This window comes from Globicephala melas, chromosome 17 (assembly GCF_963455315.2).
Source record: "Globicephala melas chromosome 17, mGloMel1.2, whole genome shotgun sequence".
NCBI classification, from domain to species: Eukaryota; Metazoa; Chordata; class Mammalia; order Artiodactyla; family Delphinidae; genus Globicephala; species Globicephala melas.
Window position 1 is genome coordinate 73,737,689 of NC_083330.1, and position 72,089 is coordinate 73,809,777.

Here is a 72,089-nt window from a genome sequence, read left to right on the forward strand (position 1 = left end):
GCACTGGGTAATCTCTAGATTGCCTTTCAGCCTTCAGCCCTGCAGCAGCCACTCTTTAGTAAGCATGATGAGTTTCTTCCTGTAAATGTCCATCCTGACTTTCTGCTAAGAGCTGCAGTGACTCTCATGCAAACTTCTGGGGCCACCTCTGTGCACAATTTCCTCCTCTCTGGTTGCCTTCCCCACAAATTGCAGCAACTACAAACACCGTTATAAACCCACCTCAGTTCAGCTGAACTCAGGCATTCTGCTTGGGTGCAGCTCCGTGGTTAGGAACATGCACTCAGGAGGTGGCTCAGGAGATGGGGGGCTGTCATAGTCTCACATCAGATGTTTCTCTTCTTATTAAGACCACAGTCTTCCTCTGGCTCTTCTCCAGTTCCTAAAAACATGCCTCAGACTTCCCTGGTGGCGCAGTGGTTAAGAATCCGCCTGCCAGTGCAGGGGACACGGATTTGAGCCCTGGTCCGGGAAGATCCCACCTGCCATGGAGCAGCTAAGCCCGTGCGCCACAACTACTGAGCCTGCACTCTAGAGCCCGCGAGCCACAACTACTGAGCCCGCATGCCAGAACTACTGAAGCCCGTGCACCTAGAGCCTGTGCTCTGCAACAAGAGAAGCCACCGCCATGAGAAGCCCGCTCACTGCAAGGAAGAGTAGCCCCCTTTCGCTGCAACTAGAGAAAGCCTGCATGCAGCAATGAAGACCCAATGCAGCCAAAAATAAAAAAATTAATTAAAAAAAATAAAAACATGCCTCGTTGTTGTTGATGATGATGATACATTTTATTGTTGCTTAGGGTAGTAAGGTAAGTCTGGTAATAATATCTCTCATGTGGCCATGATGAAGTCACTACCCATTGTATTTTTTTTTTTTTTTTTGCGGTACGCGGGCCTCTCACTGTTGTGGCCTCTCCCGTTGCGGAGCACAGGCTCCGGATGCGCAGGCCCAGCAGCCATGGCCCACGGGCCTAGCTGCTCCGCGGCACGCAGGATCCTCTGGACCGGGGCACAAACCCATGCCACCCCGTGTCGGCAGGCGGACTCCCAACCACTGCGCCACCAGGGAAGCCCTGTTTTGCTCATCTTTGTGGTGATGTCTTTATTTCTTTAAACATTTTATACATGGTGATTTAATATTCTGTATCTCCCAATTCCAGTAACTGCAATGCATAGAGACATAAATGTGTTCTTTCTACTTTCTGCTGACTCTCATCCGTGGTGGTTTGGTATCCAGGGTACTCTCTGATCTTTGATTTTGAGATCATTCCTTGATCTTAATTTATCAGAATCGGTGAGAACATCATTGGGGAAACTTTCCTCTGAAGCACAGATGTTTCTTCTGGCTTTCAGGGATTTCTTACCAGCCAGAGACCACTTTAATGTTCCTCAAAAGTCTTGGCTCAGTTCTGGAGCCCAAGGCTTTCATCTCCCATCTCAGCTTTGTCCCACAGCTCCCAGTTACCAGCATCAGCCTTTAGGGAACCGCCTAAAGGAGGTTCCCAACTTCCTGCCAAAATACTGACTTCATGTGCACCATTCTTTAGCTCTGATTCTTTTTTCCCCTTTGCTACTTGGGATGGGAAAATAATTGAAGATGTACATTATCTTCTGTGAGAAGGATAATGCTTTAAGAGGTATGTCCTCTTCAGGATGGTTTATGTTAGGGGCAGGGGTTGAGGGTCTGTTAAAGCATTTAGCTTATGAAAGTGACAAAAAATGGACATTGATTTATTTCCTACAGTCATCTGCTTTTTGGTAGGATGAGGATTCACATGGTATAGTGTTGCGATTTGTATCAGATTTTGCGATTATATGAAGAGTGGCATCCAGGATTCTATTCTTTGGTATTTAACCACATTGGAAGTTCATATAACAAGAGAGAGAAAAAGGAATGCATTTTGCTGAATCTTAGAAGGAATGCGAGCTCCAGCTAGAAGAATGAGGATGGAAGAGGCACATGTTAGGTCTGTCTTACTGAGAGCAAGAAAGATACCTGGAGACTGAACTACTGCTTCACCAATTTGGACTTCACATTAGTGCATCAGTAAACGCCTGTGTAAAGTGCATACAGGAGTAAGTCTGCGTGTACTAAATGTACCTCTAGAGGTCCAGTTGAGAGAGATTAATCTAGTTAAATTAGGCTGGGTCTTGAGAAAATAAAGACATTGACAGACAAGTGCCTACTTAAGAAAAGGCATGCAATAAATAAATGCATTTTTTGAATGAACAACTGAATGGCTACAGCCAGATTCTGATAATTACCAAAACTAAGCCTCTAGAGTTTCAGTGCCTCACAGTTCCACGTTCCAAGTGATTTTGTCACAAACAGTTGATTCCCTTTGTCATGCAGAGCGAAGGAGCAGGTGAGTCTGACTTGGTACACCTGACACACCTCGGAGTGCCTATCTCCACATTGTTCTGATACCCTAGGAAGGCTGTGACTACCAAGAGGAGGTGGGGTTTCCAGTGATCAAACTGTAGAGGAAGCAGAAAGAGCGCAGGACTTGGGATCAGACACCTGAGTGTTTCCGGGAACTTAGGAAGTTTCCTCAATCACACAGCACTTCAGTTTCCTTACCTGTAGAATGTGACTAGAAACAGCTCCTTGACCACAGAACTGTGGTGACAAATGACAAAATACACATGAAGGTGCTATGGAACCATTTTCAAACTATACAAAGAAAACGAGAATAGAAGAGGCTGCTCAGTATGTTCTGAGAGCAGATAGGGCAGCATTAAGACATACCGGGTCAGTCTTCTTGGGATTCCTAGTCATCAGGAAAATAGGGGAGAACAATTTTGAGTTTAACTTCCAAAGTAACTTTGCAGTGAGTCTAAACCAGAAAAATCTTTCAAATGGTTAAGGGAATTCATTCTCTATAAATTAGGTTAAACACTCAAAGAAAACAAGTAATTTTCCGTTCTGCTACTTTCTGGAGGATATTTAACTACCGGGAGTTACCATCCGAGAACCCTCAGGCTCATGAAAAATGGGGCCATTTGCATATTGGACCTCAGAGACTTCTCTCTCCGTAGCTGCTGCTTTGCTCAATCCCTCAGGGTTGGAAAAGCTGAGTTGTTCTCAGCCAAGAGAGCTGTGTTTGGTAAAAACAAGAAAAATAAATAAAAATAAGACAAGGCAAGAAAGTAACATTGGGTTGAAAGTCAGGTGTTGTAGATGCTTGACTCAGCTCTGCCTGCCAAAGCAGTGTGGCCTTGTGCCTGGGCTCGGGGGCAGCCGTCCGGGCTGGTGGGCCCATTTGTGGCTTCCTCTCCTCTCATGCCAGGGCCTGCAAAGCCTGACAAAAAAGGGTTGGGCTGCTTCCTGCTGACCAAGCAGTTTTTCCAAGCATCATCTTCCACCTTCCACTTTGCGTGTTCCCTTTTCCCTGTGGCCCAGATTCTATCCCACCGACCCGCAAAAGGGCTCCTCTGCCCGGACCACAACTTACCTAGATGATCTGCCTCACTTTTGGGGTCCTTTTCTCCCCAAGTGCTGTCCCCTGATTGCCCTTCCTCACTTTATACCCTGCAGCCTCCCAACTCCTGTTCTGCCCTGATGCCCACGCTGAACTGTTGGTGGTGGCTCCCAGTTCCATGCCGCCCAGGCCCAGCATTGATCAGGGAGCTGGACGGGCATCTTCATGTTCAGATTCTACAGCACTTCGGGGAACTTTCCCAATAGCCTACAGCCGTTAACTGTCTCGCTGTTCTCTGAAATCTAATCACACTTTCTCACTGATGTAGTGTGTGGGACTTACCAAGCTATCAGGCATGTCTTATATCCCTACTAGATTAGGAGCAAGGTAGGATGCGTATCCATGGGTGACTCATTTTTAATATTATTCTTTTAACTTTTTATTTTATATTGAAGTCTAGTTGATTACCAGTGTGCTGGTTTCAGGTGTACAGCAAAGTGATTCAGTTATACATACACATGTACCTATTCTTTTTCAGATGCTTTTCCCATTTAGATCATTACATAATTTTGAGCAGAGTTCCCTGTGCTATGCAGGAGGTCCTGGTTGGTTATGCATTTTAAATATAGCCGCGTGCGCGTGTCTCTTCCCTGCCGGTTTGTAGATGGCAGCCCTCATCAGATGCCTTTGCTAGCACAGCCTCCTCTGATGAATGAGGACTAGTACCTCATCTCATTTTCGTACACAGGGCTCTTGCGCATCATGCTGTTTTGTCTCTCTGGAATGTTCTTCTCTTCCTGTATTTGGTCAACTTCCACTCATCCTTCAGATTCTAGACCCATCATCGCTTTTACTCAAAGACGTCATCTCCAACACCTGCAGATTCTGCCCCCATCACTCTCATGGGTCTGACTCTCTGCACTTGTCTTTGCGGCGTTTTACACATTATTGCAAGGCACTTAGCTCCAGATGGCGGGAAGAGTAATTGACTTTGCTCACCGTATTATCTCCGGCATTTACGGCAGAGTTTGGCCCACACTTTACTTTAAAAAGAATAAAATAAATGGTCCACAAGTGAACGGCAAACTTTTATTCGATAAATGAATGAATAAATAGTCACGTGGGTTCGATGTTTGCATCGGTGACTGTGGCAGAGTCTTTCCATCTTGGTCACCCAGAGAGCTTTGGTTCACGTTGGAGAATACAACTAAGACTCACAGTTTCCGGCTCCCACAAGCCTCCTGATGTCAGGAAATTGCCCTCCCTGAAGTGAAAACAGCAGGCATCAGGTCCACAAGCCTGTACATAAAAAGATCCCTTATGCTGGGAGCCAAATGTCACTGATGGAATGGCTCCCAAAAGCTGCTGAAAAGAACAATATTAATAACCGTAATGATAATAGTGATCATAATAACACACATTAAACTTTAATTTATATGGGACCCAAGCTCCACAGCTCTGGGAGGGAATCACTCTCACAGCAGAGGGGATGGAATAAAGCAAAACTCCAACTGAAAGGAAATATGATACAATTTGGGCCCAGAGCCAGGCTTTAAGCTTCTGTGTGGACATAGAAAAAGAAAAAAAACCTCACCGGACTTCAGACTAAGTCAGACGATGTGAGTTTTGAATTTCAGGGATACAACAGAGAAAGGTGAAAACATATGTTTTCAGGGTAAGTACCCTTCATCATTTCAACTCAAAGCATAGAACGTATTACCCAGAGATGCCCTAAAGGATGCAGGAAGGCAGTCCAGAGGTTGTCTGAGTCTGTCTAAACTGGGTGCTCACTGCAACATGACTGGATGGGTTGAAAGATCAGCAGGCCGTGCACTGTGTACAGGTAATGGTCAAACGTTTAAGGAGTAAAAAAAATAAAGTAGTTGTTTCAGTGGTTGGTAGGACATTTAAAACATTTTTCACAGGTATGAGAGAATTCAGTGACTCTAAAAATGGAGTCAAGAGCTAAAAATGGAGGTAAGAGCTAAAAACAGGAATAACTTTTATTTATTGGGGCAGCATTATGTAATGTTGAGCTCTGGGCCTTGGAGATCAGTCAGATTGGGTTTGGGTCTTGCCTCTGCTCCCCGTGTGATCTTCAATGTGTCACCCGAAACTTCCATTTCAGATGATCAAATTGAGAGCAATAATGGTATTTAACCTCACAGGTTAGAAAATACACAGTAAGTGTCAATATCTCTCATTCAATAGAAGTTTATTGATAAACCAGCATCTTCCAGAATTGCCTGGTGTCCTTTTTTTTTTTTTTTTTGCGATACGCAGGCCTCTCACTGTCGTGGCCTCTCCCGTTGCGGAGCACAGGCTCCGGACGCGCAGGCCCAGCGGCCATGGCTCACGGGCCCAGCCGCTCCCCGGCATGTGGGATCTTCCCGGACCGGGGCACGAACCTGCGTCCCCTGCATCGGCAGGCGGACTCTCAACCCCTGCGCCACCAGGGAAGCCGTGCCTGGTGTCCTTTATTTGTGTGTGGTAACAATACTTAATGTGAGATATACCCTCTTAATAAACTTTGAAGTACAAAGCACCATATTTTAAACTATAGGTACTATGTCTATTACCTTGATTGTGGTGATGGTATCATGGGTATTTGCCTGTGTCCAAACTCGTCAAATGTACACTTTATTTATTTTTGTAACATCTTTATTGGAGTATAATTGCTTTACAATGGTGTGTTAGTTTCTGCTTTATAACAGAGTGAATCAGCTATACATATACATATATCCCCATCTCTCTTCCCTATTGCGTCTCCCTCCCACCCTCCCTATCCCACTCCTCGAGCTGGTCACAAAGCACCGAGCTGAACTCCCTGTGCTGTGTGGCTGCTTCCGACTAGCTATCTGTTTTACCAGTGGTAGTATATATAAGTCCATGCCACACTCACTTCGTCCCAGTTTACCCTTCCCCCTCCCCGTGTCCTCAAGTCCATTCTTTACATCTGCATCTTTATTCCCGTCTTACCCCTAGGTTCTTCAGAACCATTTTTTTTTTTTTAGATTACATATATATGTGTTAGCATACAGTATTTGTTTTTCTCTTTCTGACTTACTTCACTCTGTATGACAGACTCTAGGTCCATCCACCTCACTACAAATAACTCAATTTCGTTTCTTTTTATGGCTGAGTAATATTCCATTGTATATATGTGCCACATCTTCTTTATCCATTCCTCTGTCGATGGACCCTTAGGTTGCTTCCGTGTCCTGGCTATTGTAAATAAGGCTGCAATGAACATTGTGGTACATGACACTTTTTGAATTATGGTTTTCTCGGGGTATATGCACAGTAGTGGGATTGCTGGGTCGTATGGTAGTTCTATTTTTAATTTTTTAAGGAACCTCCATACTGTTCTCCATAGTGGCTGTATCAATTTACATTCCCACCAACAGTGCAAGAGGGTTCCCTTTTCTCCACACCCTCTCCAGCATTTATTGTTTGTAGATTTTTTGATGATGGCCATTCTGACTGGTGTGAGATGATATCTCATTGTAGTTTTGATTTTCATTTCTCTAATGATTAGTGATGTTGAGCATCCTTTCATGTGTTTGTTGGCAATCTGTATATCTTCTTTGGAGAAATGTCTATTTAGGTCTTCTGCCCATTTTGGGATTGGGTTGTTTGTTTTTTGATATTGAGCTGCATGAGCTGCTTGTAAATTTTGGAGATTAATCGTTTGTCAGTTGCTTCATTTGCAAATATTTTCTCCCATTCTGAGGGTTGTCTTTTGGTCTTGTTTATGGTTTCCTTTGCTGTGCAAAAGCTTTTAAGTTTCATTAGGTCCCAAATGTACACTTTTAATATGTGCAATTCACTGTATATCAATTAAGCCTCCATAAAGCTTTAAAAATTTGCAACATAAAACATAGATAAAAGTTTATTGAGTATGATGAAGCAGTTCATATTTGAAGCAAAATAAGGGAATAATCCAATAAAACTTCCTGTGTACACAGGACTAAGATTTAATGAATACTTGCAAAGCAGAAGTTCAGTGTAACCATTTTTAACTTGAGTGGATCTGTGGGCAGATTTATTTTGAGACTGAGAACTTGGAGGACAGGATTCCTGCCTGCCTGACATCGGGATATAGTGTGGGATTTGAGGACAGAGATGGGAACAGATGATGAATTACTTTAAGATTAGTCATTGTGTGACCTTTTTCCCCGAGACCACAGCCTCCCCCCAACCTAAATTGTAATTCATCGTGTCATCCTTTTCTACTGAGACCATTCTAGCTAAAACTGAAATCTATATTCTGATCTTAATTTATAGCAGATAAAGAACATTATAGTTTCTTAAATAAAAGCATATGTGCATATGCTAAAATGATTAAGTCTTCCTTCCTCACCAAACCTCTAATATCCTTTCTCACTAGCAGGTTCTTGCTTATCTTTCCATAATTTTTCTTCTTTGTTGTTATTTTGAAACTTGATTTAATGGGCATGACTACATATAGCTTGCAAACTGTCAAGTTTTACCCATTATGTTATATGTAATATTAATATTGACGATTATTGAATGCATGCTATGTGCTCGTCATTTTTCTAAACACCTTATATGCAGTAGCACATATAATTTTAACAGCAGCACCTGGTTTACACACTGTGTGGCTTCAGTCAGGTTTCCTAACTTCTCTGAAGACCAGTATCCTTCTTGCTGAAATGGGCATAGCACGGCCATCCTAGCAGGGTTGGTTCACGTACAATGTATTGAGTGGTGTCTGGTACCTAGGACTGACTAGGCCATAGTGACTACAGCCTCTTACACATATCTTTTTCTCTGCCCTGATAATACGTAAGACGAGGCGTGATCCTGGTTCACTTAGATTGTGCTGTATGGAAAGGAAGATCTATGCTATTTGAATCTTTTGGGTAGGTTTACTCTAGATAAACAAGACTGGTATGTATTAGGCAAGTATAATTATTTTGTGTTTCCTGAACACACAGCGGGTTCATTATTATCCCAAGCACTAGGTATAAGAACTTACTTTTTTACTTTTATTCTTTTGCTCTCTCTTTTATAAAATCACTTTAGTGTTTTCAGACACTACTAGGGAAAGGTAATCCCGGTCTTTGATTTGTTCATTGACTCACCAAATTTAGTTTGAGAAAACGGTGGTTGGATAATCAGTCCTTTCATCCAGGCTAGTACATTAAATTATGTGGCCATAGACAAAATTCAAATAGCAAAATCGGAGTCCTTGAGGTTTGGATTTGAAAAAAACAATGCAGAACTCCCTGCCTGTTCCTCTAGAGCTTAAATAATTGCCCTGTGCCTCCCAGAAAGATATCAAACCTACCATTCACCAGGTTGTGCAAACCCCACATTGAGACATGAGATTTGCCAACTAATTATTTTATGATTTGTGGATCTTTTTATAATAAAAGTCACAAAAATATAAACTTATGAGACATTTAATTATACTTTTTAAAAACCACGTTGATTGAATATTTTGCAATAAGAAAGACACAAGTCAGTAGAAAAGATACACTGAGAAGTACAGTATTTGTATTGTCATTTTTGTTCTTTTATCTGTAGGTAGGTGATCTTCAGATAAGAGAGGGAGAAGCCTTTTAGGTAGAGTGAGAACTGTCTACAAAGGCATGGAAACATGACGCAGCAAACTCTCTTTAAAAAACTCAGAGTAATTCTCTGTGGCTCCTGTGATCCTGTTGGGGGACCACGTGCATCATTCCAAGGGGCTTGGGTTCATTTGGTAGCAATGGGGAATGGCTGATACATTTGTAATAAGTGAAGTGATGTGATTAAATTTACATTCCACTAAGAGAAGTCTTTCCAGAACTACTGAAAAGGTAAACTAGAGAAATATTATTGAATTAAATTATGAAAAATATTAAATGAATTAATATTATTATGGAAAACTTGATAATTATTTGGAAAAGTCAATTCTATTTGTGGGAGAATGGGAGGGCACTGGCTGAAGGTACAAGGGACTTTCTGAAAGGATATTGAAAGAGTTGGTATGGAGAATACTGAGTGATCGAAGAGGCCAGCAGCAGTGAGGGCAATGTAGAAGGGAATAGATCAGTAAATATCTTTGATGTGAGGCCTTTGACCTCCAATAATTAAAATGATCTTGAACGAAGAGATAGTTTAAAGAAATGGAATGGTCAGGCAGGACTGAGAGGTAAATCAGAAGTAAATGGTGAGGGCTTGGCAAAGCTTTGTGGTCTCTAGTGTGGTGATCCAGGGGAAGGTGGACATCATCAGTATATAGAGAGTAGCAGGAATGAGGAGGAGGTCACACAACATTGTAAATCAACTATGCTTCAATTAAAAAAACCCAAATTTGCCCAAGGTAGCGTGTAATGAAAATAAAGGGGATCATGGTACCCTGGGAGCATGGGCATTTATCATAGTAAAGAGTAACACCTAATAGGTAATTGTCATGAGTCCCAGTGTGGTGTAAATGTATTACATGTATTAATTCATTTAACTCTCACAACAAACTTTTGAAGCGGATACTATTATTTTTTATTGAAGTATTTACAGTGTTGTGTTAATTTCTGCTGTACAGCGAAATGATTCAGTTATACATATATACACCTTATTTTTTATATTCTTTTCCACTATGGTTTATCTCAGGCTATTGAATATACTTCCCTGTGCTATACAGTAGGACTTTGTTGTTTATCCATTCTATATGTAATAGTTTATATCTACTAACCCCCAACTCCCAGTCCATCCCTCCCTGAAACTGATACTATTATTAAACCCATTTTACAGGTGAGGAAACTAAGAGGAAATTAATTACTCATTTGATGTCTGTGAGAAAATAGAAAATATATATTTTCGTCTTTGTGCCCAGTGCCTGACACAGGGCTCCTAAAACCCTTGTAAATTCCCGAGATAAGAGCAGTAGGACCATCTTTTGTTTTAATGAGGCGACTCTGGTTGGGTTCCTGGATGGCTTCTGGATGGAGGTGCTGGTCACCAGAAAGACCAAGCCATGATCAGAAGGTTGGAGTTTTCAGCTCTAGCTGCCCCCCGCATCCTCCAGGGAGGGGGAAAGGCTAGAAATGGTGTTAATCATTAATCATACCTACACGAGGAAGCTTTCATGATATTTGATCCCAAGGGCCGCTGTAACAAAGCACCACAACTGAGTGGCTTAAAACAACAGCAAATGTATTCGCTCACAGCTCTGGAGGCTGGGAATCTGAAATGGAGCTGTCAGAAGGACCATGCTCCCTCTGAAGGCTCTAAGGAAGAATCCTTCCTTGTCCCTTCCCGCATCTGGTGGTTGCTGGCAATCCTTGGGGTTCCTTGGCCTGTTGACACATCCTTCCAGTTTCCGCCTGCATCTTCACACACCTTCTCCCTGTGTGTGTCTCTGGAGATGCTCTTCTCTTCTTATAAGGATACCAGTCATTACATTTAGGCCTCATTCTAATTCAATATGATTCATGTTAACTTACCTCATTATATGTGCAGAAACCCTATTTCCAAATAAGGTCGCATTCTGAGGTTCTGAGTAGACATGAATTTTGGGATACACTCTTCAACCCACTACAGACTTATTTATATTTGATATTCAGTATTTGTCTGTTTTGTTTGTTTGTTTGCTATGAGTTCATCCTTCTAAAATATTAATTCCGCAAAGATAAAGCGTTATCTGTTCTGTTCATTGATATATCCACAGCGCCTCGTGGATGGATCATCAATATCTGTTGAAACTAGAATTTCTTTTTAGTTGTGAATAAGTGTAAACAACATATTTTTAAAGTAAAATCTGAGACTCTAGTATTTATTGTGATTAGGCAGATATTTGGACTTATTTCTACATCTTATTTTTGCATTTTATATTTAACTTTTTCTAGTTTTGTTTCCCTCTCTCTTTTACCTTCTGATAAAAGATTGAGTTTTATCTAAATCTATTTCACATCTCTTGTTTGGAAGTTAAACATAATTATTGCAATTATTTCGTGGCTCTCTGCAGTTGTATTAGGCGTTCTCACAAAGTCTAAAGTTAATCAGCACTTAATACAGCCAAATACAAAAGTTCCACCTTGTTTTTAAATCAATCCAGATTATCATCCTCATAGTTTTTATTCTTACAATTAATTCTTATTTAAATTTACTTTAGAAGGTGTCGCTCTAGGACCTGGCTTCAAATGTAAGTGCTTCATCTTCAAGAAGATCCATGGGAAGAACCTTTTGACAATAACACGTCCCTGATAAATGTCAGATTACACTGCTGAACAGGATAGAGGGAAGCCCTTCACCTCAAGTTGGTTATGATTTATAGCAATTTGGGAAATTACTCCTGTGGGTAGAATTGAAACATTTTTCTTTTCTCTTTGACTGGTCCCACCAGAAATTGGGAACTCCAGTTCTGAGCAGCCTAGTCAGGTGAATGGGATGGACTGGCATGTCTTTCTGGCACGTGCAAGAATCTCAGTGTTTTGGGGACTGAGAAATCCACTGAGGCAGAGCCTGATGGCAGGCCTTGGGCTTGACTTTCCTGGCCTTGAGAAGTCTGTTGGGAACTCAGTCTGAGAACTCCTTCTGGGGAGTTCTACCTCAGCCAGTTTGGAGGAGCCTGTATGATCAACTGACCAGACTTGTTTTGCAAACAAATTAGTCCTGACTTGGCCGTATTTGGTGGAGATGAGGGTAATTTTAGAGAGAACAATATTATGTTTCAGTGGATGTTAAATTCTAGTTCTGTTCATTGAGGTCTGTATTTATGAAAGTTATTATGTTATCCATACTTTTGCCCTGATGTTCTGGATGGAAAGAAAATTATCTAGTGAAATTATCACAGAGTGTAACTACTCATGAACTGTGACACTGCTTGCTTTAAGTCTGCAGCTAAAAGCACATGTACAGTGCTTCCGTCACAATGAGGTATACGTGGTAAAATGTACAGCCTATAAAGTGTCCCCCATTAACGTACCTCTGAGCCTGTTCATGAGATCTGGTTAGTTTTCCCCCAAAGTGAATGACTAGGCAAACATAAACGAGGCCTAGCACGGAGGGACATGATCTGAACCGAGGGTAGCAGTCAGCACCCCAGCACCGAGGGATGGATATTTTGATCATCAGTGCTTTCTATTGAAAGATTTGCAGTCAAAAGGGGAAATGATGGAAAAATCTTCACATATTGAGGTCTGAGGAAGTCAGAAGGTTTATACATGGTTTAACTTAAATTTTACTGATCAGAGCAGCCTGTTTTGTGGCCTTTCAGACATGCATTGTACATCTGCTTTGGCCATTGAGGAAGGGGATGGATTTGAAAGTCAAAATGGAGGAGCTATGGTTCAGACATCCAAGGTAAAACTAGGTGGCCATTGTATACATGATTTGGGGCACATTCCTGTATTACTGAAAACTTGAGTTTTCTGAACTGCATTGCAGACAAGGACAAAAAAACCATCGGTGGGTGTGGTACTATCTCAGAATGTGGTTACTGCTTGTATTTTGCTCAATTGTCATCATCTTCCCTGTGTCGTGCCTGTTAGATGTCTTACATTCCCTCCCTAACCTGAGGGAGGAAATCTATTCAAGGACTGAGTAGCAACACCGCCCTCCCTGTGGAATGACCAAGTGCTGGGTCCCCAGCGAGATGCTGTTGTCGCCCTCCTCCGGGCTTCCATGAAAAATCGACCCGGGTACTGTGACTGTGGGGACTACTGACCATGGGGGAGAAAGACTCTCACCATCTTCCTGTCCCACAAGCCAGTACCTCAGAAGGACCCCCGTCGGTAGACATTACTGTACAACTGACTGCCCTTGAGCCCCCCCCGGACTATGCTGGGTGGAGTGGAATAGGCTGGCTTCTGGACACACAAGTCCAGCTAGTGAGATTAACTGCTTTTTGTTTGCAAAGATCTGTACTGTGACCAACACGGTCTGTCTGGTGGCTAGGCCACCAGAATATTTCTTTTAAAGCCAGGCCTTCCCCTCCTCATGGGGGTGGCTCTGGGTTTGTGAAAAACAGAGGTGGCCTTACCTTCCTTATAACTGGGCAGGGCACTGCCGCTGTTGACGCCCTCTCCATTGACTCGGTAAGCTCCGAATTTGCCCACATCCGGGCAAATGATTGTCCTGAACATAGTAGGTGTCTTATTCTTCATACTCTGGCTGCTGCAGTCTGTATTGAGTTTGTGGCATCTGGTTGCAGTGCCCCCTACATGCCTGACCCCGCAGAAGAGGGGAGGACCAAGATGTCAGGGTTGTGCAGGGTATGTAGGGGTGGAGAGTGTGGTCAGGATGGCTGCGCTCTTGCTTCCTGTCCATCGCCTGCCTGACCAATGCCCGCTGCACCCACACCTGCTCACGTTAACTGCCCTTCCTACCTACTTGTCCCTGGACCCAGCTGGTGACAGCTTATCAGAGGGGCGGTGAGGGGTGTGCCCCTCGACTGGTTTCCCTGGTAACTAATGAGCCCACCTGATGTCAGTTCCCCTGTAACTGGTAATCTCCCCTTCCCCCCACCCTGGAAGAAGGCTACCAACACGTCCTGCCTGCCAAGCGCCTCCCACGGTGGGGTGTCGCTCCAGGACCTTGTTTCAGATGTGTAAGCTCCCTCATCGATTAAACCACTGATGTCTCTGTAAATAAATAAATAAACAAATAAATAAATTTACTTTATCTGAAATGGGACACTGGGGTTTTAAAAGATTATAACTGCCTGGAAAACAAAACATTGCTAGGCCAACAAATTCAAACCAAGCCTCAAATACTTTCATAAAATTAATAATAAATTTGGAGTACATCCCGTTAACAGGAAGAATATGTGTGGTAGCCTAGTCCAAAGCAATTCTTTTAAGCCCACAAACTTAGATATTTAATTTGTTCACCTGTACTTATTGAACTTCATGCTTTTGTTCTGCCCTCAAATTCCTTTATTTTGCAATGAATTTCTTTTTATTTAAAGCTTTCTTAGTTGTTGTTTTGTTTTTGTTTTTTTTGGGCTACATCGGGTCTTCCTTGCTGCGCACGGGCTTTCTCTAGTTGCCGCAAGTGGGGGCTGCTCTTCGTTGCGGTGCGCGGGCTTCTCATTGCAGTGGCTTCTCTTGTTGCAGAGCACGGGCTCTAGGTACGCGGGCTTCAGTAGTTGTGGCCCGTGGGCTCAGTAGTTGTGGCTCGTGGGCTCTAGAGCGCAGGCTCAGTACTACTGGCGCACATGCTTAGTTGCTCCGCGGCATGTGGGATCTTCCCAGACCAGGGATCGAATCCTCGTCCTCTTCATTGGCAGGCAGATTCTTAACTACTGCGCCACAGGGAAGTCCCTGCAATGCATTTTTAAGGCGGAATTTTTCAGTAAGAGCCTCTGAGAATTGATCTAAAAATGTCTTTATGTTGTCCTCACTTTGGAAGGGTAATTTATCTGGCTCTGGAATTATGAGTTGATAGCTATTTTCCTCAGTCCTTTGAAGAGGTTATTTCACGGTTTTGGGGCATCTGTTGTTGCTGATGAAAAGTCTGCTGACAGTCTATTTGTTTTCCCTTTCCAGTATTTTTTCCAGTTGTTTTCCTTTGATGTTCTATTTTGTTTTTTGTAGTAAAACTACAATGTCTTTGTGTTTATCTTGCTGAGAACTTATTTATCGAGCTGGAGACTCATCTTTCTTCAATGTTGAGAAACTTCTCATTATGTTTCCTCAAATATGAGCCCCTCTCATTCTCTCTATACTTTTAACTCCTCTTAGATGTATGCTGGACTTTCTCAGTCTCCACCTCTATCTCTCTTTGCTACTGATTTTCCTTCTCTCTCTTACATTCATGATGCTTCCATCAGATCTGTCAGTTTACTAAATGTTACTTCAATCATATCTAATTTCAGGCAAAGTTATTCTACTTAAATCTTTATTAGTAAAAGTCTTATTTTGGACATTTTCAAATTTGCTTGCTTTTTTCACACTGTATTTCTATTTAATTTATTTTTTACATTTATGCTTTAATCTCCTTTGTGTCTTTAATATAGTTAGTTAATACTCTTTTTCATTTTATTGCTTTTATAGCTAGTTCTTTTTTTACATTTTTATTTTTATTTATTTTTCTAAATTTTTATTTTATATTATAGTTGATTTACAATGCTGTGTTAGTTTCAGGTGTATAGCAAAGTGATTGAGTTATACATATATCTATTCTTTTTCAGACTCTTTTCCCATATAGGTTATTACAGAGTACTGAGTAGAGTTTCCTGGGCTATCCAGTAGGTCCTTGTTGATTATTCTATATGTAGTAACGTGTATATGTTAATCCCAACTTCCTAATTTATCCCCCCCCATCTTTCCCCTTAAATTTGTTTTCTAAGAATAGCCAGTTATTGAGACATTAATTCTTAAATTCATTACACCTGATAATCTTTATGGGGCTGTTAATGTTTTGAGTTTTTCTCACTGGAGTACTGTGTGGGGTTTCCTCATTGATTCTGGAGGGGCCTTGGGTTTTCAATGGACCAGATTAGGTTTTCATTTGTTTGTTTTGTTTTGGAACAGTTTTAGGTTCCCAGCAAAATTGAGAGGAAGGCGCAGAGATTTCCCCTACAGCCCGGTCCTTACGCATGCACCGCCTCCCCATTACCAGCATCCTGGCTAGAGGGGTGCGTTTGTTCCAGTTGACGAGCCTACATTGACACATTGTAACCACTTAAATACCGCAGTTTACAGTAGGCGTCACTCTTGGTGTTGTACATTCTATGAGTTTGGACAACTGTGTAAAGACGTGTATCCATCGTTATCAGACTTTTTTTTTTGGCTGCGTTGGGCCTTCAGTTGCTGCATGTGGGCTTCCTCTAGTTGCGGTGAACGGGGGCTACTCTTTGTTGCGATTTGCAGGCTTCTCATCCCGGTGGCTTCTCTTGTTGCAGAGCACGGGCTCTAGGTGTGTGGGCTTCAGTAGTTGTGGAACGCAGGCTCAGTAGTTGTGGCTCATAGGCTCTAGAGCACAGGCTCAGTAGTTGCGGTGCACAGACTTAGTTGCTCCGCAGCATGTGAGATCTTCCCGGACCAGAGCTTGAACCCGTGTCCCCTGCATTGGCAGGCAGATTCTTAACCACTGCGCCACCAGGGAAGCCCCCAGACTAGTTTTTAATGTTAATTTATGATCTTATGACACAGGCCTGGGTTTTGTTTTTTCATTGGTGTTTTTTTTTTTTTTTTTTTTTTTTTTTGGTGGTACGCGGGCCTCTCACTGTTGTGGCCTCTCCTGTTGAAGAGCACAGGCTCTGGACACGCAGGCTCAGTGGCCATGGCTCACGGGCCCAGCCGCTCCGCAGCATGTGGGATCTTCCCGGATTGGGGCACGAACCCGTGTCCCCTGCATCAGCAGGCGGACTCTCAACCACTGCACCACCAGGGAAGCCCCTCATTGGTGTTTTTAAACCACATCTAATACCCTTGACAGAGTTATTTCCCAGAGCAGTCAGCAGAGTTTTCATGGAAGGAAAAACTCTTTAGGAATCTGGAATTTATGCGAGGACTTAGTTCCAGTTCATAGTTTTCATGGACTTAAAGACACATCTTTTCTGTCTTTCTGGGTAGCAGAACATTTGTTCTCATCATCTATGACACAGATCTTAGTCCGAAACCCTGAGGGCCCTCCCAGCATCAGTCCAGGTTTATTGTGCTGGTTTTATTTCTCTTTTATTACTAAAACCCTGTAATTCCCTTTCATTCTTTTGAGTTCATTTCTGTGTCAGTTTGTTATAATTTTTCAGCATATATATGATTTTGTAACAGGAGTGGGCTTATCTCTATCACCTTAGACTGCCCAGGTTGCTAGAAGTATCCTTTGTATTTAGTATAGTTCCAGGGATTACGCACTATACTCATGTAGACCTTGGAATATTTTGCTTAAGAACAGTAGGAAGTGATGCCAGCCTGCAAATCCCACCTGAAAAGTAATGGAAAATATTACTTGGTGGTCAGATAGGCCCCGTAGAGGGTAGTTTAATGAGAACCTTCCATAACAATAGGGAATTTTAACTTCTTCATTTATATTTTTCTACTGCTATATTTTCCATATCATCTGAAATGAACAAGGATTGTTTTTGAAATGATAAAAGCTGATTTAGCGTAATAAACACAAACACAGGGCAAAGGGTGATACCCATGTGATCGGGAGATGCAGTGTTTCCACCCTTGATTTCTCATTCTAACACCACCCCTTAATAGCACTTGGGTTTGTTTGTTTTTTTTTTTTTTTTTTTTTTTTTTTTTGCGGTACGCGGGCCTCTCACTGTTGTGGCCTCCCCCATTGTGGAGCACAGGCTCCGGACGCGCAGGCTCAGCGGCCATGGCTCACGGGGCCCAGCCGCTCCGCGGCATGTGGGATCTTCCCGGACCGGGGCACGAACCCGTGTCCCCTGCATCGGCAGGCGGACTCTCAACCACTGCGCCACCAGGGAAGCCCTTGGGTTTGTATTTTTAAACAGAGCTACACTTGACTGTGATTTTCCCCCTCATTTCCACCCCATGAATCTGAGATGAGATTTGATATTGTGTTGTTGCTTTTTTCCTTCTCTCAAGAATATGTATTTGAAGAATTTATAGGAACAAAGGATAGAACTTCTGTAAAAAGAGGGGCGGTTTCCTCTGAACAGCAGGGATGAGCGGGCAGTGGATCTTTGGGTGGTTTCCCAGATGCTGGATTTCTGGCATGTCTGCATTTCCTCTCCTGGCAAATGCCTGACGTCTCACCACCGACAGTAACTTCTTTTTTTCTCGCCTGCCCACAGCCTGCCAGTGTCATTTGAAAGAACGTGAAAAACTGTACCAGGCACGTCTCTTCATCAGATCAAAGTGAATATATGTGTATGAAAATTCCATCTGAAATGTGAAATGATTTAAACTCCTCATTGAACAAGGGAAGATTTCACCAGCTAGTATTGGGGCGGAAAGGAGCCAAAATTTCCCTCACAGATGTGCAAACAGTGTTTGTGCTTCTCCTCTTTTTCAGCACGAGGAATGGAAATGAGGTTAGAGGACCCCAAGACATCTGAGAAAGCAGTTAGTGTGTTGTAGAAGCACTAAGGCTTTCTGCGCCCAACAAGTGCTCAAGTTAGTTCTTCCCCAGTCCTTTGGATGGGTGCACCCCTTGAGCTGAGAAATTGTACACCACTTCCTGGCCCCAGTAGAGACTGATTTTCGACTCCAAATCTTTATTTTTTAATTCTTTATTTGCAAACATCTCCAACCAGCAAATTTCAGCTGAATGTGTGCTTGCCCTGAATAGAATTACATTTTCTATTTCCCTTGCAGTCCAGTGTATCAAAATGACTGTGTTCTTGAAGTGTCATGTGGGATTTAGAGATGTTTCCAAAGGGAGCATATGTTTGTTTACCCTCTTCCATCCTGCTGGGAGTTGTGATGGCTGGTACTTGAGCAGCCATCTTGCACTCTGAGGTAAAGGCTGTATGCTGAGGTTGCCAGAGTAGCGAGATAGAAGAAACTTTGGTGCTGAAAAATTCAAGAAACTACCCTGCTCTATATTGCCAGTCTTCATACCTCTTTTATGGGTGAGAGAAATATATTTGTGTCTTACTACGTTTTACTTTGGATACCCCATTGTTCTCAAATGGACCTTATCTTAACTGACATAACTTCTTCTAACTGCAGTTTTCGTCTTGTTCTATTGCACCATGTAACAGCTTTCAGGCAAAGTTCACAATTCTACTCCCAGTTTCCCTTCTAAGAAATCCAGGATACTAATCTGTAGGCTGATCCTCCAGTAGAGAAAAGCTGGCACTCTTGGATTTTGGAGTGCTGGAGTTGTTTAAATATGGACCTTCCAGTGTCATCATTAAGCAGTTATTGAACATAGACATTGTGCATTCTCCATCCCCTGCCGTCCCGATTATTTTTTGTTTTGAGTAGCAAGTAGCTAACTAAGCTAGAATAACACAAATTTAAAATATACACTCTATTAATGGGGAGCTGATTGCAATGTAAATTTTCCAAGTAATTTAGAAAGAATGCCATTTTGAGAACAATTTGCCGAAGTTTCCCCCCTTATTTGACTTCAGACTGGGGAAAACTAGTGCTTTAATTACAAGCTAGACAAATAGTCTCTGAAATCTTGTTTAGTGAGTTCAGATATAATGAGCTTTCCAAAAGCGGTGAGAAGGAAAATGATCATTTATTCATGTGGGTTTTGCTTCTTGGCATTTGTGATTGCATTTGTTTGGTGTAGTTCACTACTGAGATTTAAAAAACACTGTTTCCAGTGTAAGGCAGAGAGGTGCCAAGAGTCAGTCTTCAGGAACACCCTGCTCATTGACCAGCAGGGAGCCAACCAGCACCAGGGAGGCAGAGGAATGTGGAAGGCAGTGCCCCCTTTTTCCTGTTACTGACTCCAATACATTGCCTACTGAACTTGCAGCCAGAAGTGAGGCTTGTCTGTATCCCATAGCCTGTTCTGTCCTCAATCTGGCCTGCTTGTGTTGTCAACGTCTTCGGCTTCCCAGCACATTTGTGATTCCCCAGGAATAGAAGGCAGGACCGAGACCACTGGAAGGTCAGTGGTGACATAAAGGGATGACCTTCAGATATCATCAGGGTGGCCAGCTTAGGGTCCCTCATCCAGCTGGGGCCGTGCTAGACACTCACCCTGATGCACTGCCAGCTGTCCCCCTTTTCCTCTGGACCGTAAGTCCCGAGAAGACAGAATTGCCTTCTTCTTAAGCATCGTCATGTCCTCAGTACCTGTCACAACGACCAGCATAAAACAGGTGTTCAACGCATGTTTTTCAGAATAACCAAAGGCCCCTTTATCTTCAGAATAAAGTTTAGGTTCCTTTGCATGTCATTCAAGACACTTCAAAGTCTGGCTTTAACCTTTTTTTTTCTTTTCTTTCTTTCTTTTTTTTTTAATCAGCCTCATGTCCTACTTTCCCCTGACAATTACTGAATCACCGTATTGCAGCCACTACAGCTTCCCAAACAGGATTGCATTCTTACGCCCTGTATATATTTTAAGAGTACACTTGGCAGACTTTTAAGATCCAGCTTAAGTGTCACTTCCGTGCAGCATCTCCCAAGCCCCGCAACTGCTTGTGAAATGAATTTACTAACAAACACGTGCAGGTTAGCTATTCTGTCCTGAGGCGGCTCTTACCAGCGCTTGACGGTGGGTGGACACTAAGCTGAAACAAAGGAAGTGAGGGCTCAGAATCATGGCCAAGGGTTGGTCAAGTCCACATTAGAAGTCCCGCCTACTGTCTTCTTCAAGAAGAAAGGTGAGCTTGTGGAATGGAGAACCAACAGATCACGTAGCTGCTCTGTTCAGTAAGACTTCGCCTGGCTAACTTTCCCTTACTGTCTCTAATCCCGTTGGCTTCCAGCAACACCAAATGCTAACCATTTTCTGGGTAACCCACCTCGTCTTAGTGGCATTGCCTGTGCTCTCCCCGCTGGCCCCTATACTGCCCTACTTCAAACCTGCCTGGCCAACTCCGACTTCACCTTGAGGAATTATAGCAATAGTCTTTCTCTAGGAAGCCCTCATTGATCACTCCTTCAGTCTGCATTATGTCTATCTCTGGTCTTCCTGTTTATAATTAACTATTTATATGTCAAACCCATCTCTGAAGAGCCACCTGGAGATCTCGTTGAAAACACCAATGATATAGGATCAGACCTTTCAGGAGTGAGGTCTGAAAGTTTGAATTTTAATATCTTCCCCAGATGATGTCAGGTGTGTTCAAAACCGCTTCTCTGGATTGTGAGTTCCTTGAGGCTGGGCATCTCTTGTAAACGTTGTGTGCTTAGCAGAGTGATTCATACACAGAGGTGGACAGTGTACGCTCACTGGCTGGATGAGTGAGTGAATGAATGACAATGCCCTGCGCGGCATGGGAACAAACCGACTCTCCACGTCTGCCCCATGTGGCCTCCTCCTCCCCCTGCCTTGGGCCATCTAGTCTCACCTCTGAATGCTTCCCTTTCGTAGCTGCACCTGCCTTTACCTTTTATTCTATCTTAGGATAAAACCCTTCCTTGAGATTTAGCTCTCGTGTCTATGGTAATGTGCTATGTAATTTAGTTACTTTGTAAGTTAGTTGTCTTTCATCTGTCTTCCCTCAACAGAATACAACCTGCATGATGACAGGGATCTTTGTGGAGTTTGTTCAGAGCAGCATTTCAGTAGATATTTGGTAAATGAGTGAATACATGAGTGGATGAATGAACTTCCTGAGGTGGATCCACTTTTGTTCAGCTTTTACTCTTGAACTCAATTTGTGCAACTGTCCTTTCTTACCTGTTGGCTTATTTCTACCCGGCAGTCCTCCCACAGTTTTGTCTGCCTGCCAGCCTCCTTGCTGGACACCCGAGTTCTCAGGCTGTGTCCATGACCATCATTTCAGCCATACCGGGGACCGGCCCCTCCTAAGAACTTCAGAATGTCACTGGCCATTCCGAATTTCTGAGCGATCAAGGGAGGGTCCCTGGCTTTAAAATGACGCCATTTCCGTGAAAGCCGAGGCGTCTGCTGCCGTCTTTGATTTATTCCAAGGCTGGGCCAGGAAGCCTCTCTCTCCTACTTGGAATGCGCAAAGCTCCCCCTGGGAAATAAAGATGACACCAGTTAGATTCATCGCTGCAGACGGCACCCTTCACCGCATCCTCCTAGATGATTCCACACTTGGGCAAGCCCGCTGGGGCAGAATGGCTGGCTTCCAAGGCTTTGTGGCTTGCTAATGAGCTGCTTGGCCGAATCTTTTTACCTTGAGGTCACTGGTTTGCAAATGGCCCAGACTCTTGGTGATAAGAAGTGCTTGTGTTGGACAGCTGGGCTGCAGTGTGTCTGAGACACGGTGTGCTTTCAGGCCAGGCCCTAGTGAGTCATTGTTTCTTGTTCTTATCACAGGGACAGACCCAACACCAGGCCTGTGCCTTTCTTCTGTGTGGGCCTGGTCCCTGAGGCAGATGGCAGGAGGTGGCCATTTGGAGAGGAGGCCTGGGATCTTTGATTGGGGGGTCTGAGCATATCCATATGTGACTGGAGACCTCGGGGGAGTGCAGAAGTGGGGGGAGCAGAAGGGGAAAGTGAGGGGGGAGACGGCAGCAGGGTCTACAGGAGGATGCTGTAGTGGAGAGAACACCCGGTCGGGTCTCAGACAGGCACGGCTGCAGATTCTGATGCTGCCAGTTACTTGCTATGTGGTCTTGAGTTAGTTAAGAGAATGAATTTCAGACTCTACTTTCCTGATCTGCAAAATGGAAATGATAAGGTGTATCTTATGAGGTTATTATATGATCCATGTGTGTAAAAGTTGTATATGAACTGTAAAGTGCTGTAGAAATGGAAATCAGATCATTAACTAGCTGAGCCTTTACCCAACAGTTAAGAAGCATTAGATTCCTTTCTCTTTTTTTGTAATCCAAATCCTGACCTTTAGAGACATACCAATTACCTTCTCATTAACTTAGATGAAGTTAGAGGGTTTTACGCAGAGATCATCTAATCTAACCAGCCGTGGTAATGAGGAGCTGCCACCTAGAGATCTGTCCACCACCCTGTCTGTTCCAGCTGTGTATGCACAGCACTCCTGTATATGCGCGTACGTGTACACACAGCCTGGCACATGCACAGCTAGTACACGAACAGCTGGTATATGGGCTTGTATCCTAAGTCTTTTGGAGTCTAAATCCTGTGGTTTTCCCTATGTGCTGGAACAGGAAATCTGGGGAGAACAGGGAGAGACAAAGCATCCTTGGGTCAAACAATGGGGTAAACTTAGCAGTCCTTGTTTCATACATAGTTATTCATTTCCTAGGAACCTCAGGGAATACGAGAACCTTCCCCTGAAAGAGGCTCAGTGAAGTCACTTTCATTTCATTCATTCATTCAGTCATTATCCAGGTATTTACTGAGTACCCAGGGTATGCCTGACATTGCTCTAGGCCCTGGGATACCAGGCGTAATGAGTCAGTCCAGGCTGCTGCCCTCATAGACTTATCTGGAAAAAGACGAAGGATTTCCTGGGCATAGTTGTTTTTATCGTCCATGCTGTAGTACCCCTACTGGGGAGATTGTGCTCAGCTCCAGGTAATTTTAACAGAGAATTCTGCTCCTAAGAATTTATCTTTAAAAAATTGCAGATTGCACAAGTATCTATTTATAAAGATCTTCTCACAACATTGTTTATGTTAGCAAACAGTGGAGATCTACCTAAATGTAGATCAAGAGGGAAAAGTTTAAGTACATCGGCAGTGTATCCACTGAATGGTACTTTATATTCACCTTTTCCAGTCCATACAGCATGTTTCCAATTTGAAGGAAAACAAAACAAAACGAAAGTACGGGTATCTGTGAGTAGAATAAGTGCAGGGGAGATGCATTTAAATATGCCGGCATAATTCCTCCAGGTTACCAGAGGTGGTTGTCATTGTCTTTATTGGTCTGTGGCAGATTCCTGGGTTTGAATTCTCTTTTCATGGGTGTGACCTTGAGAACATGACCTGAATCCCCTAAACTTTCTTTCTAAAATGGGAATAAAGATGACCTTGCAAGGCTGTTGTGAATTTTTAATGAGATAAAGTATGTTCAAGTGTACGTTGCACAGTGCCTGGTTCGGAATTAGAAGTTAATAATGATCTGTTTATCCGTGTTATTTTCTAAGGTGTCTACAATTAATATGTATTACTTCCTTAATCAGAAGAAAACCCAGTCAATATTATACAGAGAAAGTGAGGGAGGGGAGCCTGACAGCCAGGTCCTCTGACAAGCAAGACATCAAAGGTCCTTGCTGTTATCTACCACGTAGTGGGTAATGAACATTAGCTTAATCACGCAATGACCGAGAGTCGCGGGAGGAATTGCCTTAAGAAGTGATACTTTTACGAATAGGAGTCTTTAGGAGAAATGAGAGCCTGTATCTTAAGGTCTCTCATGTTCAATGGAGGGAGATTAAGGTTAGAAGGCAGAGCTACCCCCAGTGCACAGACTTCGTCAGTTCAGTCTGGGAAAGGATGCCCCGCAGAGGATGCAGCCGGTGAGGAGTGAGCTCCTTGTTGCCATCAAGCCGGGGGAAGGAACCCACTTGACTGTGAACTTGTAGGGAGAATTCCTGCACTGAGTGGAAGGTGGACGAGCTCCCTTCCACCCCCTGCGGTCTGTGTGTTCATGAACTATCAGGATGGAATTTTTTTTTTCCTTTGTCACTTCCTGGAAACTGCCACGCCCCCACACCTGCTTTGTTCCAATATCACACGTGCGATAAGTCTGTTTCTGGCACCTTGCATTGTGGTGCAGCCTCACCCACAGGAGCCTGATAAAGTCGTGGTGTCCCCAGTGACTCTGGAGGCCACCCAGAGAGGACACTCCAGGGATGCTTCCCTGACTGCAGTTTTGGGGGACAGCCTGGCACTGAAGTGGGGAGGCTACATTTAGATCTCGACCGCTCTGCTCACAGGAGAGTTACCGGGGACACGTTTTGCAAACTCTTCAAGCCTGGCTTTCCTCATCTGTAAAATAAGAATTACAAGTTGTTTATCATGGGCTTTTTTTGAAAATCAAATGCAGACCAATTGGAAAAATATGAAAGAACCTCGTACGCAGATAGTTCTTGCACCTCCTTTCCCCAATTGCATCTTCCCTTTCTTCTTGCCCCCCCCCCCCTACTTTTCTCCCTCATTTTTTCTGTGTGTGTGTGTGTGTGTGTGTATTTTCCCCTCCACTTTCCCTAATAGGAATCTCTTAATTTCACCTGGTCCTTTTAAATTTGTAAATATGTGTTCCGATGCTTTGTCAGTTAGTCCTCACTGAAAAGTGAACAAGTTTTCAGAGTGGAGGGTAGAAAGAAAGAAAAAAAAGCATGAAAGAAGAAAGCAAGCCCAGACCATTCATGTGTATGTGGTAGTAGCTCAACTTTACAGGTGAGGAAACCAAGATCAAGAGAAATTAAACAATGTGTCTGAAGACACAGGGCAGGAAAGACAGGCGTGAAACCCGGACCGCCCCCACTATCTCAGGAACTAAGGAAATCCTGGCTTCTCTCATTTGTTTGATGCATTGACTGAATTTTAAGATAAAAATATAAAAATAAGGTGAAATATTGGGTCCTACTTACTATAAACACTTTAAAAACTGCTACAAAAATCCATGCAACGCTTTTTATATTGTCATTTGGGAAAAAAAAGTTTAAAATCTAAATTTGAGGATCTTCTTAAATGTCAGACTGAAGCCAAATGGCCTTTTACAGCTCTCCCCCTCCCTTTCGGCGGCCCGTTTAATTGTTGCTGGCTAGCTGGGCATTTTCTGGTAGGAAATCAAATAGGAGATGGCCAGATGCTTTGGCAAAGGGTGACTGGTAGACTTCTCAATTAAAATAAATCACCGTGATTGAGTCATCGAGCAGAGGATTTGATGGCAGCAAAAAGGAACATGCTGATGTGTTTTGAAAGGCTGGTGTCTCCTTGCGTGCAGCGTGAGGAATGACATGACTTGGGGCCAGTCCCCCGATGGGCTCCCGAAATCCCTGGAAACACGCCGTCGCCATCCTCAAGCAGGGCTTGGACGTAGGGCTTGTCCTCAAGCATGGACACAGTATTGTTCATTGGACTGCCGACGAGACAGCCAGTTTGATTATGGTTTGGCAGGCGCTAGGTCTCTGAAATAATTTGAAACGTGCCCCAATCATGACTGAATATCAAGTCATAAAACGGAAGAGCTGGCAAGGCAATCATCCCAACCCCTTCATTTCACAGATGAACAAACTGAGGCTCACGGGAGCCCAGGCAGAGCAGGGAGTCGGGGTGAGCTGACCCACGTTGGGGTTTCCGTCTGTCCACTTGCTGGTCCTGTGGCCTTGGCCGTGTCCTTCTGTGGTCCTGGACCCCTGTATCCTCATGTGTAAAATGGTAAAGACCTACCTCCTTCACAGAGTTAAGGAAACCAGAAACACTAGCTTTAAAGTCCTGAGCAGAGGGCCTGGCCTGGAGGAAGAACGTGATACACGGCAGTGAAAGCAACTCGCCCAGGGACACATGCACAGCTTGGCAATGGCCCAACCAGGGCTTGTGTTGGAGTCTTCGACTCACTACCTCTGTTAGCCTCACAAAGTAAAAGATTGAGATGGCCTGGGGGGAGCGCATGGGGGAGGGCTGTGTCTGCGGGAAGGGAGGTCCTCAGAAAATCATCGGCTGTTGGGCTGGGGCTGCTCCCTCCAGGTCTTCATCTGACGCACTCAGAAAAATGACTCACTAATCCAGTGTCTCAGCCCTCTTGTCTCTCCGCTGATTCTGACCCTTTCCTGGACTTGCTTCTTAGGTCGGTGATGACTTTAAGCTAAAAGAGTCCAACGCTGATGGTGGAACTGTAGGCTTTAACTGATCAATAGGCTCGTACTCCTGAGGACTTCGCCCTGTGTCTGTATCCACGAAGGAGGCCACTCTTGCCCCTGTGGTTCTTGTGAATCTTCTGGATCCTCTAACACTCTGTTTCAATAAACCCAATAAGTCACTCATTTAGCCATATATTCAGTTTATTGAGTTAGTAAATATTAAGGTCTACAAGATTCTATACAAGCTATAGCCCTAAGAGAGGAAGAAGTATGAAATGCATCACTCCAGTTCAGTTGGATAGCTCTATGATAGAGAGAGCTCAGGCCTCTAGGGCCACATGGAGGCTTCGCCCAGGGCCCAGGGGTCTCAGAGGAGGAATTACAAAAGAGGTAAGAAGAGTGGAGACTCAAAAGAGGGAGTTTCCAAGCGGCCCGGGGGGGATGGAAATGACATTCCAGATGGTGTCAGGTGCCTGTGCCAAGGAAGTGAGGTTGGAACTTGCATGGTATGATTGGGAATTTTAAGTCCTTTCATGAGAATGGTATGTATAATATGCAGGAGTTTCAGTTACTGAATCATGAGAATTCCAGAGGCTGGCAAGGTGCGCTAGGCTGTGAATGATGCTCTTGGAATTGTTCATTGTGGCAGCCCTAAGGCAATGTCATGAAGACCTGCATGCCAAGGAATATGGGGTTTTTCCTGATGGCAAAGGGCAGTGAGATGTATTACAATATGGAGGTTAAGAACATGGCCTTGGGCACTGTGCTACTAGGGCTTGTAGCCTCATTCCGCCACTGTGTGTTTTTGGACACGTTGCTTAACCACTCTGTCTTGATTTCCTCATCTGCATGGGAATGCTGAAAGTATCCACGTCATAGTGTGGCTGGGAGAATGTAATGAGTTAAATTACATAAAACATTTAGAATCGTGCTTTTAACCTAGTGTGGCCGTATTATCATCATTCATGGGTTCTTAGAAGGAAAAAAAGTTAGGCAGATGGTCTCCTCGACAAGTGACTCTTATAATAATGAGGAAGATGGTTTTGAAAAGGATAGGAAAGGAAGCAGGGAGAACATTAATAAGTAGTCACAGGTATCCAGGGGAGAGAAAACGAAGATCTAAAGTTTGACAGAGGCCGTAGAAATGGAGGAGAGGAAGGTATCACTTGATGACAACCTCATTAACTGGGTGTCAGGCTACACCATTACCTCATTAATTGAGGTATTGTATTAGTTTGGCTTCTCCAGGGAAACAGAATCAATAGAATCAATGGGGGGAGGGGAGAGAGAGAGGAAGAGAGAGACAAAGAGACAGAAAAAGAGAGAGACAAAGGAACTGGCCAATATGATTATGGAGGCTTCTCTCTGCTTGACAAGGTGACCTGACATTAAGGGAAATATTCGTTAACTGAGATGTTCAGAATGCTCACTGTTGAGGTGAATTCAGATATTTACTTACATCTTTATAGCATGAGAACATGTCTGAGACGCACAGCGCTCTAATTAATCAGTGCTCAGCAGGGCAAAGTTGAAAGAGACATGACTCTCCTCATAGGGTAACCATGACCCAATCCCACAAAGTCTTTCAGTCTTATTTTTCTCAGTGTGGAAAGTTAGAAGGTTGGGCCAAATGTTACGTAAGATCTTTCCTGACTTGCCTAATTTTAAAAATCTGCGTCTAAAAAAATACAGTGTGATTTCTGTAGTTCGGCTTTATTTCATCTGTGCACTGTGTCATTTACCTTCCTCTGTTCTTGGCAGGAGGATTAGAGCTAGTACTGCCAAAGAGCCAAGCGCATTCCCTGGGGATGGGATTTGGCAGGAGCAGATGCGACAGTGAGCAGGTGGATCCCTAGCCATGAGGGAGAAAGACGAGAAGAGATTCGGAATTGTCATAAATGAACAATGCCATAGCAAAGGGGTTGGATGATGCCTTTTCATGGGCCCTGGGGCTCTTGGTAGGCATTCCCTAGGACTTGGAATTCGTTTCAGAGAAGCACAAAGTGCGGAGGGAAGGGGCTGGGGGCACATCTGCAGTTGCAAAGACATTACAAACAATGATTTACTGAGGACCTACTATTGCCAAGAGCTGACCTTGGCTGAAACGGTAGAAGGTCGTGTGAGAAACACCATCTGAATTAGACCTGCTACCATCCTTTAAAGGACCTTATGGCAGAGTCAACCAAGAAGTGAACAAATATGGAGCAGAGGGAATCAATGCTAAGGATAGGATATGTTTTAGAACACTCTAAACTCTGGGTTCCAAATTGGAATAAAAAATCACAGCTCTTGTGTGGCTCTTTAAAAATCTCCTGTCACTCCTGTGCTTAGTATTAATGTCCTGCACAGCCCAGACCTGTGTGAAAATAGGTTAACTTTATTTGCCACTGAATAGATTTTCATAGTAAGAAGGGAACTTTTACTCCTCTTCCCCAAAGAGGAAAATATTGAATATGAACAATTCAAGACTGAAGCAGAAGTAACTTAACTGATGAGCAAATCTGGGGAAAAATTACTGAACTTGTCCAACTCAGTCTCTTCTCTCCCCTCTTTAAAATCTGTCTGTCTAGACAAAGGGTGAATTTTCTATTCATCCATGGAGCAAACTCATCTGAGTAGATGTTAGGGAGTAGGGTGATCTTTTAGTCAGGATGGGCCAGGGCATGCTGCAGTAACAAATGGCCCCAAAGCTTCAGTGGCTTACAAGTACCAAGATACTTGTCCGTCATGAGTCAGCTGTGTCTCTGTTCCACAAGGTCTTCGCTTCTGGTCCCAGGCTTAGGGAGAGCCTCTTTCTGGACAACTGTTGGCTGCTATGGACTGAATTCTGTTCCTTCCAAATTCATATACTAAAGCCCTAAGCCCCAATGTAGTGGTATTTGGGAGATAATTAGGTTTAGATGAGGTCATGTGGGTGGGGCCCTCATGATGAAATTAGTGCCCTTATAAGAAGATACACCAGAGAGCTTTTTCTCTCTCTTTTTCTCTGCCATGTGTGGACACAAGGAGAAAGTGGCACTTTGCAAGCCAGGAAGAGAGGTCTCAACAGAACTCTACCATGCTGGCACCTTGATCTTGGACCTCCAGCCTCTAGAAGTGTGAGAAAACACATTTCTGTTGTGAAGTCACCTAGTCTATGGTATTTTGTGATGGCAGCCCAAGTAGCCTAATACTCTGGTCTTGAGGCAGCTCCCCTCTTACATTAGAACTCCTACTTATTACAAGTTATACTTGTTACTTCTGCTTACATTTTCATTACTCCCAAAAGTCATATGGCCAAGCCTGAGGTCTATAGATATATAGATATCAGAGCATTAGGACTGAGTCAGGAAAACTATGTTTGAGTCCTGGCTCTACCACCTTCTAAAAGGACTTCAGGCATTGAAGGACAGAATTTTAAAAATGCAAAGAACCAGTAATAGCTGAGGAACTGTTCCTTACTCTATGCTTCCATGTCCGTTATCTCATTTAATTTCTGCAAGTACCCATATGGACATACATTCTCAGGATGCTGGACCTGGGAAAGAATCCTGACTCTGCAGATAGGTTAGGCCCTTTCATTAACCACTGACACAGTACACCGTTTATCAGCAAGTCACTTCCACTCTCCAGCCTCATGATCCTTGCCTATAAAATACTCCTATTAAAACACTGCCCTACATTCCCTGCTGGTATTTGGAGATAAGACTGGGAAAGTACGGGGACTCTGGAATCAGAGTCTGTTGAATCTCAGCTTCCCCACTTACTCCCTGTCCCACATCAACCAAGTGATTTAACTTCTCTGATGTCTTAGTTTCCTCATTGGTAAAACAAGGATAATATTAATCCCTAAGGCAGAAGGTTATCATAAGATGTAAAGGAGTTGATTAACGTAAAGTTCTTACTACAGGGCCAAGCACAGAGTAACTGTGCCAGAATATTGCCTCCTATTATTATTATTATTACTATTAAATTAAATTACCAGTACTAATATTATTACTATCATCACTATTATAGCATGTGTAATAGACTTTATTAGCTACCAAGCAGCAAGAACGGAGGTTTCTGAGCTGTCTTTGGTTCAAGGAGCCATGCTCAACACACTGAAATTGGCCCAAAAGATGTGTGGAGGGCACAGTGGTTGAGAGTCCGCCTGCCGATGCAGGGGACACAGGTTCGTGCCTCGCCGGGAAGATCCCACGTGCCGCGGAGCGGCTGGGCCCGTTAGCCATGGCCGTTGAGCCTGCGCATCCGGAGCCTGTGCTCCACAACGGGAGAGGCCACAATAGTGAGAGGCCCGCGTGCCGCCAAAAAAAAAAAAAAAAAAAAGTGTGGAAGCTGAATATAGTAATCATTTGACAAATGCTTCCAGAAACAATGCTAGATTGGGATCAGGAAGGCTGGACTTCTTATCCCCTTGCTCTGCCACTGATTTTCTGGGAGACAGTGACAGTGACCTCCTTGCTTGGGGTCCCATCTAGACCGGGCATGTCTCCTCTCCTCCTTACACAGCAGGGGATTCATGGTCTAAGGGCTCTTGCAGGGATTAAATGAGACAGCAGAACAGGTGCTTAATAAATGCTAGTTCCTTCCTCCGTACTAGGTGTATGCACAGAGCATTTTTTTGTAAACTGAGAAAGCCCCAGATGAGATGAATCCAACAGTCTCTTTCTCATATAATATGCTTGGCTTCTCGAGAAATCATCATGCTCAGGCAGCCGAGGCAGCTGTGGTTTTCTGAATAGCTGGAAATTTGGCCATGGAGGCCATAGCAGGACAGATGGGATAAGGGAGCCGTGAATTAACAAAGGCATGAATGACCTATTCAACTGGGAGGGCTTTCGGCAGTGGAAGATCTGGGCTCACTTGTTAACTTCGCCTGATTCTCCAGTTCCTGTTAGGGGTCTTTGTAGGCCAACCGGAATACCCAGGGCCTGAATAACAACCATGGGCATTTTTCAAGTTCGTCGACAAAGATGAATGAAACGATGTTACTGTCATGGCCACAAGAATGCCCTGTGTTCTTGTGGGATTTAGAGATCATCCAGTCCAAATGCTCAGAACAAAAAAACACCAAAACCAAAAACAAAACATAACCATGACACCTGAAAGGACCTGTGACTCGCTTCGGTCACCCTGTACCTTTACTCTTTTTCTTCTACAAGTTGCTGAGCACGGGCTACATCCCAGGTTTGGGGCTGGGCCCTACTGATGAGAAGATGAGCAGAAACACTCTTTGCTCCTCTGCAGCTGCCAGAAACCAACAAGTAAAACCGGTGATTACAAGCACGTTTAATTATCTTTAAATGTCTTCTGCCCTGCACTGCCTCCTGTGAGCCACCTCTTTCCTTCCTCAGTGATCTGGGTGAGGACCAGGCTTCTGGGTAATGCCATCGGTCTCCAGTCTTGCTTACTAATTTCCTTGCTGCCCCCGGAAGCTGACCTGTAGGGATTAGATCAGATAACACGTAGTGGGTTCAGCCAGTGGGAAGCCCAGTAGGACATGGGAGGAATGAAAGTCGAGTCAGGGTATATCTTCATTCTCGCTGGAGGTTCACTCCTCACTCAGGCTGTATCTCTAGAAGGAAGGCCAAGGGGTCCTTTTCCATTAGACCTTCTCCTTCTGGATGTTGATAATCCTTCCTTTCCCTAACCCCTGCAGGCCAGTGGGTGGTTACAAGCCCAGAGCAATGCACTGCCCTTGTGGTCTGCCCATGTCCTGCCTTCACCTCTGTAAATAGACCTGTTATTAAACTCCCCTAAAATTCTCCTAATTTGAATGTGTCCTGTGTTACCTGCGGGACCCTCAGGAATACAATGTGGGAAAAGCATGATGAAGTGTTTGGGACATTGTGTGATGGTGGGAAAGAAACAGAGAAGAGAAGGAAACAAGGAAACTAGCGTAAAACACAGTTGAAGAGAATAAGTTAGGCAGTCGCATGGAAGGATTATATAATTAGCATGATTACCAGGACCACAAGCACTTCGGTTTTCCCTCCTCCCTCCCTCAGGCACTTTTCAGGTCAGAGTTTCATTCTAGAGCTGCGAGAAGAAGCAGTTGGGGATGGTCTCCTAGGTGGTAACCCCTCAGCCCTGGGAGTTTGGAGATGGGGGTATGAAGGGCTAAACCAGAGGCCGGTCAGCCTGCACGTCCCTCCTTCAACTCCTCACCCCAGCAGGTCTGGGGCGATTACCTTGTTTTCCTGCAGTCTCTTACCTGTATCCTTTGAGGGGGGCATCTTTAAGAATTCAGTTTTCTGGATCTTAGAGAGGTAACGCTGCGCATATACTGGGTAGTATGCATCACTGAGTGGTGTCTGGGGCAGAATCCTATAATCAAACCCATTTATATTCTGCAGTGAAACATGGGAGTTTTCAGGGGAAGTCAGATTAGTAAGCAATGGGTTCAAATTCTAAACAGGGAGCCCAACTGGTCCCCTAGGACAGGAGATGGCGCCTAACCTTAGAGGCTGAGCCAAAAGGGCAGGGTGGAGCTGAATGGCCCCCAAGTCCAAGACCCACACTCTTCAGACACGCCTGCCGCTGGCCGCAGGCTGTTGATGCACTTCCCGGTGCTGTCTTGAGATTTGGAGACTCAAGTCTTAGGGTGGGACCTGTTGGTGTTGGTGACTGGTTGGCTCCCCAAGACTGCAGAAAGCATTTCAGATTTCCCTAACGGGTATGCATGATCTGTAATGAGCTTAGTTTCTGATAAATCCCTGTCTACCCCATATATCCCTCAGTTTTAAAGGTGTAGAAAATATCTCACGGTGGGTTGTGAAGAACCTAGCACTGGCCAGACACATAGTAGGTGCTCCGTAAACAATTCCTCGTCTTTCCTTCCCTCCTTCCCCTGTAGGTGTCCTAGGGAATTAAATTTAGTATAACTATCTCATCTGCCTGGCAGGCTCCCTTTCTTTCTTCCCGGGAAATTGCCTGCCGCCTGGCATGTATTTACTTCCATCTGGGATTTTAAAATTCAGCTGAATAACAATTATCGTGAGGAAGACACTGGCTGGAAGAACTGTAGGAGAAATCATGGCTGTGGTTCCACTCGTCCACCTGAGCTGTTCGAGAAGATGAGAAGGTAGAGAAATAAAGCATCTCTATTTTCGGAAAGGTACACACAGAGGAAGAAAAATAAAGTGGTGTGCGAGCTATCTATAGTAAATTTCAATTTGAGAGAGGTGCTGACCTGTAGCCGGCTAATATAATGGAAAAATTTGATTGTGCTGAATCTGGAGAAAGAAGAGGCCCAGAAAAGTTGTAACTGGGTGGACAGGGGGTGGGGTGCTGTTCCAAGGGGGCAGAGGTCGCTGTCACTCGGCAGCAGAACGGAATGAGTGACTGGATTTGGAAGTGGGAGCATACAACATTTTCACTGCAGATCCACGGTGTCAGTGGGTCGGGCCACCAGTGGCAGGATGGAGTCACAAAGCATAAAGGGAAAGGCAGGAGGCCTAGACTGGAATATGGCATTGTGGTTAGGAGTCAGACAGACCCCATTAAAACTCCAAGTCTCTTCCTCTCTGGATGACCCTGAACCAAGTTTCTTACATCTCTGAACCACAATTTTCTAAGCTGAAAAAAAATATTGAATAATATTCTAAAGTCTGCCTTGCAGAATTAGTTTGAGGTTCAAAGTGATAAAGCAGGTAAAATAGCCTATTTTCCTGGAGCATTAAAAAGACTCAAGAGATTGTTCATTTTAGAGTTCACTTATCCGGGGAGCCTGGACTCTGCAGAAAGAAGGAGAGAATAGGAGTAAGGTGCCAATTATGGTGACTGAGGTGTGTGTTAAGAAACAGCCTCTCTTGGGGAGGACCTTCAAGATGGCAGAGGAGTAAGACGTGGAGATCACTTTCCTCCCCACAAATACATCAAAAATACATCGACATGTGGAACAACTCCTACAGAACACCTACTGAACGCTGGCAGAAGACCTCAGACATCCCAAAAGGCAAGAAACTCCCTGCATACCTGGCCATGTGGCTGACAGGGTCTTGGTGCTCTGGCCAGGTGTCAGGCCTGAGCCTCTGAGGTGGAGAGCTGAGATCAGGACATTGGTGCACCAGAGACCTCCTAGCCCTTAGTAATATCAGTTGGTGAGAGCTCTCCTAGAGATCTCCATCTTAACACTAAGACCCAGCTCCACTCAACGACCAGCAAGCTCCAGTGCTGGACACCCCAGGCCAAATAACTAGCAAGACAGGAACACAACCCCACCCATTAGCAGAGAGGCTGCGTAAAATCATAATAAGTTCACAGACACCCCAAAAGACACCACTGGATGCGGTCCTACCCACCAGAAAGACAAGATCCAGCCTCATCCATCAGAACACAGGCACCAGTCCCTTCCACCAGGAAGCCTAAACAAGTCACTGAACTAACATTTGCCACTGGGGGCAGACGCCAAAAACAGTGGGAACTACGAACCTGCAGGCTGCGAAAAGGAGACCACAAACAGTAAGTTAAGCAAAATGAGAAGACAGAGAAATACACAGCAGATGAAAGAGCAAGGTAAAAACCCACCAGACCAAACAAATGAATAGGAAATAGGCAGTCTACCTGAAAAAGAATTCAGAGTAAAGATAGTAAAGATGTTCCAAAATCTTGGAAATAGAAGGACGAAAATACGAGAAATGTTTAACGAGGACAAGAAGAACTAAAGAGCAAACGAACAATGATGAACAACACAATAAATGAAATGAAAAATTCTCTAGAAGGAATCAATAGCAGAATAACTGAGGCAGAAGAAAGGATAAGTGACCTGGAAGATAAAATAGTGGAAATAACTACCGTAGAGCAGAATAAGAAAAAACAATGAAAAGAATGGAGGACAGTCTCAGAGACCTCTGGGACAACATTAAATGCACCAACATTCGAATTATAGGGGTCCCAGAAGAAGAAGAGAAAAAGAAAGGGACTGAGAAAATATTTGAAGAGATCATAGTTGAAAACTTCCCTAATATGGGAAAGGAAATAGTCAAGTCCAGGAAGTGCAGACAGTCCCATACAGGATAAATCCAAGGAGAAGTATGCCAAGACACATATTAATCAAACTATCAAAAGTCAAATACAAAGAAAAAATATTAAAAGCAGCCAGGGAAAAACAACAAATAGCATACAAGGGAATCCCCATAAGGTGAACAGCTAATCTTTCAGCAGAAATTCTACAAGCCAGAAGGCTGTGACAGGACATATTTAAAGTGATGAAAGGGAAAAACATAAAACCAAGATGACTCTACCCAGCAAGGATCTCATTCAGATTTGACAGAGAAGTTAAAACCTTTACAGACAAGCAAAAGCTAAGAGAATTCAGCACCACCACACCAGCTTTACAACAAAGGCTAAAGGAACTTCTTTAGGAAGGAAACACGAGAAGGAAAAGACCTACGATAAGAAACCCAAAACAGTTAAGAAAATGGTAATAGGAGCATACCTATTGATAATTACCTTAAATGTAAATGGATTAAATGCTCCAACCAAAAGACATAGACCGGCTGAATGGATACAAAAACAAGACCCATATATATCCTGCTTACAAGAGACCCCCTTTAGACCTAGGGACACGTACAGACTGAAAGTGAGGGGATGGACAACGATATTCCATGCTAATGGAAATCAAAAGAAAGCTGGAGTAGCAATTCTCATATCAGACAGAATAGACTTTAAAATAAAGACTATTACAAGAGACAAAGAAGGACACTACATAATGATCAAGGGATCAATCCAAGAAGAAGATATAACAATTGTAAATATTTATGCACCCAACATACGAGCACCTCAATACATAAGGCAAATGCTAACAGCCATAAAAGCGGAAATCGACAGTAACACAAAGTAGGGGACTTTAGCACCCCACTTTCACCAATGGACAGATTATCCAAAATGAAAAGAAATACGGAAACACAAGCTTTAAATGACACATTAAACAACATGGACTTAATTGATATTTAAAGGACATTCCATCGAAAAACAACAGAATACACTTTCTTCTCAAGTGCTCATGGAACATTCTCCAGGATAGATCATATCTTGAGTCACAAATCAAGCCTTGGTAAATTTAAGAAAATTGAAATCATAGCAAGAATCTTTTCTGACCACAACACTGTAAGACTAGATCTCAATTACAGGAAAAAAAAACTGTAAAAAATACAAACACATGGAGGCTAAACAATACACTACTAAATAACCAAGAGATCACTGAAGAAATTAAAGAGGAAATCAAAAAACACCTAGAAACAAATGACAATGAAAACACAACAATCCCAAACTATGGGATGTAGCAAAAGGAGTTCTAAGAGGGAAGTTTATAGCAACACAATCCTACCTCAAGAAACAAGAAACATCTCAAATAAACAACGTAACCTTGCACCTAAAGCAATTAGAGAAAGAAGAACCAAAAAACCCCAAAGTTAGCAGAAGGAAAGAAATCATAAAGATCAGGTCAGAAATAATTGAAAAAGAAATGGAGGAAACAATAGCAAAGTTCAATAAAACTAAAAGCTGGTGCATTGTGAAGATAAACAAAGTTGATAAACCATTAGCCAGACTCATCAAGAAAAAAAGGGAAAAGACTCAGATCAATAGAATTAGAAATGGAAAAGGAGAAGTAACAACTGACACTGCAGAAATACAAAGGATCATGAGAGATTACTGCAAGCAACTCTTATGTCAATAAAATGGACAACCTGGAAGAAACGGACAAATTCTTAGAAAAGCACAACCTTCTGAGACTGAACCAGGAAGAAATAGAAAATATAAACAGACTAATCACAAGCACTGAAATTGAGACTGGGATTAAAAATCTTCCAACAAACAAAAGCCCAGGACCAAATGGCTTCCCAGGTGAATTCTATCAAACATTTAGAGAAGAGTTAACACCTACCCTTCTCAAACTCTTCCAAAAGATAGCAGAGTGAGGAACACTCCCAAACTCATTCTATGAAGCCACCACCACCCTGATACCAAAACCACACAAAGATGCCACAAAAAAAGAAAACTACAGGCCAATATCACTGATGAACATAGATGTAGAAATCCACAACAAAATACAAGCAAACAGAATCCAACAGCACAGTAAAAGGATCATACACCATGATCAAGTGGGGTTTATCCCAGAAATGCAAGGATTCTTCAATATACACAAAGCAATCAGTGTGATACACCATATTAACAAATTGAAGAATAAACACCATTTATTAATCTCAATAGACACAGAAAAAGCTTTCGACAAAATTCAACACCCATTTATGATAAAATCCCTCCAGAAAGTAGGAATACAGGGAACTTACCTCAACATAATAAACACCATATATGACAAACCCACAGCCAACATCATTCTCAATGGTGACAAACTTAAACCATTTCCACTAAGATCAGGAACAAGACAAAGTTGCCCACTCTCCTCACCACTCTTATTCAACATAGTTTTGGATGTTTTAGCCATAGCAATCAGAGAAGAAAAAGAAATAAAAGGAATCCAAATTGGAAAAGAAGAAGTAAAGCTGTCACTGTTTGCAGATAACATGATACTATACATAGAGAATCCTAAAGATGCTACCAGAAAACTACTAGAGCTAATCAATGAATTTGGTAAAGTAGCAGGATACAAAATTAATGCACAGAAATCTCTTGCATTCCTATACACTAACGATGAAATCTGAAAGAGAACTTAAGGAAACGCTTCCATTTACCATTGCAACAAAAAGAATAAAATACCTAGGAATAAACCTACCTAAGGAGACAAAAGACCTATATGTAGAAAACTATAAGACACTGATGAAAAAAATTAAAGATGATACAAACAAATGGAGAGATATACCATGTTCTTGGGTTGGAAAAATCAACATTGTGAAAATGACTCTACTACCCAAAGCAATCTACAGATTCAATGCAATGCCTATCAAACTACGAATGGCATTTTTCACAGAACTAGAACAAAAAAATTCACAATTTGTATGGAAACACAAAAGACCCCAAATAGCCAAAGTAATCTTGAGAAAGAAAAATGGAGCTGGAGGAATCAGGCTCCCTGACTTCAGACTATACTACAAAGCTACAGTCATCAAGACAGTATGGTTCTGGCACAAAAACAGAAATAGAGATCAATGGAACAGGATAGAAAGCACAGAGATAAACCCATGCACATATGGTCACCTTATCTTTTATAAAGGAGGCAAGAATATACAATGGAGAAAAGACAGTCTCTTCGATAAGTGGTGCTGGGAAAACTGGGCAGCTACATGTAAAAGATTGAAATTAGAGCACTCACTAACACCATACACAAAAATAAACTCAAAATGGATTAAAGACCTAAATGTAAGACCAGACACTATAAAACTCTTAGAGGAGAACATAAGCAGAACACTGTATGACATAAATCACAGCAAGATCCTTTTTGACCCACCTCCTAGAGAAATGGAAATAAAAACAAAAATAAACAAATGGGACCTAATGAAACTTAAAAGCTCTTACACAGCAAAGGAAACCATAAACAAGATGAAAAGACAACACTCAGAATGGGAGAAAATATTTGCAAATGAAGCAACTGACAAAGGATTAATCTCCAAAATATCCAAGCAGCTCATGCAGCTCAGTATCAAAAAAAAACAACCCCATCCAAAAATGGGCAGAAGACCTAAATAGACATTTCTCCAAAGAAGATATACAGATTGCCAACAAACACATGAGAGGATGCTCAACATCACTAATCATTAGAGAAATGCAAATCAAAACTATAATGAGGTATCATTAATTAAAACTATAAAACTATAATGAGGTACCAGCCAGAATGGCCTCATCAAAATGTCTGAAAATAATAAATGCTGGAGAGGGTGTGGAGAAAAGGGAACGCTCTTGTACTGTTGGTGGGAATGTAAATTGATACAGCCACTATGGAGAACAGTATAGAGGTTCCTTAAAAAAGTAAAAATAGAACTACCAAATGACCCAGCAATCCCACTACTGGGCATATACCCTGAAAAAACCATAATTGAAAAAGTGTCATGTACCACAATGTTCATTGCAGCACTATTTACAATAGCCAGGACATGAAAGCAACCTAAGTGTCCATCGACAGAGGAATGGATAAAGAAGATGTGGCACATATATACAATGGAATATTACTCAGCCATAAAAAGAAACAAAATTGAGTTATTTGTAGTGAGGTGGATGGACCTAGAGTCTGTCATACAGAGTGAAGTAAGTCAGAAAGAGAAAAACAAATACCGTATGCTAATACATATATATGGAATCTAAAAAAACAAAACAAAACAAAAACTGTTTTTTTTTTTTTTTTTTTTTCTGAAGAACCTTGGGGCAGGACAGGAATAAAGACATAGATGTAGAGAATGGACTTGAGGACACAGGGAGGGCGAAGGGTAAGCTGGAACGAAGTGAGAGAGTGGCATGGACATATATACACTACCAAATGTAAAATAGATAGCTAGTGGGAAGCAGCCGCATAGCACAGGGAGCTCAGCTTGGTGCTTTGTGACCACCTAGAGGGGTGGGATAGGGAGGGCGGGAGGGAGATGCAAGAGGGAGGAGATATGGGGATATATGTATACGTGTATAGCTGATTCACTTCGTGAAACTAACACACCATTGTAAAGCAATTATACCCCATAAAGATGTTAAAAAAAAAAAAAAAAAAGAAAAGCCTCTCTCTCGTTGCCTGGCAGTTAAAGGCCAGGTGGGTTTCCAGGAGGATGCTCATTCCCTACAGAATACGATGTTTATTGCTGAAATTTTGTCTACCAAAGAAAGGTGTAGCAAGCTGTTTTTCAGGCAGGGTGTATCATACATACCAGGCAAAGGAGAGGAATTTTGGCTCGCCTGCCCTGTAGGCTGTATTTCCAAGCCCATCAGCAGCTAGACATCAATAAATTCAGCAAGGCTGCATTATGTCTTATAATAGAAAGAGCCTGGATTTTGAGGTCAGAAAGGTAAAGGTTCAGATGTGGCTCGCCATCTTTCAGTCTTTAATTTAACGCACGTTCACTGAGGCTGGCTAGTTCACGGTATGGCGGTGGCAGAAGATGGGAGGAGGGTATACAGAGATTAACCGAAGCAGTCAATATTTTCATGATGATCATGAAAGGAGAGGAAGATCGTTAAACAAATGCATGTGAAATGCTGTGCAAGTTCGGAGGTGGAGGGCTATACACAGGAGATTATGGAGTGTGCCAGCTTAAGATTCTCTATCCTAGAAGGTTTCCTGAAAGAGATAATACCTGGAAATAGTCTTAAGAGATGAAGAGGGTTTGGGATTGGGGCTGGACAGTTTAAACAGTCAGAGGCTTTATCTTCCTGGAGACTCATTTCCCTGAATGTGAAATAGAGGTCACATCTATGTAACGGGGTCATTGCGGGCATTGACGTATTAGTACTTTGGAGATTGTGTTTTGCTGAATATCAGCAGCTGGGAACATTCACTTAAAAAGACTTTGATAATTGAAGGAAGAAGTGATATTTTAGTGTTATTGTACGAGTGCAGCTTTTTATAATTAGTGCGGTTAAATATTTTTATAGAATTATTATCCATTTGTATTTTTGCTTTGTGAACTTCCTGCTCTTGCCCTCGGCACCTGAAACCTCAAGCTTTAGAAGTCATTGCCGTGCCTAGGAGAGTGATAGATAATACGAAATAAATGGGACAGAAGCAAGGAAGCATGAAGACTCATACCTTAGGTGGTGAGGAGACTTATACACACGGGACCAAGGTACAGAACCGGATTTCTGTGAAATATCATGAGTTCCTAAATTGAAGAAGAATTTTGAGCTCATTTCCCCCTCACTACAAAGACAATCTTTTAACTCACATTATCACACACTTGCACTTGAATGATCTGCGGGCTCTCCAAGTGCAAGTCCTGCTGTGGTCCTGGAGACACCAAGATGGACAAGGCACTGCCTCTGCCTTGAGGATCATATTCTGATAGAGAAGACAAATAGATGGGCAGATATTTTTAATATAGTGTCATATCTGCAAAGACAGGGCTGGGCCAGGGGCTGGAGAAAGAGTTCTTAGTGCCCACCATGGGGGTCCAGAGAGGTCTTTTTGGAGAAGGGTCAGCCTGGCCTTGCACCTCAGCCTTACAGAAGTTAGTACCAGAAATGTTTGGTTGCAGATGCTTTTCTCCAAGGTGGGATAGAATGCTGGTGAAATATTTTCCCCTGGAGGGCTGGACTCTGTTGTGAATAAGGGGCTGGGGGCATTTCACAAGGATTACTGTTCTCTTCCACCTGCCAGGGCCACAAGGGAACCTCTCTCAGCTCTGCAGTGTGAGGACCCACTAGGATTGCTGGAGCTAAAACCTGCAAAGGTGTGGTGGCCTCCCTAAGACACAGGCTACCCCCCCTCAGCCTCCACCGATTTGTCAAAATTACCATGCAAGTGTTCCCACCAGTTTCTGGCTTCAGATGCTTCTGTTCTCAGATGAGACTCTGCATTCACCTCTCTCTCCAGATTTTAGGGCCGTAGTTTCCCCGTAACCTCAGTTCTCTGATGGGTCTAACAGAAATCACTGATTCTCATGGTTCAGTTTTTTTCTTGTTGTAAAGATGGGAGTGACAACCTCTAAGTTCCCTTCAAGTTGAGCTGCAACCCAATTGTGCTATATTTGCACAGTGGAACACGTGTCCGTAATGAAAAATAAGGAACTACTAATTCACTCATCAACACAGGATGAATCTTGAAAACTTTATGCTTATCAAAATAAGACAGACAGGAAAGAGGATGTGTTGTATGATTCCACTTGTATGAAGTTTACAAATAGGCAAAACTCATCTAGGAGGACAGAAATCAGAGGAGTGGCTGTCTCTGGGGGAGGGTCAGGAATTGAGTGGAAGAGAATATAAAAGAAGTTTCTGGTGCGACGGAAATATTTTGTATCTTGTTTGGGGTTGGGATATTGGTTATGCAAGTCCATATGTTTGTCAAAAATCATCTAACGGTACACTTAAGATATATGCGTTTCACTTTATGTCACTTACTTAATTAAAAAAAAAAAACTTGAAAAACAGATGTCATTTGAAGTCATGGGAATATAGGAGGTCTGCTAACGAGGGAGGGCGATGAGAAGCGAGTGGGTCAGAGCCCAGGGGCACCCCAAGGCTGAGAGGTGAGGAAGAGCAGAAAGCCTCAGGAAGGGGCCCGAGGAGAAGCAGCCCAGTCGCGTCTTCCATACAGTGATGCCAGGGCTTCTTCCAGATCCCTTATTCTCAGGGTCAGTGAAACAACGACAGTAAAACGCCGAGCGGATCCTGCTTTAACAGAGTCCTGTGTCCACATCAAATCCCACTGGTTTGTAGGTTCCCCAGGAAGTGGAAATCCGTGAATTGAGGACCGTGAGCCTCCTGGGTTGTTGTCTAAGCGAGTGTCTCCCTGTGTAGGTTACGCGGAGCCCTGGAGCGCAGCTGCATTTTGCTGGGGTCACGTGGGGAGGAAGATGCCCGGGAAGCGAGAAACAGCTCTGATCCACTGCCTGGAGGACTCGGGGGTGGAGGTGTGTGAATGTGCCTGACTTACCACCAGCTCTGAGTTAGTCATCGGACCCAGTTCAGCCCCTGCCCCGTGCAAGAGTCCGCTGCCTGATACACAGGAAGGGTGAGTAAGTGACTCTGTTGCATAAGAGAAAAGCAGAATGTGAATTCTGTTCATAATCATTAATGGTGAGCCTCATGGAAATGTATGTCTTGTGTTGAGATATTAAGTAATGGTAATGATAAATCTATATTATACAACTCATAAATTATAGGTAGTGGCTAGGTAGATGGATGGCTAGGTAGGTAGGTAGATAGATAGAGATTGAGGGTGAGAGAGCACGCTGAAATAGTTTTTACTTTTGGAGTGCAATCAAATGTAGTCAAAAAGGAGACCGTTTCCATAGTGAATGGGTTGGAGGGAGGTTAAGACTTGAGTGAGGTGAGGTGCTGTCGGTTCATCCAGGTGAGGCACTTGAAATGGAAATGAAGATAATGGTGAAGTTTCAAAGAATGTTAAGGAGGTTGACTCATGAGAGCAAATTACAGGAACATGTGACAAACGGCAGCTCTTTTGTAGAAACCAGGCTGTGAGTCTAGATAGAAGGTACAGACTAAGGCAAAATCCTTATCTGTGAGCAGATAGAGGGTTAGCTGATCACAAACAGAATCTATGTGTTAAGACTGGTCAGCAAGGATCCTTTGGCTGTCCGAGGTGAGATGCATGGACCAAAGATTCTGGGGAGGAAGAGGGGGAGTTTTGAGTGGTCACCCTGGGCCACGTGGAGAGAACCTTTTCAGAGGATCATCAACTCCCTGATGAGAGCATTGATGAGGGTTATATTGCTTCCTCTGATTAGCTTCCAGGGGAAAAGAAGATGACAAAGTACAGTTTGGGGGAAGAAAAGTTTTATTTTGTAGAGGGGAAACAAACCCCTCAACAAGGGGTCCTCAACAAGAGGAGCCTGACACAGGTAAGAAAAGAAACGGGCAAGACACAGAAGTAACTTTTAGTGATGCTTGAAAAAACAAGAGAAAATCAAAGTGTAGAATAGTTACAAGCAAAGTAGGGAACAGAATCCACACATGGAACAAAGAGAGTCCCAGTTGTATACATTTCAAAGGTACGAATGAGTGGAGCCTGCAGACGAGCTGATACATGGAAGAAAGATGAAAGGAAGTACACCTGGACCTGAGCAGAAAGTCTGAGGTTTGGGGATGCCCAGGATAAGGCATTATCATGTACTTCCCTCTCTACACGCTAAGGGTGAACCTCAGCTGCTCTCTTTAAACAAGGATTGACTATGAATACAATTCAATTTAGCCGCTGTTTATCCATTGCCTACTAGATGCAATGCATTGTACTTAGGGCTATGGGAACTAAGGAGATGAATAAAGCATGGAGTCTGCTCTCTAAGAGCCCACAGCTGAGCTGGGGGACACATGTAAACAAGTGGCTCTAACAAGAACAGAAAATAAAATGACAGCTAAATAGAGCGCCCAGCAGCCCACTGTGAGCAATCCCTCAGGAGGAAATCTGTAATTCCAGCTGAGTGTGTTGGGGAAAATTCCCAGCAGGAGCTGTTGCTTGACCCATGTTAGGAAGGTTTTATCTGGAAGGAGGGAATGGGGTGGAATGTGGGCAGAGGAAACACCATGAACAGAGGCAGGAAGGCAGGAAACTATGGGATGTGCTCAACACGTCCGTCGGTTACTGTACTTTGTCCTCAAGGTCATCCCCAATGACAGTGTCAGGAGGAATCTTTCCTCCTCCGCCTGCAACAGCACTTTCTTCCATAAGGCATCTCTCCCCAATATTAACATGCTCTGTTGACTTGTCTTCTGCATCTCACTCAGAATTTTTGCTTCTGGGGGCAAGGACCAGGCTCCACTCACCCCTTTATTCTCTAACTGGCGTAGTTCCCGGCACAAGGCTGGTCCTCAAGGACTCTAAGGAAGACCATGAAAGAGTTGATCTTGCATTCAGTAGGCAATTATGAAACAGCAAAGGTTTTGCATATTTTTGAAAGACGTCTTGAACAATTTGGTACCACCTCTATGAGAGAGGAAGTGGAAGAGGTATAGGATGAGTTGTCTAGAGGAGAGGGCAGTGATGGTGTCTCTGGGGTGAGGAGTGGTGAGACGGTGTGTCACTTATCGCTAGGGTTAATCATAGAGAACTCATGAAGGTGAGCCAACCTGAGAGCAGAATGGAATTTTGCTTGGATTTCTTGATCAGAGTAAACCAAAAGGAGTTTACCTTAATAACTGGTGATCTTTCTTTTCAACACGATTGAGCACATCCTCATAGGTGATGAATCTGCATATGTAATATTTTCCCCGTCACTTATTGTCAGATTCACTTTTGCAAGCAGGTCTTTTCTTTTCTGGGTTAGTTTCCACCTCGTGCAGTGGTGATACCCAAACACTCACCTCCAAGAAGAAGCATCCCACCGTATCTTCATCTCTGTCAGAACTCCCTTTACACTTTGTGTCTGTAACACGTTCTCTGGAAATGGTCTGGAAGGGAAAGGAGAGATCACTGGGCTAAATGTTCATTTAAAAAAATTGGAATATAGTTGATTTACAATGTTGTGTTAGTTTCAAGTGTACAGCAAAGTGATTCAGTGATTTCAAGTGTACAGCAAAGTTGTTTCAAAGTGATTTCAAGTGTACAGCAAAGTGATTTCAAAGTGATTTCAAGTGTACAGCAAAGTGATCTATATGTATAGATATATACATACATATATATATTTTTTTCAGATTCTTTTCCCTTGTAGGTTATTACAAAATATTGAGTATAGTTCCCTGTGCTATACAGTAGGTCCTTGCTGGTTATCTATTTTATATCTGATAGTGTGTATATGTTAATCCTAAACTCCTAATTTATCCTCCTCCCTCTTTTCCCTTAGGTAACTGTAAGTTTGTTTTCTATGTCTGTGGGTCTATTTCTGTTTTATATATAAGTTCATTTGTATCATTTTTTTAGATTCTACATATAAGCCATGTTACATGACACTTGTCTTTCTCTGACTCACTTCACTTAGTATGTAATCTCTAGGTCCATCCATGTTGCTGCAAATGGCATTATTTCATTCTTTTTTTATACGATGGAATATTATGGAATATTACTCAGCTATAAATGTTCATTTCACAGTAGCAAAATGAGACTTTGACTTTTTAATTAACTTGCCTAAAATCCCACAAGTCTGTGGGATTAACAGCAGAGCTGAGCATAAAGATGCAAGTGAACAGACCCAGTCATTCAAAACTTAGTCAACCCAGTGGGTCTTCACTACATGATGATGACAGTGGTGTTCAATTAGATCAAGGTATAATTTGGTGTCATCCACCATCAGAAAGAAGGCTCCGAGCAGATGATTTTTTTTATGTGATAGATTGTATATATGTTTATCAGTCGCACAATGTGCAAGAAGAAGGAAGAGAGGAACTGACATTTTCAACCACCTGTTTTATTTCATACATTATGTCAGGAAAGTTACAGGCATCATTTTATTCTTGCAGCCAGCCTGTGAATTAGACATTATTCCCGTTTCCAAATGAAGCGAATACTTAGAAACAGTAATCAACTTCCCCTGGGTCACACTAGCAAGTAATGGGGGCAAACTCAGCTTTGTCAGATCCCCTAAACCTCTGCCTCTCAGATCACAGATTCTTTGAGGTGTCATACAGGTGTTAAATAATAATCCCGCCTCACAACAGTCCTAAAGAAGTCTTGAGAAAGGAGTCGCTGGCTCTGACAGGTTATGGGTGTGTGTTGAAGCTTGGTCCCGTCTTCTGCCATTCCCATACTCCCTTCTGGGATGTGAATCTCGCGTTGCCTCTGTCAGTATATATCAAACGTGGGCTTTCTCCTAACTGGGCTGATGCCCCAAGAATGTAAAATTCTTCTTCTCGGAATGATGTAGAAAGTTCAAACTGCACGTTTTGTGGCTGCGTCTTTTTGCCGTCTTTCAAAGGTTCTAGGTCTGTTGCTGTTTGTGACACTGCAGCTCTGCACAGATGCTGGGGAGGTCGTATTTTTTCGTTTTTGCCGCGATGCCTTCAGCAGCTGCCTCTGTTGAAGCCACAATCTGCCTCCTCCTCCGAGCTGACGAAGTGTGAAAAGTTTTTCAATATCCCTGGCCTTTGAGGTAAAAGAATTTCTCTCAGTCAGGGCAACCCGTTACTGTCCCAGTACCCAACCGCTGTTCCCCATGACGGCCATTCTGGGTCACTTTCTCCCTGGCACATCCCAAGTCTCCCTGGCACATTTGGGTTTTGAAGTATATATATGGGTTTTCAAAGAACCTCAGGCATAAATATTTCTGCCGGAAAATAGGAATGATTTCATGAGTGTGAAAGTAGTTTATAAATGAAGCGGGTGGTATCAAGTTGCCATTGCTCTGGAGGACAGGGAGTCAGGTCATTTACGCTTCCCTGCAAATGTTGTTCTATTACAGTGCACTGCTGGGCTACATTACTTTTCTTTGAGCCTTTTAATGTATTTTTGGGAGAGGGCTGGTCAGTGAAATGACGGATGGTGAGTTCTTGCAGAAAGGCAGGCTTGCCCCGGGAAAGAGGTGCTCGCCACTTCTGAATTCAGACTGTAAACGGCAGCGGGCATTTGACTGCTAAGGCTTCTGGTCACATCTGGCAGCATGATGCATGAGACCCCAAGCTGCAGTAAAAGGAAAGTAGATTGCAGCTCGCCTGGTCACCTGAGGTTGATAGTGGAGCTTGGCAAGGGGGTGGGGTGCGAGCAGCCAGGGGTCTGGGAATGGTGCCAGGAACGGAAGCAGTGGTCACCTGCTGAAACAAGGAGGAATGGGACCCGTTTGCTTTTCTTCTACAAAAATAGAAATTGACCTGAGAACTGCATTCTAGAGCACCAGAGTCAAATCAGGAGGCATCACAGCAAACACCTCAATTTGCTTGTTTGCCAGTAGGGTTTCGCTGAGTATTCACATCTTCAAGAGGTGACTTGAGGGTGACGGGGGTAAAGAGAACACCGACAGAAGGGGCTTCAAGTCCCACCATCTGTGGACTGAGCAAGGGGCTCGTATCTATTTTCTACATTGTGGCTCCAAGGAAGGTTTTGCTTCATCTGAAAAATGGTTTGCTGCTTCTGAAGACAGTTTGAAAACTACCAATTTTGTCCAGAATACCTAGAGTAGCTTTGAAACCCTGCAGACACTTCCTGAATCTACAGAAAGCATTAGATAACTAATGAGGACCGACTGTATAGCACACGGAACTCTACTCAGTGCTCTGTGGTGACCTCAATGGGAAGGAAATCCAAAAAAGAGGGGATATATGTATACGTATAGCTGATTCACTTTGCTGTACCGTCGAAGCTAACACAACACTGTAAAGCAGCTCTACTCCAATAAAGATTAATTAAAACAAACAAAAAAGTTAAGCATGAAAAGATTAAAACTGGGATTCAAAATAAAATAACATTTTTCAGTTAAAAAAAAAAAAGACATCCAATAGAAGGGGTGCTAGAGTGATAGGGTCTGTCTTAGGGCAGTTTCTTCCAAGAAAGACACTTCAAGACAAGGATCTGAGTGCAAGGGATTTTCGAAGGAGAGCCTACAAGTAAAAGCATTGGTGGAGGGTGGAGGGTGCAAGATAGGGAAGGGGTAGGAGGGAGGCAAGGCTGAAATTTCAGGAGGAGTCCCGGCCTCGGCCTGATCCCACAGGGAGCTCTGGAGCAGAAGAGGAGGCGGCGTGACCTCCCGTCTGGGAATGAGGAGGGTCGTCGTGTGGCCGTGGGAAGGCTCCTTGGCCGCTCAGGACAGGTTCCCTCTCCTGCAGAGCAGGGGGACTGGCCGGCATGACCTCTGAGGCCCCTGGGAGCCCTCGCTTCCTTTGACCTTGGGGCAGCAGGGTACCATTCACCTGTTGTTCAGACTCCAGCTTTATATTCATCACTTACTGTACAGAACTCATCTCAGACTTTGCAGTGTATAAGGTGCAGTTCTGGGCACTGTGGAAATAAGAAAGGTGATGGGGGTAGAACAGCCATTTACACGGAGATTTCACATCTGTTTGTTCATTTAATCCTCACAACAGCTTGCAAGGTAGGCAACTCCCCTCATGCTCCCCGTCTGGCTGGCGGCACCAGCTTGGGGCAAAAACACATTGATGTTTCTTAAGTTTTTTGAGTCACTGCTCTAGGATTTAACTACCAGATTTGAAGAATTGCTGTCTTCCTCTCAAGGTCTCCCTGTGCCCTAATTTGCTAAAAGTTCTAAAATTCACAAAGCACATTTCACTTTGTCTTCACCACATCTCTGTTGATGAGGTACCCAAGGAATAGGGCCTTTAATTTTTTTTCTTTCTTTGGAATGTGGACATTTTGGGGTCACTGATAACATTTGCTTCCTGCAGTTGGGGAGCATTAATTATCTGTCGGAAAATTACTACTGAAGCTCTTTGGTTTCATATCAGGAAAACCCACCACCTATTGTTCTGCTGAACGGAGCACTTGGCCTTTTTTTTTTTTTTCTTTGCGGTACGCGCGGGCCTCTCGCTGTTGTGGCCTCTCCCGTTGCGGAGCACAGGCTCCGGACACGCAGGCTCAGCGGCCATGGCTCACGGGCCCAGCCGCTCCGCGGCATGTGAGATCTTCCCGGACCGGGACACGAACCCGTGTCCCCTGCATCGGCAGGCAGACTCTAAACCACTGCACCACCAGGGAAGTACCACTTGGCCTTTTGATGTAAGTTGAGCGTGTCTTTCTCCTGACCCAGCCCTTGGAGAATTACTCCTCCTAAATGTGGGTTTGTGCTGGACTCTTGGTGTTCTCAACCTGCTCTATTTAAGTTGAGAAACAAATGCCAACAACAACGACTGCCCTGTCTGTCCTAGGCAATCAGATTCCATCCCGTAGGTGGAAGGAAGAACAGGGCGTGTCCTGAAGAAATGGGTGCTCCCTGCTTTCTCACATTCTGGGTCAGAAAAGAAGCCAGCCTGAGCCAGATGTGGGCAGGGAGCTGGAGGGGACCTTCTTTCTGTGCACCAAGGAATGGCTGTCTGGTCTCTGAAGGAGGGATTGGCAGGGGGGTCTCATCAGTGAGGGTTGGATGCCTCCTCCACCAGGAAGGCTGCCAGCTGTGAAATGAAATCCCAAGTTTGAGTTAACAGTTGTGAGACCCAGGAACAACCTCGGGAGAAACATACGCCACTCGTTGCTTTCTGTTTGCTATTCCTCTAGCATGGAGTAAGGTTTGCCAAATCCCAGGCAATGTTAGAAACCGGCGGGGTAGTGGGTGCGGAGGAGTGAACAGAGAAGATTGTGCCCAAGCTTAGAACAAACCAGGATACTTTCTGTAAAAGAAATTGTGGAGTAATGACAACTTGGACCGTGAATGGCTGGAGAAAGAAGAAATATCTGCAACCAGAGCGGGTTAGTAGAACCATTAAGCAATGCTTGGAGAGCCATAGTCATTTCGGAGAGGGGGCAGCCCCAGGAGAAAGACCGGATGCTTTGTCGATTCACAGTCATGGGGGTGGCAGTTTCTCTAACTTGAATATTAAAGGAAATATGTCTTTGATGTCTTTCCCAGGATAGTGAAGTGGAACAAAGCAATAATATTTTTGAGTTAGGAGTAACAGTGACACTTATTACATGCCATATGTTTTGTTTTACATTTATTAGCTCATTTAATCATCATAAGAATCCTATGGGGAAACTGAGGCACAGAGAAGTTAAATGACCTGCTGAGATCTGCAAGTGATCAAGGTGGGCATCAGTTGCATATACAGCTATTTTCTCCTTCTATATAATAGTTGAGGATTCTGAGTCCTATAACCCATTTGATAAATTACCAGAGGCGAGCTGGGATTCGAGGCCTGATTGTGTCTTCAGATCTGTGCTCTTTTCTCTCCTTCTGCATCGTGAAAGGAATGAACGGAATCAGGTCCTTCTATTCTGTCCTGTGTCCACTTTGTTGTTGGGGACTTTTCTGTCTTGTCTACACGTCCTAGTCCCTATGGCTTCTAAATCCATAGGATTTAAACCACACACATATATACACACGTGTTTCCGCATGCACGCAAACTCACACACATACAAACATAGATACGCACACATGCACATATGTACTCACATATGTGCCCACCCATGCACAGACACATGCACATACACAGACGCGTATATTCAAATACATGTACACACATGTGCCCACACTTATGTGCCCACACATGCATACACACAGATGCACATACACACGCCCACACATGCGTATACACACAGAAACACACATCTCCTTTCATTGCTGAAATAGCACTACTCAGGCAGTGACAGGGAAGGTAGGCTGATTCACACTGTGGCTGACTTTGTTGGTTTTAGAGGATTTTTGAAACGTTTGAAAGGATATTGTTGGTGGCAAATAGACATTTAAAAAATGTCAGGTCACCCTCAGAATGGACGCTCCTCCCGTAATAGACTTACGTTGGCCGCTTAACTGCCACACCACCTCCTACAGACGGGCCCCCGCTCCTTGTCTAGACATTTCAGACGGCTGAGAAGGGCGGCTCTCTCCTACAGAGACAGTGCTCCAGAGACAGCGCTCACGGAGATTACATGGAATTAGGTGATGGGCAGAGGGAGACGCTTCATTACACAGAGATCAGACAATCTACTGAATAAACTGTGGGGCTGGCGTGTCCTGGGGAAGGGAGCAGACGTGGATTTGGACCTCTGTTCTGTGCTGGCTGTGCAGCCTTCGCGTCTTTGACCTTGAGTGTCCTTGCCTAAGACGCATGGGGTCAGACTCCTAATTTCTGCGGATGGTGTGAGGGTTGGTGGTGCTCATTGTTGGGTCTAACCCAGTGCAGAGGGCATAGTCGGAGCTCAAAAAATAGCAGCTATAGTTACCACGATTTCTGCTTTTAAAAATTGAATAAAATGATCAACTTGCTCTTGGCAGTATTTGCCAAGTATCTTAGGACTGAAGGATTCCTGTGATCTCCTAAAAGCCGTCCTGGTTCTTCCCAGGTTTCAATCCAACCAGCCTCCACTGAGTACTTATGACGTGAACAGACATAATGTGAGTCCCATCTCCGGGCAACACGGAGCAGTCGACGCCCCCATTATGCACAAGGAACCTCCCATCTCTTGCTCCCGTGCTGCTGTGTGGTGGAACTTGGTCCTCTGGCCTCCCTTGTCTCTACCAGGCGCCAGATGGCTCAGCAGAGCCCTGGCAGGAACATCAGAACTTGGTTGGATTGCCACTTACCCCCTTGGTGGTGGAGGAGGAACATTGAGGACGTAGGAGTAACAGCCAGTTTGAGTTTGGGGCGGAGGTTCTTGACCCTGGCTGCATATGAACATCGCTTGGGGAGTCCTTAAGACCCCCAACACCCCCAAAACAAAATCCTATTCCAACTTAATCCGAATTTCTGGAAATGGCATCAGAGTGGCAGGGAAGGTAAAGCTCCTGGTGCTTCCCATGCTCCCAAGCTCGAGAACCGTGGGTCTGGAACCTGCAGATTCCACACACCACCATCAAGGCTACATTCCTCTACCCACTGCTTCCCGACTTGCGTGATCAGGAGAATCCCCTAAGGTGTTTGTTTGTTAAGGGTCCCCCAGGCCTCTTCCTGTAGATTATAGTTCTTTCCATCTGGGGTGGCCCCTGAAACTTAGAGATTTAAAAAAAAAAATAAATGTATTTATTTTTTTATTTTTGGCTGCATTGGGTCTTCGTTGCTGCGTGCGGGCTTTCTCTAGTTGCGGCAAGCGGGGGCCACTCTTCGTTTCGGTGCGCGGGCTTGTCATTGCGGTGGCTTCTCTTGTTGCGGAGCACAGGCTCTAGGCACGCGGGCTTCAGTAGTTGTGGCTCGCAGGCTCTAGAGTGCAGGCTCAGTAGTTGTGGCACACGGGTTTAGTTGCTCTGCGGCCTGTGGGATCTCCCCAGACCAGGGCTCGAACCTGTGTCCCCTGCATTGGCAGGCATATTCTTAACCACTGCGCCACCAGGGACCAGTCATCTGGAAGCTTGTAAAGACTCAGGGGAACGTGTTTGCCACTGACGCCATTCTGCCCACACTGAGGAGCTGCACTCGCTCTGTGTATTCCCGGGACATGGTTGTCCAGAGAGTCGGGTCCAAGCTCTTCTTTGACAAGAGGGACAAAACTGTGACTTTGACCTCCTGACGGTGAGTGAGGCAGCCAACGAGTCCCCTCAAGATGAAGGTAACTCCTTCAACTCGCCCCGCAACCTGGCCATGGAAGCAAACCTACATCAACCACCACTTCTGCCCACAGTACTTGAGGATGGGGAAGGAAAGATACCACTTCCCCACCCTAAACCCGTTTGTGGAGGACGACATGGATAAGAATGGGGTCGCCTCTGTGGCACGCCGTCACCACAGGTGGAAGCTCGGAGTTGACACTGACCTCATCGTCCGCTGTGAGCACGACAGCGTCATGACCGGCGCCAGTGGGGTTGTGTCCTTCATCAACATCAAGACCCTCAACGAGTGGGACTCCAGGCACCCTAATGGCGTTGACTGGCGTCAGAAGCTGGGTTTTCAGTGAGGGGCCGTCATTGCCACCAAGATGAAGAACAACAGCTACAAGCTGGCCTGCTGGACCTGCTGTGCTTTGCTGGCCGGATCCGAGTACCTCAAGCTTGGTTACGTGTCCTGGTACCACGTGAAAGACTCCTCATGCCACGTCATCCTGGGCGCCCAGCAGTTCAAGCCCAATGAGTTTGCCAGCCAGATCAACCCGAGTGTGGAGAACGCCTGGGGCATCCTGTGCTGCGTCATCGACACCTGCATGAAGCTGGAGGAGGGCAAGTACCTCAGCCTCAGGGACACCAACAAGCAGGTCGTCCGTGTCTATAGCCTGCCCGACGGCACCTTCAGCTGGGATGAGGACGACGAGGAGGAGGAGGAGGAGGAGGAGGAAGAAACCTAAACCAGACAGTGAGGTGGAGCTGGGGTCTGGGATTCTGCCTAGCCGGGGAGGGCCTTGGATACCTGGTGGAATGTTTGTCTGATTGCCGCTCTCTGCAGCTTGTCAGTTGGAATAAAAGATAAGTCTATTTAGTCTCTTAAAAAAAAAAAAAAGAGGGCTTCCCTGGTGGCGCAGTGGTTGAGAGGCCGCCTGCCGATGCAGGGGACATGGGTTCGCGCCCCGGTCTGGGAAGATCCCACATGCCACGGAGCGGCTGGGCCCGTGAGCCATGACCGTTGAGCCTGCGCGTCCGGAGCCTGTGCTCCGCAATGGGAGAGGCCACAACAGCGAGAGGCCCACGTACCGCAAAAAAAAAGAGAGAGAGAGAGAAAGTTTCAGTCCCTGAAACTTGGAGATTTTAACATTCTGAACTCAGCTAATTCTCACTGTGTCAAACTGGGAAACTCAGCCTTTTGCTGAAGGCTTTGGCTCCATTTGTTTTGTTTTGTTTTTTTGGGTTTTATTGGCTTTGGCTCCATTTTAACAGCAAATACTCGTGGAGGCGATGGTGAGTTGTCGTTACTGACAGTTTACATAGTGGCTTAAGTAAGAGGATCACAGATGGTCTTTCTAGAAGGATCACCTAGTCCTGTACTCTGATTGGTATGTGAGGAAACTGAGGCTTAGAGGGAGGTGATTTCTCCCAGGCCACACACCCCGTTGGCTCTGGAGGAAGCAGAGAAGCCAGACTTCTGTCTCCCCTCAGTTCTCCCTCCTCTGGGGCCGGACCCGCTCTGCAAACTCGAAATCACCAGGCAGCCAGAGTGGTCAGCGTTTCCGAGCAGGCGGCCAAAATTGCTTTCCTTTTAGCAACAGATCCTTATGACAGGGTGGTCGGTGCTAAACGAGGTCCCCGGAGGAGCATAAAGCAGGGTTCCCCTCAGGGCCACCCCCGCTGGCCAAGGCTAATCCATTTTAGTGGACAGCTACCCTCTGCTCAGGCCCCCAGAAACCTTCATCTTCATTATTAACTCGTTCATCACCATAAGCAGCAGCAGCGTTGCGAATCCCCAAGGAGAAAGCCAGCCGGTAATGCTGATGCTGGTTTGCGTGTCCTTTAATAAATGCAGTTTTCAGGCAGCCTCATGGCTAATTGTTAGCACAGGAACTTAGGGATTGTCCACCAGGCTGCCACGTGGAATGCTCACAGTTGCTCTACAAGGAAGGAAAGCTCAGGATAATTTGTGCCTTTTGACGAGGAAGAATGAGGCATGGGGTGAGGGGCTGTGGGTGAGAGCGCGAGAAGTGTCTCGACTGGATCGGCAGAGTCCAAGTGTTAGCGCTGATGCTTTTAGCTTTGTAACATGGGAAAGTCACTTCCTGTCTCGGGACCTCAGTTTCCTCATTCTGAAAAACTAGTCTATTTGACGCACCTCCTAGCGGTGACTCGTGAGGATGGACCAGTCCGTGTGGTGAAAGCAGTGAGCTTTTGTCTTACGCAGAAAGGCTAGACCAAGACCAGGTCCACCTACGTGCAGATTTGTAACTTGGTGCCCAGTCCAAGTTGATATTTATTGAATATATGCTTCACAATCATTAAGCAGTAGAGTTGCTTACTACTACTACTACCCATTCTTCTTATTGTTAAGCAATATTGGCAAAAGGCTGAGTCTTGTATCCAGGAAAGGTGGAGAAGGAGGCCAGCCTACCAGGTGCTGCACTCAGACTGTCTGGCTCAGGCACTGAAAATTCAGCCCAACCCGACTTGCACTCTCTACAGGGACCTGATTTTATTCTCCTGGGAAGACTATTTAGTGGCCATCTGGGGTTTCAGGATCTCTGGGGAGGGCTCACTCTCCATTGGTCCCCTAAATGCCGTATCAAAATACCTCTCTCAGGGCTTCCCTGGTGGTGCAGTGGTTGAAAATCTGCCTGCCAATGCAGGGGACACGGGTTCGAGCCCTGGTATGGGAGGATCCCACATGCCGCAGAGCAGCTAGGCCCGTGAGCCACAGCTACTGAGGCCCGCGCGCCTAGAGCCCGCGCTCCGCAACAAGAGAGGCCGCGATAGTGAGAGGCCCGCGCACCGTGATGAAGAGTGGCCCCCACTCGCCGCAGGTAGAGAAAGCCCTCGCACAGAAATGAAAACCCAACACAGCCAAAAATAAATTAATTAATTAATTAAAAAAAATACCTCTTTCCCCAGCATGCTGATAAACAGTGTATTAACAGTGATAGTCACTGCCCCTGTAGATTGTTACCAGGCACTGACTGGCCGGCTCAGCCCTTAATAAGAGCCCAGGCATTCAGTATGTGTAATTCTCTGTCCGCTTCACTTGCATGCTGTCAATGGAGGTGATCAGTCAACACGGAGCCCCTCGCCACGGACACCACATTCTTCTGTTTCACACACTTACACCTCCGGTGCTCTCCCTCCCACTTCTCGGGGCCAGATTTGGGATCATCCTTGGAAACCCAACCCAGGCATCTTTTCCCCTGAAAATCTCTCAGTCTCCCCTCCCCAAGAAGCTGCTGCCTGCCCCCCCAAACTCTTGGGTACCCTAAACATACTTCTATTCAGTACTTTCCACGTCGATGACAAGTAGCTGTGACTTATGCTGTGCTAATTGACAGGTGTGCTGCTTGTCAACAGAATGCTGCCTCGGCCAGCGCCTGCACATAGCGTGTGCAAAATGATATGTTTTTGTAGTGGATAAATGTGTGTGTGTGTGTGTCAGTGTATTTTTTGCTCTCAATCTCTGTACATTTATTTAATTGTTCTACCACGTGGGAATTAGGTAACGTGATTTTTGCCTTTAGGGTAGCCTTTTTTCCCCGTTTTGAGGATTTTTCTTTTTTTTTTTTTGCATGTTGAAATCAAAGCTTCATAAGGATAAGAAATTAAACTTTTCGTAAGCACAACCAGACTAACGGGTGGGTAGTACAGGGTGGCTGCTATTCCATTAACACAAAGCAGAGCCTTTTGGCTGGGTGGGCTGGGGTCAGGCAGCCATCCCAGGCTCTTCCACAGCCCCTTTCTCTTTTTCCTTCAGTATCTATTGATAGCCATTCACATAAGTAAAGTATTCTACTTTTGAACTGGGGAAGAATGAGAAGTTTAGGTTATGGAGAAGTAAGGTAAAGGGGGGAGGAGAAGACAGAGAAGCCTCCCTGCCTTTGTTCATTGCTCTTCCCACAACAAATACTGTTACTCTTGCCTACGCCTGTTCTAAATTATATACAACGTTACGATAGCAGTTTTATTCTTCACTTCTGTATCATCAGTGTCTGTAATGTGGCATGCATTTAACAAATATTAATGAAATAAAAAAGGATTTCCTTTTCCCCAGTGCTTATTTTTGCCTCGCTTAATGCCAGCGTTATGTATTGTGGGGGTGGAGCATAGTCGGTAGAGCTAAGATCTCTCTAGATCTCTCCATTCAACATGGAGTTGAATGTCGCTTACAGAGCAGTCATTGGTTTATGGCTAATTCATGGTATTTATCTAATCACAGAGTGAGCCTATCAGCAGGAGGGGTGGTCAGCGTTGCAGACAAGTGTCAAGGAGCCCCCGCCTCTACTTACGCTGATTCCACGCTCTGTCACAGTGAACTCGGCAGGCATTAACTTTGGTCACCCAGGATCCTTGATTCCAGTGGAGTGGGCGGGGCTTGAGTCCCTAGCTCTGGGGCCCAAGCACAGCTGGGCAGTACTTTTCCCTGGTCACTTTGTCAGACTCAAGGATGAGCACATGATACAGTCAGAGACAACAAAATTTTGCATAGATTTCTGGAAAAGGAAATCACTGTTTATCTGCAGGACTTCATTTGAGAGCTTGCCGGATCTGAAGCTGCCGTAGCCTTCTTGTGTCTAAAGGCAAGCCCTTGTCAGAGGAAGGGACCGACCGACATGGAGGGTGGCAGGGCTGAGAGGTGAAGAGGAGGTGACCCGGTCCTGTCCCTGGATCACGCTATTCCTGAAACTAATCTTTTGGAGAGTCCGTTACATGACACACTCACTTAAGGATTTCTGCCATTTGCAACTGAAAGAGTCTTGGGTCATAAATCTTATTTTTATAGTGGCTTGCCCTGTGTCTCAAGAATGTCCTGGGTAAGAAACATAAGGATTCTGTTTGCTAAAATGCAATCTTTACTGTGACTTAATACGTTGTTATTCTCCTGCAAAAAAAAGGTACATAAACACATACGCACACACATACATGCACACGTGTGTGTATGTGTGCGTGTGTAGTTGGTCTCCGATGCCAGATGCACTCGAATCATTATTTTAAACTTCAATTTGCCGTACTAAGCGTCGTCTATATTGGTATGAAAGTTTTTTGGACATTTGTGAAGCCTGAGTTCTAGTTCATAAGGTCTTGTGCTTTGGCTTAAAGATGTGCGTTTTCAAACTCCTCTACGCTCAAGGAATCCAGTTCATGTTTTCTTCCTTCTGAATGGTCAGCGAATAGCCATGTTGGCAGAAGTATCTTCCATAAATTCAGTCTGCTTGATACTGTAACATCTGTATGAAAGATGAAAAATCACCTGAGCTTTCAAATGATGGTCTTTATGATGCCAAGGACCCAGAGGTGCTATTGCACATCTGAAGCAGGATGACTGGATTCTCTCCCTTTCAACCTGACTGTTTGACACTTTAAAAATCGTCCCCAAATCCCAGAAGTGAGGTGGGCAGGCTCCCCCACTTCTCTTCTTGCTCCAAGAGATGTTGTGGGTGGGCTTTTTCCATTATTTAAATTCCTTCATGGAGTCCAACTGAGCCCAGAAACTGTCAAGCTAAATTATTGTAAGCAGAACTGGTCTCACACTTCTTTCCTGTTGTTTAATGAAAAGCTTCAGAAGTTGAAGATTTGTAGCTATTTCCCAACCTAGAAAATGCAAATATGTTCTTCGGCTTTTCATCGTTGGTGTTGCTACTGAGCTCAGGCCAGAACACTTCTAACTGATTAAGGCGGTATTGCTGGCACTTATAACATTTTCCAGAACATGTATTTGACAACTCTTGTGGCCAGGCACTGTGCTAGGTTCCTCAAAGATGAATACGTAAAGGTCCTTGCTCTCAAAGAGCTCACCAGACTGGGGCTATTCAAAAATTAGTTCCATAGGATGTAGGATGAACTAAGTGCTTAAGAGAGGCACACGCCAAGGGTGTGGGAGCTCGGGGGAAGAGGCACAAATTCCACCTGGTAAAATCAAGAGGGGCTTCTCAAAGTTAAGTCCTAAAGGATTTCAGAGAATCGGAAAAGTAAGGAAAGTTGAAAATCTAGGGGATGCCATAAGCAAGGCTTCAGGACGTACAAACAGATTGTGGGTAGAAGGATGAGAGGACAATACACCCAGATGATCCTAAAGTACATATCAAGTAAGAACAGCTTAGAGCAAACATTTCCCCAGTCCGGGTATATGTGAGTTTTGAGAGGTGTGGATGCAGGAGAAGGAGGAAGCATCTCTGGACCTTCCCTAAGGCTCCATCCTTCCCTCCCCACCAACCCATGACACTTGTGCACTTGCCCATAGACACGTGTGTGTTTCCCTGGACATTCCCTGTTCTTTCATGCCTTCAGGTTCTGTCCATTCCTCTGTGCCTGCAGTGTCTTCTTCTTCTACTCCTTCCACCTGGATGACGCACTCTTATCACTCTTACCAGGTCAAGATTGAGTTCTCGGAAACTTATTTTTCTACAAGCAATTGTATACCCCTCTTGCTCTGTATTTTCATGAACCTATTTATATTAGGATCCTTCCAGATGTAAGTGACAGAAACCTGACTCAAATTTGTATAGTCAGAAGGAGGAAAATGTTGGCTTATGTAACTAGGATAAGGAGATGACGGAGATGATTTTATGGTTTAAATGTTACAATCAGGGCGTTAATGTTCTTCCTCTCTCTCTCCCTTTTAGCTCTGCTTACCCCAACTTCAGTCTCACCAGACCTTTGAGGTGGAGGCAAGTTGGCCCTTGGCAATGCTGGGTCTTCATTGTCTTTCCAAGTCACAACCCTGAAGAAGAGACACCCTCTCTCTTTCAGTGTATGTACACTAAATCTCATGGGGACTCGGTTGTCCCTGGTGGGTTTATACGTCCAAACTTCAGTAACCTTGGCAGTCAGGGAACAGATTTGCTTGCTTATTTTCACCCAGACCGCACAGGATGGGTTTCCCACAGGAAAGAAAGCTTCTGTTCTCCAGAGAAAGGGGAAAGGCAACCTAGATGACCAAAAACAAACCAGCAAGCCAAACATTCACATTACCACCCTCCCCTCAACGCTTATCACGTGAACGCAATGGTTGGTTACTGGTCTCTCCTCCACTGGACGATAACCCTTGATGGTAGGACGGGGGCCTCTCCATCCTTGTAGTAGGGCGTTAGGTGCATTTGAGGAAGGATTTAGTAAACCACGGCTGAATGAGTGAGCTAGGCAATGAATGAGAATGAATGAATAAACACGCACATGAAATAGATGGGTCAGTTAATATCATTTCCATATTATAGTTTTATTCCAGCATTTCTAGCCTGGACAACTTTAATAGCCTTTTAATTCATCTTCATATCACCTGTCTTGGCTCCTCTAATCCATTCCTTACACAGCAACCAAATGGATATTTTAAAAGATGCAAATATGATCATTTTATTCCCCTGCTGAAAGCCCTTCCTTTCCTTTGGGATATTGGGCATTTTTGCAGGGCTTCTAAGGACCTTTAAGATCTGGTTTTTGTCTGCTTCTCTAGTTCCGTGTCTTGCTATCCTAACACTTCTAACACCAGTTGCCACCTCCCCACTGTATTCTGAACCCTAAATGCATGTGCACTTTATATTCTAGTCACTTTGAATTACTTCTGCTTCTTCAAAAGCATTATGTTCTCCTTTGCTCTCAAGTCTTCATTCCATCCCTCAGGGTGCGCTTTCTTTCCCTGTCCTCTTCACCCAGCTAACTTCAACTCATGCCTTGGACCCCAGATTATACATCCCCTCATACATGAGGATTTCTTGGACTTTTAACTACTATCCCTCCTATGTGCTCCTGCAGGACGCCCTCTGCTCATAGAGATACCTATAGCCCTCCATTGTAACTGTTTATTTCTTTGTCTGTATCACTGCTAGCTATACTGTATGCTCTGAGGACATGGGATACATCTGTTTTATTCACTGTGAATCTCCGCTGTCTAGATAGGACCTAAAACTGATGAATGAATGAATGGACAAATGAACGAATGCATCTGTTGAGTCCCAACCGTATACTAGGCATTTGGTATGACCCAAAGCTAGGGGTGATCATGGCACAGCCCCTGCCCCGAAGGAGGTCCCTGTCTTCATGCAAAACAGCTGCAGTTCACAGAGGTTATACGTGGCACAGCCTGGCATTGAGCCAGTCTTGACTCCAGATTCAGGCTCTTCAGATGTCCTTCTGTTGATACTCAGCCTGGATTCATTCAGAAAGCACAGCTTGTGCTTGGGGACGGTTGGTCTGGTTTGGATGGTGAGTGGGGCTGAGAATCTCAGGATGGAGTCAAACCCCTATGAAATGGTACTGAGGCCAAGAGCCATGCTCCAAACCATTGTTTTCCCTTCATCTGGAGTGAGGATCTGTTGATATGTTTGGCTTTCGGAAGCACACCGAGATGAACACTTTATTCCTATTTGTACGGTAAAACATGGGTCTCAAAAAAAATTTAGTGAATAATGAAAACAGCTATTAAAGTTGAGCTGTCGGTTTGCTGGTGGTGTTTTACGGTCAGACTTAGGTTCCTGGAGCCAATGCTGTGGTCACTGCTGGGAGGACTTGGGGGACCCAAGTTCTACTCTTGGCCTGACTGGCAGGATTTGTGAAGTGATTTTTAGGAAAGGAGGTCCCACCCTAGTCCCTGGAGAATCAGCCTTCATTGATCTAAAGCTGCTGTGGAAATCTCATATTCTCTGCTAGTGTTTGGTCTATTGTATAACCCAATTCTGTCCAATGAGACATATGAGGAAGTCTGCTAAGGGCTTAATTTCCAAATAAAAAGACAGAGCCTTAAGAGAGAAAGCATATAGCATCGCCTTACTTTTTCCTGAGAGAAATATCATTGAAAGGATGTGATATCTGGAGTTGTGGAAGTCTTCTTGAGACCCTAAGGCGATAAACAAAGAAAAAGAAAAGGTCAAGGCCTTAAGGATAGTTGGCCAGGAAGATTAGGAAGAGTCTGAGTCTTTGCTAACCCAGTTAAGCCCCAGAACAAAAGCTTTGGTCTTCTGGTTCCATGAGATAATTTAATGTCTTTGCTCAGAGCCAAGAGCCATTCTATGTTGGGTTTCCTGTTCCCTGCAGACAAAAGCATTCCTAGGGGATACATATGGAATCAATTAGGTCACAGCTGTTATGTTATGCTTAAATAAACAAAAATGATCTGCTGCTTGGAGCAAATCAATGATCACTCCAGGCTTGTCTGGATTTGCTCCTCTGGTAAATGGGAAAAATACAATTGATCATGAGAAATGCCAATGAGGGATGAACAATGGTGTTAACTTTTCAGATGCTGGGGTGGTACTTTAAACCTCTGGGGTGGTTCTTTGATCTACTGCTGCTCAGTCTGTTTCACGTGGACCCTACTTGAAGTTGGTATTTCTGGACGACATGCCATGCAGGGAAAAGAGCAAGGCCAATGGCGTGACACATGGGAGTTAGACCTGCTTAACGAGTTGTGTGGCCTTAACATAGTTATTTCAGTGTGTTCCACATAAAGTGGCTACTTAGTTTATCACATTTCCAGGGGTAATGTGTTCTTCTCTGAGGTTAACTTTCTTGCCCGTGAGGAATGTTGCACAGGTAGTGATGCTGTGCTCATGTAGCCTCACCTTCAGGAGCTGATTTTATCCTCTGATCCCCTTAACCTCTCACATCCGGTCAGTTGCAGAGCAAGGCCTTCTTTTTTTTTTTTTTAGCGGTACGCGGGCCTCTCACTGTCGCGGCCTCTCCCGTTGCGGAGCACAGGCTCCGGACACACAGCCTCAGCGGCCATGGCTCACGGGCCCAGCCGCTCCGCGGCACGTGGGATCCTCCCGGACCGGGGCATGAACCCGTGTCCCCTGCATCGGCAGGCGGACTCTCAACCACTGCGCCACCAGGGAAGCCCAAGGCCTTAGGGGTAATGTGGATCGTGCCCTATTTCTATAGATGGGAAAATGGAAACCCAGAAGGGGAAGTGACTTGTCCAGTGTTAAGCAGAGCCACGTTTGTGTATTAATTTTTCCGTGTAAAACAGAAAGAAACATTTAAGGCAAAATACCAGTGAGTGCTGATTTATTTATCATTATGAAGCTTTCCCTTGACTCTCTTGCTTGCAACTTCATTGAATAGCTATTATTCGTGGGCACCGTAATAGATTCTGGAAATACAGAAGTATAGATGGTGAGAGTCCTTCAGAGGCGCCTTCGCTGGTCTGCCCCTTTGTGGATTCTGAATTTGTATCGTTTCCTTGGAATGCAAGGAAATATATTCAAGCAGTATCAAACCCCTGCCTCTCCCCTCAGCGGTCAGTGGATGTAGTGTCACGTGAGAAACAGGTGGACGAGGCTCTCGGAGAAAAAATCACCACTGGTGACTGTTTCCTGTAGGGAATTTCAGCACACAGAGTTGGACTGGGTCCAAAGGAATACCTGCGAATTGCATGTGGTCTAACCCAGATCCTGAAGGAAAGAGACCATTTCTCCCTTCGGCCACAGACACCTGTTGAGGGCTGCTTGCCGCCCCCGGGGCCACTTCCTGCTAGGCATTGCAGGGAACGGGTGAGGGTCCTTCTTCTGGCCCCTTATGCTACAGCAGATTCCAGTGTAGGAACAGAGAAAAAATACATCCTAAAGGAACAAAAGACATCCCAGAGGGAAGACTGTACCACCCACAGGTAAGAGCCTTCACCAAACTTCTGTTCCTCACTGCAAAGTCTCTCCTCCGGTCCCACCCTCCACATCCAGCCAGCCACGCCCACTCCCCAGGTAGCCAGAGAGCATCCTTGACTTTGATCCATATCCAAGCTCCTTCTCTGGCAGACGTTGGGTAAGGGGTGTTGGAACTTCCTTGGAGACCAGTGTCACTAACCATGTCAAGGAGACCACCTCTGGTCACAGAGTAACTTCGACAATCCTGCTAAATAATTTTAGGTTTTTCTGTGGTTGCAGTTTTAACAGAGGATCCCTGTGGACAGTTCATTTAGTTGCATTTGCATATAGAATTTATTCAGTTGCTTTGTTCATTCAGTAATAATTTATTAAAGAAGACTGTGTGCCAGGCATATCCAAAAAGGGCAGCTTGTTCTTCTTTTACCCATCTTGGGGCATCAGTGCTCTCATGGAGACTGGCTTCTAGTGGCAGAGATACACAACAGGTAAGAAAATTACCACCTTTCATCAGGTCAAAGACATTATTGAATACTGATTGTAATTTGCATTGCCATTTTATGGGCCAGTAAGAAAGGAGTGATACCCCAGAAGTTAAGATGAGCTGTAATTGACACCTGTGATCCCAGCTGTCACCTGATTTCTGTGCAGCTGTGGTGGGTCACGCCTGTACTGGTCAGAGGCCTACCTTCTATGAGCACCATGGTGATTTTAGGATGCCACAAAACGCTGCTTAGCCGAGACCACAGACACACCCCTGAATTGGGGGAAGTTAACGACGTGGGGGTCTGGGTGTGGGCATGTAGCACCTCAAGCCCAGTCCTGTTCCTTAGGGGAACCTATGCCAAGGCTCACCATCACTTGTGTAACACATCCTGATCTCAGAGATGTTAAAACCAAAAAAAAAAAAAATCATCTTAGAAATGCCAAAGCATGGTAAGTGTTAGTACTTGGTGCTGAGGGGTAAAATTAGCGGGGTGTTCAGAAAAAGCCTCAGTGATACACCGCTTTCGAGAAAAGACTGGAAGTCAACAAGACTTACGGATATCTGTGGGAGGAGCATTCCAGGGAGGGGGGCAGGCCATGCAAAGGCTCTGAGGAAAGGGCGTGCCTGGCCTATTCCAGGAGTGGGGAGGAGACCGGTACATCTGGAATGTGGCAAAAGAAAGCACAGAAAAATAGAAGACGCAGTCAGACAGGAAACTGGAGGTCAGGTTTTGTAGAACTTTTGACCGTTTTGAGGATTTTGGTCCTACTTCACCGTCTTCCGACGGTTGTCAGATGGTTCTCAGCAGAAGAGCGATCTGAACTTTCTTCCATTCTAACAGGCTGGCTCTGACTGCTGTGTTGAGAGTAGGCTGAAGAGGAAAAGAGTGGAAGCAGAGAGACCAGTTAGGAGGCTGCCGCTGAGCCAGATGGGTGATGACGAGGACTTGGGCCAGAGCAGTAGCAGGGAAAGTCCTGAGAGGTGGTCAGAACACGGACATGTGTTCAGGGTAGACCTGAGTGTTTTCTCGGAGATAGCGTGTGGGAAATGAAAGAAAGGGGGGAGTCAAGGACGACACCCCGATCACTATTTCTCTTGTATATCTGTGTCCCCGTTAAATCGGGTCACATGACCCTCTGCACACGCATAAACACATGTACACACCTTCATGGGCTTCCAGAACATTCTGTAAGTCTCTGAATCACAGACTAGAGAGCCTCCCTGTGTCTCAGTTTCCTTATCTGTCAAACAGAAATGATATTAATCACGCAGACATCATGGACTTTTGGGGAAGGTTGAAACAAATAATAGATGCGAAATCGGTCAAATGTGCTAGATAGTTTTTGAGGCTGCTTCAATAAATGTTAGCTATTATTTCTGTTATTTTGTTTCCTAATTTCTATGTACGAAATTGTCTACTGTTGCCCGCCTCTAGATGCCAAGTGCGGCGGAGGTGGCCTCCCAGCCGTCTGCTCCTGCTAGCTGCCCACCCACTTCTTGGCAACCACGCTGGGCAAGAGGAGGAAGAATCGGAATGGTCCCGAACCCAAGACAAACACTGGGCGGCCGTGGGCCAGGGGGCAGGTCTCCTTTGCCGCAGGGGCAGGAGCCCATGTGTTCCTCTTTCTTGTTCTTCCTCCCTCTTGTGCCCACGTGGAAAGTAAGCAGGGCTGGGCAGGGCCTGTTTCTCTGGGCCAAGGTATGGCAAAGATGCTCTCTCTTCCTGGTCCCTTGTCAATGAGGGAGAGAGGGAGGCTTCGGGCCCCTCCTGTTACCCAGCCATCTCTCTTTGGCTGTCGGCCTCAAATACCACAGTTCTGAGAAGTCGTCTGAAGGACCCCATCTGGGTACCTAGCAGAATTAACAGGGCGCCACGCTGAGCTCCCCAAACAGCTCCCCCTCCTGCACACCTCAGGGCCCCTGCCTCCCGGCCTCCCTTCTCCTCCCTAGTGTCTTCCTAACAAACTCTACTCACTCTTCAGAGTCCATCCAGAAAACTTGAAAGTAGCAGAAGCATTTCCTCTGACACACAGAAGGGGTGAGCAGGCCCTCGTTTTCAAGCACATTCGGTGTTGCACACTTGGCCGTGTTCTCCAGTCCCCACTCACTCTCTTACTTGGGCCTTTGTTTCACTCCTTTAAGTGACTGGGGTTTTTACTCTGGAAGAGAAAAGGCAGAGTCTCCATCTGAGCTTCTGATGAGTTCAGCCACGCTTTGCTTCCTAAATGGGAAGACCACAAAGATAGGAAATGCTTAGCTGATTGGTAGGCAACGGGACAAATGGCAAAGAAGGGAACCTGGAAGCAAAGTGACCCTGCCTGGGGAGATGGGGTATCGCCCACAGGGATGGGGCAGCTTCGGACAACACCTGCTCCTTGGTGGCCGGAAGTCTAGTGAGACATACTGAGTGGTTTACAGCTGAAAGAGGCTGGCTCTGCATGGCTGGTAGTCATGTCGGGAAACCCAGTAAAGGCTGAGTGAGTTAGTGATGGGATGTGCGGGGCGTTTGCTGAAGAGTCCACTATTTCGTAAGCTCTGCTTTAGGTGTTCCAAGGGGCCAATTTGGATGAATAAGACTCAGCTCCTTATCATCTCTCCAGAAGTAACTTCCCGTCTAGGAGGGGAGATCAGATGTGCGTTTTTGCAGGTTCACTCTGAATCTCTCTCTGACCTTCCCCGCACGGTGTTGTACCGGCTCTAGATGTGATGCAGCAGGACATTTCCTTCTAGTGAGGTGAGCTCTGGGACCCAGATTGACAAGAATTAGCCCTAGAGGGGAGTGAAGGCTGGCCATCACTCCCCTCATGAGGGTGAAACTGTCAAAACAACTTTCAGCCCCACAGGGTTCTCCTTCCCCCTCGCTTCCCTTTGCTCCCACGCATATCTGTCTCTTTGCTTTTTCCCAAGTCTCTTTTTAAAAATTGTATTTTATTTAAAAAATTTTAATTTTATGTTGGAGCACAGTTGTTAACAATGTTGTGTTGGTTTCAGGTGTACAGCAGAGTGATTCAGTTATGCGTATACATGTATCTATTCTTTTTCTAATTCTTTTCCCGTTTAGCTTATTACAGAATATAGATCAGCGTTCCCTGAGCTATACAGTAGATCCTTGTTCGTTATCTATTTTACATACAGCAGTGTGCACATGTCAATCCCACACTCCCAATCTCTCTTTCTCTCCTACCCTGGTAAAAGTTCGTTCTCTAAGTCTGTGAGCCTGTTTCTGTTTTGTAAATAAGTTCATTTGTATAAATTTTTTTAGACTCTGCATATAAGTGGTATCATAGGATATTTGTCTTCCTCTGTCTCTTTTTTTATAACATTCCATCAGCCTGGGGACAGCAGAAGTTCTGAGGGGTAAAGACCCACTTCTCTGGACCTTCGTGTCCTTACATAGGACGTAGGTTAGTGAAGGGCCTGGGATGCATACGTGTTCAGATCTCTCCCTGCCTTGACATCTTGTGAATCAAAACCATCCTCTTCTTCTCCACGCCTCCACGTGTATTGACCTCTAAACATTTTCTATGTTCTGCCTGAAGCGGACTGGACGCAGTTGCCACACTTCTCCTCAGCAGCCCATTCTAGATTTCTGTTTATTTTCCTGCCCTGAGGAAATCAAGTCCTTCCCTGTGTTTAATTAAGATCTCTCTTGTTGTAGGCAATTTCCTCCTGAACATATTTCGTAAACATAGAGAACAATAACTGAACGCCTTTTTCATATAGAACATTTGTGTGCCCACATACACGAGTTAATTTTCTTTTACAACCCTATATTTAGCCCCATCTGGGCCTCATTTCCATACATTTGCATGTGAATATTCGTACTTATGTAGATATATTCCTGGATTGAATGGGAAAGAATATCCCACACAGAAGGTTGGAAATGACAATTTATTCAGAGAACTTGATCCTAAGATTCAGGAGAAGTTCATTGGGCAGGACTGCCAAATTAAATACCAAGCTGCTTTTTCTGTACTGTGTGAAAGTGGCTCTGAGTTATATTTTCTCATTTGTCTTCTGCCAAAAGGAGAGTAGAGGTAGAAGCCACACGTGGAAGACGTCCCCTGGCAAGACAGTTCTGACGAATGACATAAGGTCTCTAGGATGTGACAGGCATCTGGGAGGAAATGGGCCACCTGGGTGCCAGAAATGTCAGTCCCTTTCCATGTGGATGCCATTCTGAAAATGTATTGTCCCAGGCAGCCACCACTGGTCTCTTGTGATATATGGCTTCTCTGTATAGAACTTAAACAAAAAGAAGCTAGAGAGCTCTGGTTTTAGGATATCCACAGTTCTTACAATACCTAGGAGTCAGGACCCCAAACTAGGAAAGGTAATATTTATTGACTACCTATCATGTGCTAAGTGACACACTGGTTCTTTGTACGTTGCCTTGCTGCCTTTTACAAATGGCCCTATTAAACAGATATGGTTGTATCCAGCTTCTAGACAAAGGTACTGAGGTGCAGAGAAGATAAGTGATCTGTCCAGGTTAAGCAGATGGCAGAACCACGTATTGAAATTAGATCTGTCCGATCTCAAAGCTTATATTTACTTCTGCCTAATAGGATCCCAGTAGTTGGGAATAAAGACTATCTTGGATGGCTTCCAAGGTGAAAAGCTTTGAATAACCTCTGTGATTATTCTCCTTGGGTAAGCCTCATTCAAGATTGATGTTCAGACAGGTGGTTTTAGCTCTGTTCCACTAGAAAACAAAAGCTGAAATAAGCATCGCACGTTAAAACTTCATTGGGAGGTATGATATCAGGGTAGCGAGAGAGAGAGAAAGTGAGACACGGAAGGAGGGAAAGCATAAGAGCAGGTTCATTACCAACCTGGTCATAGGGTCACAGAAACACACAGCTCATGAACGGCACGAGGGTCACTGTTAGACCGGCTAAATGGTAGCACATCGCCTCAGAGCAGTCAGTCCAAGGGAGGACGGAGGAATGTTTATCTCCCAGCTTCTTCCCATCTCCTGGTTTACTGGTCCATGTTTGCCCTACAAAGTGTTAGCTCACCTACACTTCTGAGTGGTATGGCTACACCTCTCCAGGAAGCCACAGAGAAGGACAGACTCATGTCTCATGGTGAAGCCTTTCATCTGAAATCAGAAGTGGTGGGAAGAGTCAGGTCATCTGTGGGTCCAGCTGGCTTGGACCTGGTTTTCGGAAGGACTGTGGCAGGTGCAACAGAGGACGTATCGAAGCCCAGCCCTCAGCCAGGTTAGGATGAGACATCCAGCAGGGTTAGGAGATGAGACAGCAGGAGCTAGAATCTAAACCTGGGCGGCAGGTGGGCCAAGGGAATCTGATGAAGTAGATAAACTGGGTTATGTAAATCTACCTCCTGTGTCACTCAGAGCGACTCGCTATCAGAGAACACTTGGATCTCACACTGTGAGACTAGGACAAGATGAACTTATTTATCTACTTTTTCAAAATGGTGGCCAATTGCAGACTCCTCAGAAGATCGATTTAACAAACCCAGCTGCAGTCCTTGGTGCTGCAGCTGATCCTGGAACCATAAGTGATATTCATCATCTTACTCCCTGTCACTCATTTGAGATTTTCCTCACCCTTGGACAGCACTTTGGCTATTCTAGGTTGCCGGCCTAGTGACCCAGATCTTCATTCTGGAGGGATCTGAACCTTTAATTCTCAGCCCTTGAGAGGTCATGACTACTCCAGTTGACTACTAATGGTACACAAGAGCATCAGGGGACACTGGACTGAATACTTGGCATCCAGATAAACTCTTCCCTTCCCCCATTGTGTAGCAACCCTGCAAATCAGGGTCAGTTACATTCAGAAAGTTAATATCTCCTTTCTTTTCTTGCTGGTTTATTGGCACGGGGAGCCCAGAGAGGACATGTGGTCATCATAGTTTCCTATCTAGTCCTCTCCCTTGGAGCTAGGACGTTAAACTGGGTTAAGCCTAAGATTGAGGGATGGGAAGCATACATTCTTCCAGGTGGGTCATTGGAAGTGATGGCGTGAGGGGCCAACTCTACTCTGCAGCTTGTGGTTTCTAGACCCATTTATTCTAGCTGTTGAGGATGCAGAAGCACATGGTTGTCATTGATTTAGAGTAGGCACAGTTGTTCTGGAAAGGGCCAGATAGTAAATATTAGTAAATAGCTTAGACTCTGTGGGCCCTACCTTCTCTCTCTCAGCTACTTATATCTGCCATTTCAGTGTGAAAGCAACCACAGACAATAGGTAAACAAATAAAATGGCGATTTCAATAAAACTTGATATACATAACAGACGTTGGGTCAAATTTGGCATGCAGACAGTGGTTTGCCGACTCCTAATTTAATGTGTAAATCAAATCCTGGAAGTCAGTAGTCAAACTCCGTAAGGTGTTGTCTCCAGGTGGTGTCTTAGCTATGCCTTTGAGCTTTTAAGCAATGATTCTTTTAGACAATCGACTTCTGCGTGATGGGACACACAGTTAGACCAGGGACACTTATGGCTGTGGGCCCATTGTTGATTCTATATATTAAATGGCTCCCGTGGTCTGAGGCAGTGTTGTGTGGGATAACATGGGTCAGGCATTTTGTAAATCCTGGGAATGGTGCTGCAGGAAGCACGGTAGTTAGGAAAGGAAAACTAGTATCTGGAGTTTGCGTCAATTCCAGTAAGGACAAATCAGTGTTCCTTCAGCACAGAAAGCGTATAATGTAATCAACCTCCCATTTAGGGGCTCACCTATCTTCCCGAAGAATGATGCCATAGAGAAGATTTGCGCTGATCTCTGCTGGCATGTTGGGCACCCAACATTGTCAGTGGCTGTCATCCCAGATAGAGGAGACCTGTGTCGTTAAGTTTGTGCATAAACCCCATATGTGCCACCGTAGACAACATGTTCATGGGTCTGTTGCACAAGTACTGGGGTGCCTAAAGGGAGGGGACGGGATATTCCATGCGCATGACTGTTTAGTGCCTTCTGTGTGGTAGGTGAGCTCTGAACGTTAATTGGAGGCATAAAGAACCGCCTAATAATTTGTAGCTCATATTATCGATCCATTCACATGTGTTTCCCAGTCCTTCTTTTCTCTAACTTTCTAATCACATGCCTACCAAGCTCCTGATTATTTGTCTAAGCCATTAACCACTGCCCAGGAATCAGTGTATACTCACACCTTGCCCACTCTGGCAGGTGCCTCTCACAGCTACTGACATGTTTCTGAACAGCAGGTGTGCTGTCCACAGCAACTCCTCTTCTGCCGCCCTTATCTGTTCTGCTTCTCTTCCCAGCCTGCAAATGATTATTAGTTCTCCAACAATCAGTGACATTCCCCATTTGCTGTTGACTAAGACCCAAGAATTTTAATTAAGAAATAACTATGTGAATAATAGTATTTACCCTACAGATGGGTTCTGTATGTTAAATTAGGTAATACATGGAAAGTGCTTAGCTGAGTGCTTGACACATAGCAAGAACTCTGTTTCCAGTATTAGTTACTAGCACCATCACTGTAGAAATTGCTGAAAATAATTATTGAAAAGGACAGGTTTTCCATTTTATAGAGATCTTTGCTAAGGCTTCGTATTCGCTAGTAGAGAACTGGATCTGTGAACAGTTAACAAAACCTTCTGGACACTGGATTGTAGAATATTCTTTTGAAGCC

The 72,089-nt window shown here is 44.5% G+C and overlaps 1 pseudogene; it reads left to right on the forward strand.

The window, feature by feature from the left end:
- The first annotated feature begins 25,872 nt into the window (after window positions 1-25,872).
- Window positions 25,873-54,099, forward strand: LOC115863411 (eukaryotic translation initiation factor 3 subunit D pseudogene; annotated as a pseudogene).
- The last annotated feature ends 17,990 nt before the right edge of the window (window positions 54,100-72,089 follow it).